We start from the raw sequence: 72,089 nt of genomic DNA, 5'->3' as shown, positions 1-72,089 counted from the left end.
CATGCAGTGGGTCCTTATTCATCTGCCCGCCTCACCCCTTTGGTATACTGTGGCCAGTTAAGCAACCACCAGGAACAAAGGTGCCATCAGTTTAACCCAATGGCTCAGGCCAGAAATAAGACAAAAAAATTTTTTTTGGCAGTATTGGCATTTGAATTCAGGGCTTTGCCCTTGCATTCTACCACTTGAGCTACACCTCCAGTCCATTTTGCTCTGGGTATTTTGGAGATAGGGTCTCAAACTATTTGCCTGGGCTGGCCTCAAACTACGATCCTCTGGATATCAGCCTCCCAAGTAGTTATGATTACAGGCATGAGCCACCAGTGTGCAGCTAGGAGTCAAATTTGATGCCTCACCCCAACAGGAAATCCTTAAGCAACTACAGTCCTATCCTATGTTGCCATGACTACTGAAAGAGACTTTTAACAGGTACTGATTTAATTTGGTCATGTCAGTCTGTTCCATAGCAGCCAAACTTAAGTTTTAAAATGTAAATCACATGTCCCCTTCTCTAAAAAGGACCATAAAAACTTTCTTATTTTTGAGGCAGGGTCTTACTACATAGCCAGAAATTTCAACCCTCCTGCCACAGTGTGCCACCACACCTGGCTCCAGTAAAGAAAATTAAGTTTTTTCACATTTCCCATATCCACAGGATATGATAAAACAGTTGCATCCTTGATTTTAAGTAACTAGCACAGATAAATGAATTTCCTCCTACTTGGAGCATGAAGAGAAACTTGGCACACTTGTGATAAGCAGCAATTAATAAAAGGTTGGTTGTACTACATTGGAATAAAAGTTTTTATTTTGTGGTACTGGAGTTTGAACTCAGGGCTTCCCACTTGCTAGGCAGGCACTCTACCATTTAGCCACTCCACCAGCCCTTTTTTGCTTTGGGTGTTTGGGAGATAGGGTCTCATGAACTATTTGCCTGGGCTAGCTTTGAACTTCAATCCTCCTGATCTCTGCCTCCTGAGGATTATAGGTGTGAGCCACCAATGCCCAGCTAAAATTCATTTCTTTCTTTTTTTATTATTATTGTTGTACTGGGGGTACACTGTGACATTTACAAAAGTTCTTACAATATATCATAGTTGAATTCACCCCCTCCATCATTGTCCTTCATCCCCCTTTTCCCCATTCCTGGAATAGTTTCAACAGGTCTCACTTTTCCATTTACATAGATGTGTACATAATATTTCATCCTGCTGTTCATCGTCCTGCATAAAAATCATTTCTCAAGTAGCAAGAAATCCCTGGGAGGAAGAATTCCAGATGGCAGACCAACCTTTGTAGCTCATCGTAGCTTCTTACCACGTGGAGCTGAGCCAAGTTTCCCTCTGACACTCCAAATAGGAGAAAATTCATTTACCTGTATCTACTTCAAAATTAAGGATGCAACTGTTTTAACAATTATTTCCTGAGTTCTGGCGCTGGTGATTCACACCTGTAATCCTAGCTACTTGCTAGGATTGGCAGAGATCAGGAGGATCACAGTTCAAAGCCAGCCCAGGCAAATAGTTCATGAGACCCTATCTTAAAAGAGCCCATCACAAAAAGGGGTTGGAGTGGTTCAAGGTGTAGGCCTTGAGTTCAAACCCCAGTACTGAAAAAAAAAAAAATTGTTTCCTGAGGATGTCAGAAAAGTGAAACTCGGTTTTCCTTCACTATTTAGTATTAAATTTACTTACATTTTAAACAAATACTAAAGGGCTTGGACATGTGGGTGAGCGTTTGCCTAGCTTGCATTAGACCCTGGGTTCAATTCTCAGCACTACAAGAAAAGAAAGAAAACTTTAAACAACTAGTGCATTTACAAGGACTGAAATCCTAAAATGATAGTCTCCCTCATATTTCATATTCATGCATTTCCTACTTCAATAATAAAAAACTTTATTTTCCTTTGTGCCTTTCTAGAGTTTGTTTTTAATGCAAATATAAGCAATAATAAATGTAGATTATTTTCCTTCCTTCCTTATATTTAGTTATTATTCAATTTAATTAGTTGTCTGCAAAAGTACTTTTGGGGTTATTTCTGTTCTTTTGCTATTAGAAAAGTGTGGTGAATACATTGAATGCCATTGTTTTGCAAGTATCCTGTCGACTAAATTTCCAGAGAGAGAATTGCTGGTCCAAAGGGAGAGAATGTAATTTAACTGGACATTACCAACTTGTCTTCTGTAGGAGATGGAAAGAGTTGCCCCCTGGCAGTAATATGTGAGATTACCTGTTTTCCTGTTGCTTCACCCAGGCATGATTTGCAACTTTTTTGTCTAACCCCTCCTTCTCCTTCCTTTTCATCTTCCTTTCTTCTTTCTCTCCTTCTCCTCCTCCTTCCTTCCTTCTTTCTTCTTCTCCCTTCTCCTCCTCCCCATCTTTGTAAAACTACTTTTATCAGCATATAACAGTTGTACAGAGGGGTTTCATTGTGACATTTACATATGTGCTACAATGTATCTTAACTACATTTACCCCCTCCATCATTCACCCTCTTTCTCCCTCCCCCCTTAGAACAATGTCAATAGGTTTTATTGTTCTATTTTCATACACGTATACAAAGTACATCCACCTTACCCTCCTCCACCCTCTCCATTTGCCCTCCCCCTTCTTACTGGTACCCACCCCTGGACAGGACTTGTTTTTCTTTCCCTCTTCTACTCTAGCCACACCCCAGTCCTTTCTTATTTTATTTCAAGCTGTTGACCTGCTTTTTACTAAGGGTAAGTGTAATGATTATAAGGAACAAAACAAACTTTCATTGTTGTGTAAATGAGAGAGGTGAGCACTAAGGAGGGTCAAACTAGGAGCTGCAGAGTTTTGGAGAAGAGGAGCAAGGGCATAGTCCTGGAGAGCATTTAAAAAAAAGCTGATAGGGCCAAGGAGGCAGGGACAGGAGGATGTTCAAGGGCATCCTGGAATACACAGAGACACCTTGCGTCAAAAAAACGACAACCCTGATAAAAGTGGATTCAAATCAAGTGAAAATCACCAAACCCAGGTGGCTAATAGTAATGACAATAGCTAACTATTGGATCCCTATTCCTTGTTCACTAAATTTTCAAAGTAGTATAGTTAAGGAAATTGCCCAATCACACCACCTTCCTGGGATTATATATCAGTATTTAAATGTGTATATAATTTTTTGAGGGCCACAAGAAATGTTTTACTCTTGGGGTGGGCTTATACAGTAGGACAGGGGAAGTTGGGAGAGAGGGAGGAAGGGAGGGAGGGAGACAGGGAGGAAGGGAGAGAGAGAGAGAGAGAGAGTTATTTTTATGGCACTAGAACTTGAAAGCAAGGATTTGTCCTGAGAGAGTTTGTTTTATCAAGTCCCCCTGTGGCCATTTTGTAATTTCTATGTCAGAAATGGATGCATCTGGTGATCCCAATTTGATTGTAGCCATCAAAAGCTCAATCTAACACTATGGGAGTTCTTTTTTCCTTAGCTTTAATAGAAAGCATGGTTATTGTTGTTGGGAATATGTAAGACTTGCCTTTAGTAAAATGCCAAATTAATGTTCAGTTGTACAAAGAAGAAGAAGGAGAAAATGTTCAACAGTTTTCTAGCCTGCATTTCTGTCAGAGGCATGGTACCTAACTTGTTTTATTTTTTTGATGGGACTGGGGTTTGAACTCAGGGCTTCGTACTTGCAAAGCAGGCCCTCTACCACTGGAGCCACTCTGCCAGCCCTTACATGTGACAATTTAAATGAAACTGAAATTATTTATATTAAGTAAAATTAAAAATTCAATTCCTCATGCCATTTGTCACCTTTGAAGTGCTCTATAGCCCATGTGGATAGTGACTACAATACTGGGCAATAAAAACATACACTTCTGTCATTGCAGAAAAGTCAATGCAACAGTGCTACCTTGGAGAATTGTTGAAAGCTAAGCACACTTGACTGACAAGTGCAGATTCCATGAAGCTAGCATGGATCTCTGGATAATGCATTGATTGAGTCAATGGTTCTTACTTTGCTTTGGGGTGTCTGATCTTGAAGTAACTAAAAAAAAAAATTTCATGATTGCCTTACTTCTGGAGTCCTAGACCCATTAATCCATGCAATGTGAAAAAGCAATAGCAACAGGTGATGCAGTCTTTGAAGATGTGGTTCAGGGGTTGGGAGTGTAGCTTAGTGGTAGAGCATCATGCAAAGCACTGGATTCAGGATTCAGTCCCCAGCACTGAAAAAGAAGAAAGCAAAAAATGGAAGGAAGGAGGGAATGGGGGAGGGAGGAAGGGAGGAAAGAAGGGAAGGCAAGGAGGGAAGGAAATGAAGAAAGAAAAAGAAAGAAAAGGAAAGAAAAGAAAAAAGTATAGGTCAGTGCCTTTGGTCCAGGAATGCTCTATCTTAAAAAATAGCTAGTATATTTCCTGGCTCTGTTGACTCTGGCCTGCAATCCTAGCTACTCAGGAGGCAGAGATCAGGAGGATCATGGTTCTAAGCCAGCCCAGGCAAATAGTTCAAGACACCCTATCTTGAAACTATCCCACACAAAGAGGGCAGAGTGGTTCAAATTGTAGAGTGCCTGCCTAGCAAGCATGAGGCCCTGAGTTCAAACCCTAGTACCACTTTAAAAAAAGTATAAATGCAAATTGTCAACACAGGTATATGAAAAGGAAAGAAAAGGCTGCCTGCCTCTACCTTCTATTCAGCACTGATGGGAAGGTATACATATGAAGTGGTCAGGGAGGAAGCATTTTCCAGTGAGACATTAATATACAAAAATAATAGCTGCAATATTTTATGCCTTAGTAACCCTTAAATACTTAAACTTTTTTTCTCTAATTCCTCTTCTGCATGAAAAACCTAGGCTTGTATAAGTAAACTGCTCAAGATTATGCAACACCTAAATCAGAACTCCAACCAAGGTCAGGCAGATTCTATTCTCCTTACTACTTCCCTAATTTGTTCCCACCTCTGTGGTCCTCCCTTCTGTGATGAATTATGAAGGGTACTGAGGCATCTCTAGCAGTCCTCTTCTGCACGGACGCCCAGCAGGAACCACTCAAATTCAGAGCTCCATGTCAGCTGCATGCCCTTCCACTATTTGTAGCTCAGGTTCTTGGGTACTGCAGACACGAGTGTAGAGGGCCAATTTATTTATTCCCCTACTCAAATTGGTGAGGTGGAGCAACCTAAATTCTGTCTGAGGTGGTTCCAAAGTACCAGGGATTGGGCCTGGCTCTCCAACCCGAACCCACCCCATCCTACTCTGCGTCAGGTGTATGGGAACCATCAGAGAGTTGAGAGTAGAAGACTGGGAGAGGGAGCCGGAGCAGAGTCTGTCTGTATTGGAGCAGACCTGGTCGTCCAGGTATCTGCCCTCTCTCTGCTCACCATGTTCCGGAGCGGAAGTTCAAATGTGTGCTTAGAAGGACTCTAGCACCTTAGGGGCGCCTCAGGCCTTGGAGCCACAGAGCCTTGGGCCTGAGTGCAAGTACTCCCCTCTCCAAACAAGTTGGTTCACGTCTCAAGCGCCTCAGTGGCCTCTTGGGCAGTCACGGTTTAAGCTGACAGTAAGGTGAATGCGCGTACCTGACATCAGTCAGAGCTCCACCGCTTGGTAGCAGGTCCCCCAGGAGGGCAGGTGTGGCTCCAGAGGCTACAGGAGAAGTGGAGGCTTTGAGGCTAGCGAAGTCTTCAGAGAAGACGAGTGTTCCATTATAGGCGCTACTCCGGTCCCTCCTCCGGACCCCATTTCCCCATTTCCCCCCTCTCCTTGGCACTCAGAGAGCGCGTCCTGGCGTCCTTGGCCAGCGTCTCGTGTGGTCGTGCCTTCTGAGGGGAAGGGGGCGGTGTTGAGGCGTTTTATAAGACTCTTAGGCAATGGAATAGCAGAGGCAGCGAGGTGAGTCCCTGGGTCGCAAACACGCGTGGAGAGGCTGGCGGAGCGGGGCGGGAAGGGGCGGGAAGGGGGGCGGGGCGGGCTGCGCCGAGGTCGTCAGGGCGGCTGGCACCGCAGCCCCGCGCTCCCGACCCTTGAGGACGCGGGCGCTAGGATGCTGCCCTATGTTCTCCACCGGCGCAGGGCGCTCTGGCGCCCCCCACAAGTGGTTTGGTTTTGGGGGGACAATCATGACCCACTCGTCGTGTACGTCGAGTCGTGGATGTTCTCAGCGTTGTTTGGTGACCTAGCCCGGAGCTTGTGGCCTTGAGATGCCAGCCACGCTTTGGCCCGTGCTTACTACGCTACTCCCCTCGCCAAAGCAGGGGGTGGGGGAGCGCTTAACTAAGTGTCCTCTAAAAAAGTTAGGAATCCTACACTATGCGTCGGCCCATATTCTTTACAACGCGAACCCTACTCCTACCACTTCATCTGTCCGGTCCCTTCCTGCCCGCGGTACCCCGGGGCTGTCCCTTCTTGTAGCTGAGCGTCCACCTCCTTCCCAGGCATGACTGGCGAGAGGCTGTGCGACTTCCAGAACACCTACATAGTGTACGTGGAAGTCGCCTCGGACACGGTAGGCGGAGTCCTGCTCTTCATTTATGGGCAGCCCTTTTCACAGACCCTTGCTATGTTCCTGATTGTGTCCGTGTCCGTCTGTCTGCGCATCCGCAGAAACCGAGGTGAGTGGCTTCACGTGCTATGGCCCAGAGGGTTGGAAAGATGGCGCCCTGTATTTGTCAGGCACACGCTAGTACCTTAGTCTGAAGGCCTGGGACAGACAATTCTAAAAGCAATCAGTAAATCAAAAAATCCCTGGGTGTGGATTCTGGCTTCTGAGTAAGAAGGGAGAATGATCCAGGTAAGTGTACACTCCAGGTTCAGAAATCCCGGCGATTTCCGGGAAGCTCCTCCAGGAGATTGCCTTTCATCAGATCACTTAGATATATAATGACGTTGTAAGTCAAAGGCAGCAGCCTCACCTAAAAGCTGTTTAAAGATGCATCTGGCCCCACCCCACTGCCACAGAGTTAAAAACTCTATGGGGCATAGCAACTGATGTTTTAACAAGCCCTTGGGGTGATTCTGATGCATGCTAAAGTTTCAAAATCACTGTCCTAGAGTCACCCCTGTAAGGCATACACCTGACCAGCTGCTTTCTTTTTAGCTAGAGCATGGCCAGGGGGCTGCAAAATCCTGTGTGGGCCTCCAGGTACTTCATTTAAAGCTGAGATCTGTGTGGAATCCCTCAGATGATGTGCTTGTGGTAGGACTTCAGGACAGAAATGGCATTGCCTGTGGAAGGACTACTGGCCTGGAGATGAGAAAGTCAAGGCTGCAGTTCTAATTGTGCCATGAAAGGTGGAGATGGGTGTGGGGCAAGTGTTCTTAATTGTCATGGTTGAAGTTACTGTAAAATCCAGCTTTTAAGTGAAGTTTCAATGATTTTATAATAAATAACTTTTTATCAGTTTTGTGTGTGTCAGTGTTCCTTCCACGATAGGAAGAGGTAGAGAAAAAGCGTTTTCAAAACGTAGTTTGACTCCTCAGTGTTTGGGGACGTGTATGAAAGTTTTTTGGAGTTCCCAGTGCCCCTTGCTGTAGATTCAAGTTCTCCTCTTTCACCTGGGTCACTACCACTTTGAGTAGAGCAGAGAGTTTCAGGAGGTAGCTGTCTGTTGTGGGGATGCTGCCCAGAAGTCAGCTTGTATACCAGAGGACTCCCTGCCAGCTTTAGTGGGAACAGCTTGGTTGCAACTTGAGGTTGGTGTGAGGTGAAGAATGTCAATGGAGATGTATATGGAATAAGAGCTAGTGGCTCTTTTGGTAAGCAGAGCTGATGCTCCTGGGTGGAAAAATCTGGACTTTTTTTTTTTTTTAATGGGATACAAAGACATAGCTGGGAATGGAGAGGCTGCAGGTCCGGAGGGAGTAAAACACACCACCCTAGCTGGGCACCGGTGACTCACATCTGTAATCCTAGCTACTCAGGAAGCAGAGATCAGGAGGGTCATGTTTGGAAGCCAGCCCAGGCAAAGCCCATCAGAAAAAAAAAGGGCTTGTTGAGTGGCTCAGGGTTTAGGCCCTGAGTTCAAACCTGAGTACCACAAACAAAACAAAACAAAAACACTACCCCGTGGGGGCCAATTCGAATAACTGAAGCCTTCTTGCAGTAAAAGCCAGAGTCTGGATGGACTCCAGAGTGGGGAGGAGGGAGCAGCTTTTGGTAGGAGGAGGAGCATAAGTGACAGAGGCAGAAAGAGTGAGGATTCAGGGAGTTTTATGAGGAGATTCATTCTGCATAAAGAGAAAGAATACGCTGTTTTGGTGGTATTGGGATTTGAAATCAGGGCCTCATGATTGGTAGGCAGGCACTCTATTACTTGAGCCATACCTCCAGGCCAGAATACTCTTATTTATACTGTGCTTAATCTTGAGCTGCTTAATCTATGACATAATTAACATTTCAAGAATAAAAAAACAGTAAGTACTTAGTACCTGCTTTCATAGTTAATAAGCCAAAATTTAGGATCTTACAAATCTGCTTTTTTTTGTTTTTTTTTCTTTCTTTTTTTTGAGATAGGGTCTCACTATGTAGCTTAGGCTGGCCTAGAACTTGCTGTCCTCCTGCCTCAGCCTCCCCTGTGCAGGGTATGTGTTACCATTGCCAACTTTTGTTTGTTTTGAGATGAATTTTCACTAATTTGCCCACTGGCTTTGAACTCTTGATCCTCCTTGTCTCAGCCTCCTGAGTAGGTGGGATTAAAGGCATGCACCACTATGCCTAGCAAATCAATTCTCTCTTGCTTTCTTGTTCTTTCTTGCTCTCTGTTCCCTTTTAGGCAGGCACCTTACTACTGAGCTACACCCAAGCCTACATTTATTTATTTATTATGTCTGTACTTACTTTAGTATGAGTGGAATGCAATTTGTTACATATGTTCTCAGAATTACAATAATAATAATACCAGGAAATATGTTTATGCTTTCTTTGGATTTTAGTAATTTTATAAGACCTCCCCCCCCCCCCCGCATAAAACAAACAAACAAACAAAAACACTCTAGACCAACCACATTGGTGGCTGATGGATTTTTGGAAGGACATTAGACTGTGGTCCAGTTCTGTGAAACCCGAGCCAATCATTCAGCTAAGTAAAGTCTAGTAACCTCTTTATGCCTGACTTTCATCAGATTTTACTTCAAATTAAACAGATAGTACAATTGAAGAGGAAGATAGCCTTGAAACAGGGTCATAAAACATGGTAAACTGTCAATTAAAAGCTGTAACCTCAGACAGAGCTGTAAAGCATGAGGAATTGCCCATAGAGCCATGCAAAAAGTTCAGGATCAAGGTGAAGGGCACCATGCAGAGATAAACACTCATTCCCACCTTCCTTTGCCTCCACTTGTAAATAAACTTTCCAAAGCAGGACTCCCCTGCTGTTCTTATCTAAACCTAGGTCTCTAACCTACTACTAGCCCCTAATTAATGGGAGAGCACATTCCTTGTAACCTGATGTCCTGCACTGCCTTTTATTTTTATTTATTTAATTTATTTATTTTTAATTATTCATTTATTCACATGTGCATACATTGTTTGGGTCATTTCTCCCCCTTGCCCCCGCCCCCCCCCAGGCAGAACCTGTTTTGCCCTTATCACTAATTTTGTTGAAGAGAAGATATAAGCATAATATTAGGAAGACAAAGTGGTTTTTGCTAGTTGAGTTGAGGATAGCTATACAGAAATATTCCTAGCATTGCTTTCGTGTATACTTGTTATGACCCATGTTGATTCATCTCTAACTGATCTTTACCCTGGTTACTGATCCTCTTCTCATGTTGACCTCTGTCGCTTTAAGGTTTCTGTATTAGTTCCTCTGGAGTGGGGACATCAAATGCTTTCATGTTTTGGGTTTTCTAAATATCCTTTGAAACCTTTGTTCAGTGCTCAGACACAGGTACATGTCTGAGCCCGCTGGCATAAAAATAAAATCTGAGTTCTCCACTCCTCCGAGTGTCACTTGGCTTCTCATCTGTCAAAATATTCCCCAACACAATAATACGTATGGTAGAAAACCAAAGGATACAAAAGATGAGTGGAGAAAGGCAAGCCTTCCTCCCCATCATCCATTCTCTACCACAAAAGATTTTATGTTGGTCGGTATATGCATATTTTGTATGTTCGTATAGTAAATGTTATATATTTTATTGTGTGGAAGGTGTCTAGCTGTACGTTGTATTTTTAATTTTGAGATTGTTTTAGATTTGCAAAAGAATTGCAAGAACAGTACAGCTTATACTTAACACTAATAACTTACCTAACCATAGAATATTTTCAAAACTAAGAAACTTTGGGTTTCCTGTTTTCCACTAATGTAGTTTTCTGTTCCAGCATCATCATGGGATCCACATCATTCCACGTCTCATTTAGTTGTCTCATTAGTCTCTGCTGGTCTTTCACAGTCCTCCGTCTTCCCTTGTCTCTCATGACCTATGCACTTTTTGTTTTTGGTGAGACTGGGGTTTGAAATTAGGTCTTCGTGCTTCCAAAACAGACACTGTACTGAGTGAGCCACACCTCCAGTCCATTTTGCTCTGGTTTTTTGGAGATGGGGTCTTGAAAACTATTTGCCCAGGCTGTCCTCTAACTGAGATTCCCTGATCTCAGCCTCCCAAGTAGGTAGAACTACAGGTTTGAGCCACTGGGTTCCCTCTGCAATTTTGAAGAATACTAGCTAGTTATTTTGTACTAGCTAGTTATAGTGTACCTCCTTTGGTTTGTCTGATGTTTTCTCATGGTTAGATTAAAGTTATGCATGGCTAGAGATAATGTGATCATGTGCCTTTCTTAGTGCATCCTCTCAGGGGATACATGATGTCAGTATGTGATACAGGTGCTGTGAACTTTGATTATTTGGCTAAGAAATTACTTGCCTGTATTCCTCACTATAAACTTATAATTTCTCTCTTTCTAGCTAATATGTATTGTGGGAAAGATACTCAAGTTATGCAAATAAATACCCCATTTCTAAAATGTACATTAGTACATGTCTGTAATCCCAGCTCTTGGGAAGCCAAAGCAGGAGGATCACTGAGTTCAAGGCCAGGTGGGGCTACAAAGTGAGACCCTGTCTCAAAAATAAACAACAAACAGCTGCCTCCCCGACCAATATCCTGTTTCTGCTTGAATCAGAATTACCCACTAATTTTAGCATGGTGTAAATATTGCCTGTGGTGATGATTACTGTGGTGTTCCAGTGTTGACTTTCTAGCTTTAAGTCTGTTGACGTTTAATTAATCAATTAACTTTTGATGGTGCTGGGGTTTGAACTCAGGGCTTCACACTTGCTAGGCAGGTGCTCTACCGCTTGAGTCCTATCTCCAGCCCTTCGTCTTTTGGTTATTTTTGAGATGGGGTCTGGTCTTGCTTTTCCCCAGGCTGCCGTGGACCACAATGTGCTTCCCACCATCCCTGGGATGACAGGTGCACACCACCAGGTCCAGTTTTTTCCTCTGAGAGAGGGTCTCACAAACTTTTGCTTAGGCTGACCTGGAACCATGATCCTGTCCATCTCAGCCTCCCACACTGCTTGGGATGACAGGCACTAGGCCACCCACACCCAGCTACTGGTTGAGATGGAGTCTGGTGAATTTTTTTGCCCCTGCTGGTCTCAAACTGTTACCCTCCTGATCTCTGCCTCCCAAGTATCCAGGATTAGTGGTGTGAGCCACTGGTGCCTGCCTTCCTTCTGTATTTATTTATTTATTTGTTTTTTGTGGTACTAGGGCTTGAACTCAGGGCCCACACCTTGAGCCTAACTAGGATTATAGGCGTGAGCCACTGGCACCTTCTATATTTATTAATTACAATTTTTCTTTATGGAAGTTTTTGCTCTTCACCAATTTATGTACTTATTCCATTATTTATATGGAGTTGTGGATTTACATATATTTTCCTTCAGAATATATTTCCAACACTAACATTATTTTTGCTGCTTATCTTATTCTAACTTTGATCATTTCTTTCAGGCTGGGAATTCTTCCAGGACAACTCTGTGTCCTTTCAATATGTATCCATCTTTAAAAAAAAATTAGCTCTTTACTTCTTGGCACTACAAGGTGCCAAAATATCCAGAGATTTCATGTCTATATATGAATATTTTATGTGTATACATGTATATTTTAATATATGTTAATATATTTCATACATTGATTTATATATTTCATATAAGACACACCAGGGCTGGTGAAGTAGCTCAAGTGGCAGAGCATCTGCCTAGCAAGGGAGAAGCCCTGAGTTTAAACCCCAGTATGCGCCCCCCAAAAAAACTAAAACTCCAAAACCCCCTAAGCAAAGAAAAACCACACACAACGTAATTTTATCTTAGAGATTATTCCATATAAGTGTGTACATGTAGAACTGAGCCATTAAATATGCTAGAGTGTTATATAATTTATTGATTTCAGTTGACATATAGGTAACTTATCTTTTACAATTATAAGCAATTTATGTGGGAAGACATTTATAGGATGAAATTTTAACAAAAAGTGGGTTTTTTTTTGATAGCTGAGCATTCCCAGAAATTATATAGCTTTAAAAATTCTTAATGTGAAATTAATGCACAACTGGGAAAGCACCCAGGATATAAAAGCACAGGTCAGTGAGTTATCACAACTCACCCACTGTGTTAATGACCCCTGAGGTTAGAAAGAGGCTGTTGTCAACAAGCCCCTCTCCCCACTCACTTGCTCGCCTCCCTTTTTCAAAGTTATTCTTCCCATCTAGCTGAAATTTGGTACTTCGACTGACACCTCCCAATTCTCTCACTGATAATTACCATTTTACTCTCTATTTCTGAGTGCAACCTTTTTATTTTTATTTATTTTGCATTCCGTATATGAGTGAGATCATGCAGTGCTTCTCTTTCTGAGCACTGCATGATGTATATGTCTTCCACGTTCATTCATGTTGTTGCAAACTCCAGGATTTCCTCCCTTTTTAAAGGCTGACTCGTATTTAATTGCATATATATATGGCACACTTTCTTTATTCATTTATTGGTAGGCAGTCCACATCTTGGTTGTTGTAAACAATGCTACAATGAGCATGCAGATGCAGACATCTCTTTGAAATGGGTTTCATATCTTTTAGATATATAATCCAATAATAGGATTGCTGGGTTCTGTTCTTAATTTTTTGAGGAAACTCCATGCTGGTTTCATAATGGCTATGCCAAATTATATTCCCATCAACAATGTGCCAAGGTTCCCTTTCCTTCAGACTCTCCCCATTACTTATCTTTTGTCTTTTTGATAATAACCATTCTAACAGGTGTACCATGATACTTCATGATTTAATTTCATTTCCATTTGATTGATGCTATTGATTATTTTTTTCATGCACGTGTTTGGCCATTTGTGTGTCATCTTTTCAGAAATGTCTATTCAAATCCTTTGCCCACTTAAAAATGAAGTTGTTTCCTACTGAGTTGAGTTCCTGATATTAATTCCTTAACATAAATATGGTTTACAAACATAGTCTCCCATTCTGTAACATTGATCCTTCATTCTATAGTTTCCTTGGCCATGCAAAAGCTTTTTAGTTTGGTGTATTTTCACTTGTCTATTTTTGCTTTTGTTGCCAATGCTTTTGGGTCATGTCTAAAATTGCCCAAAATTGATCAATGTCACGGAGCTTTTGTCTTATGATTTCTTCTAGTAGTTTCATAGTTTTTGGTCTTACCTTTAAGTCATTAATCCATTTCAAGTTATTATCTTAGCTCTACTTTAGTTGCACAAGCTGGCCTCAAACTTGAGATCCTTTTTTTTTTTTTTTTTTTTTAAATAAAACCTTGCTTTAATGTTGTAAGGTGCAATATAGGTATGCCAGGCTGCCAGTTATTATTGAGACAGCAATGCCCCAGTCAGTGATCCAGAGGGCTGGGAAACACGTGAACTCACATTTCAGAGCATGTGAACTGGCATTTACAGTTTCTCTTCCTGAAATCCACCTGGACAACATCTGACCACAGAGGCATTGCTACAGCACTTGCTTTGATGCTCAGGATACCACAGAGTGAGTTCAGTCTTATGATCTGTGGGTCCTCCAAAGGTTTGGTTGTTAACATCAAGCAAAATGTACTAAACAATATAAGCTATGGCTACCAAGTACTGGAACTTATTCATGAAACCAAATTATAAAACATTTCCATGTAGATCTATACAAAACATATAAAGTTAAAATTAAAAGCACCAACTATCTTTAAGTATTCCAGTTCTCCTACAGTGCATTGTTCCACATCTGTTACCACTACTGAATGTTTTTAAGGGGAGAGTTAACAAAAATCAAAATAGATAAAGATATTGAAATCATTGGATCCCTTTATTCCATGGCCTATATCAAAACATGAAAGTGGCCAGATATTTTCTACTACAGCTTAAATATCAAGATTTATCTGTAATTTATAATTAGTAATGAACTCTATACTGAGTCATTTTTGGGGCAGAGGCATAAAGACCAATACTAATGATGTGTTACAGGTTGCTAAAATAATTTTGAACACTCCAAATCTTCTTGAAATATAATGCAATGAGTTGATGTTATGACAACAAAATTCCAGGCATATCAGAAGAGCAGGTTAATTGATGCCTAATTTTAATGTCTTGGATAATGGAGGGAGGGTTACTTATTTGAAAATACAGCTAAGTACATTCTTCTCTGATTATTTATGTTCATATATGGAAGAACTTGTGATCCTTTTGCCTCAGTTTACCTGGGTTAAAGCCTCCTGATTCCACACCTTCTTTTATGAATTTTCAATGGAGGATCTTTTATCTTCTTGGTAAGATTTTTTTTTTTCAGTACTGGTGCTTCACACTTGCTAGGTGGTGCTCTACAATTTGGGCCACTCCACCAGCCCCTTTTTTTTTTAATTTTAATTTTTTTATTATTCTTATGTGCATACAGTGCTTGGGTTATTTCTCCCCCCTGCCCCCACCCCTTTCCTTACCACCCACTCCATCCCCTCCCTCTCCCCCCAACCCCCTCTACCGGCAGAAACTATTACCAGCCCCTTTTTTGTGATTTTTTTTTTTTGAGATAAGGTTTTATGAACTATTTGTCTGGGCTGGGTTCAAACCTTAATCCTCCTGATCTCTGGCTCCTAAGTAGCTTGGTTACAAGGTGTGAGTCACTGACACCTGATGGTAAGAATTTTTTAAATGTATATTAATTGAACAAAATAATGGCTTTCTTTATGACAACATGTTTTTAAAACGGTAGTCACTTTCTTGCTTTTCTTTGTAATTTTATTATGTAAGCATACATTCCTAAATTCTATATTTAAACTTTGCTTTAGTTATGAGTTTTGTAAGAAAAAAATACATTGTATGATTTTTGTGTATATTATTTACTCAATATGTATTGTGAGATTCACCCATTTTGCAATCTTGTAGCTGTATTTCCTTCATTTTCCTCATTGTATAATATTCCATTGTATAAGTATGTACCACAATTCACATATCTATTCCAGTGGTGATGGGACTTCATTTTTAGTGTTCAGTTGTTACAATTAATGATACAGTGAGCATTCTTGTACGTGTCTCTAGTGTCATCCACATGTATAACTCTTGGGAAGGAATATATTATCATCTGATGTTTGTGTGACCTGCCACTGCTCCAAAATCACATGTTGATGTATATCACCCTATACCAAGATTAACTCAAAATGGATCAAGGATCTTAATATCAGACCCCAAACTCTTAAGTTGATACAAGAAAGAGTAGGAAATACTCTGGAGTTAGTAGGTATAGGTAAGAACTTTCTCAATGAAACCCCAGCAGCACAGCAACTAAGAGATAGCATAGATAAATGGGACCTCATAAAACTAAAAAGCTTCTGTTCATCAAAAGAAATGGTCTCTAAACTGAAGAGAACACCCACAGAGTGGGAGAAAATATTTGCCAATTATACATCAGACAAAGGACTGATAACCAGAATATACAGGGAACTTAAAAAACTAAATTCTCCCAAAACTAATGAACCAATAAAGAAATGGGCATGTGAACTAAACAGAACTTTCTCAAAAGAAGAAATTCAAATGGCCAGAAAACACATGAAAAAATGCTCACCATCTCTAGCAATAAAGGAAATGCAAATTAAAACCACACTAAGATTCCACCTCACCCCTGTTAGAATAGCCATCATCAGCAACACCACCAACAACAGGTGTTGGCAAGGATGTGGGGAAAAAGGAACCCTCTTACACTGTTGGTGGGAATGTAGACTAGTACAACCACTCTGGAAAAAAATTTGGAGGCTACTTAAAAAGCTGGACATCGATCTACCATTTGATCCAGCAATTCCACTCTTGGGTATATACCCAAAAGACTGTTACTCCAGAGGCACCTGCACATCCATGTTTATTGCGGCACTATTCACAATAGCCAAGTTATGGAAACAGTCAAGATGCCCCACCACTGATGAATGGATTAAGAAAATGTGGTATCTATACACAATGGAATTTTATGCAGCCATGAAGAAGAATGAAATGTTATCATTTGCTGGTAAATGGATGGAACTGGAGAACATCATTCTGAGTGAGGTTAGCCTGGCTCAAAAGACCAAAAATCGTATGTTCTCCCTCATATGTGGACATTAGATCAAGGGCAAACACAACAAGGGGATTGGACTATGAGCACATGATAAAGCGAGAGCACACAAGGGAGGGGTGAGGATAGGTAAGACACCTAAAAAACTAGCTAGCATTTGTTGCCCTTAATGCCGAGAAACTAAAGCAGATACCTTAAAGCAACTGAGGCCAATAGGAAAAGGGGACCAGGAACTAGAGAAAAGGTTAGATCAAAAAGAATTAACCTAGAAGGTAACACCCACGCACAGGAAATCAATGTGAGTCAATGCCCTGTATAGCTATCCTTATCTCAACCAGCAAAAACCCTTGTTCCTTCCTATTATTGCTTATACTCTCTCTACAACAAAATTAGAGATAAGGACAAAATAGTTTCTGCTGGGTATTGAGGGGGGGAGCGGGAGGGGGTGGAGTGGGTGGTAAGGGAGGGGGTGGGGGCAGGAGGGAGAAATGAACCAAGCCTTGTATGCACATATGAATAATAAAAGAAAAATGAAAAAAAAAAAAAGAAATTAAAAAAAAAACAAAAAACAAAAAACAAAATCACATGTTGAAATCCTAACCCTTACTGTGATACTAGGGGCGTGGGACATTAGGAGATAATGAGGTTGCAAAGGTGGAGCCCTCAATCAATGGGATGAGAGAAATGACCATGTGAGAATACAATAAAAAGAGACACCTGAAGCCAGGGTGAGGACCCTCACAGACACCAGATCAGCTGGCACTTTGATCTTGGATGTCTCAGCCACCTGAACTATGAGAAATAGGTATTCACTCTTCTTAGAGCTAAGTAAGTGGGTGATAAAGTCTTACAATGGTTTGATTTTATATTTTTGTGAATGAAATTGAACACCTTTTCATATTTTTATCCTTTTGAGAAGTTGTCCACTTTTTTTTTTTTGCAGGGTTCTCTGTTTTTCTTACTGATTTTTTGGAGCTCTTTATATATGCTGGGCGTGAGTCTTCTGTTCATCACATGAACAAAAATAATGCAAATATCTTCTCTGTTCTGTGTCTCACCTTTTTCATTTTATTTTATCACTTGAAGATTTTAAAGAATTTTAATGCCTTTCAATTAGTCAATTTTCCCATTATGGTTGGTGCTTTTAGTATGCTGTTTAATAAAATTTTTTCCCAGTCAGACGGCTCCATTTTTCTTCTAGAAACTATTGTTTTACCTTTTGCATTTAAGTCATAATTTACTTGAAGATTATTTTAACTTAAATTTTATATTGAGATAATTGTAGGTTTATTTGTAGTTGTAAGAAATAATACTGATGTATTGCAAAAATTTCACACAATGTCAACCTTTTGAAGAACTGTAGTAAAATATCACAGTCAGAATATTGATATCAGTATAATCCAGTATTTTCATGTTTCATTTGCATTCATTTATGTGTAGTGTGTGTGTGTGTGTGCACACACATACTTATTTAGGCCTTTGTGCTTTTTCATCTCTGTAGGTTTGTGTACCCATCACCACAGTCAAGATACTGACTAGTTCTAGTACCACAAAGAGTCCTCACTTTTCTCTTCGATAAATACCCACCCAGCCAAATGGAATTTTGTATATAATACATTGTAGAATCTCCTTTCTTTTTCTTGTTTTCTTTTTTAAATTATATATAGCCAATTCCCTAGCATCATTTTTTGCACTACTCCACCTACCACCTTTGCTTAAACCAACTCTTCATGTATGCATGTTAGTCTTGATGATTTGTTTCATGTGTCTTGTTTGTCAATTCACATCAATACTTCTGTCTTTAATTATTGCAGTTCTAAGAAGTTTTTTTGGGGGGGTATTGGGATTTGAACTCATGGCTTCACACTTGCTAGGCAAGTACTCTTCCACTTGATTCACTCATTTGCCCTGTTTTGTGTTGGATTTGTTTTTGAGATATGGTCTCACAAACTTCTTTGCCTGGGCTGACCTTGAACCACAATCTTCCTGATCTTTGCCTCCTCAGTGGCTAGGATTACAGGTATGAGCTGTGGGTGCTGGACAAGAAATCTTGATGTATAGCAGAAAAAACTCTTCCCTCTTAGTTTTCTCTTGAAGGAGTGTCTTAGCTATTCTTGGCCCTTTATATTCCCATATAGTTTTCATTTTTAATTTTTTCATATAAATATGGTGCTGGAGATTGAAGACATGGATTTGAGCGTGCTCCACCACTGAGCTACACCTCCTAACTCCTCCCTATAAATGTTAGAGTAAGCTTGTCATTACCACAAAAGAGCCTGTTAGGTCTTTGATTGGTATTGCAGATCACCTGTCTCAAATGCCATCTCAGGTTGTCTAAGATTGTTTTTGTACCTCTGCCCTTCAAACTTGTCTTTTGTTTCTTTAAAGCGTGGCCTCTGTCTTTGCCTCTTCCTTCCCTGAGACACAGAAGTCATTAGTTTTCATTTCTCTTATCTTCCTTCCACATGCCATGAAGTAAAACCTTAAGATCTGTGACACATCATTCTATTAGAATTCACTGAAGTCATACAAGAGTCTCTAGCTGTCACAGAAAGTGGCTCAGGAGCAGTAGCTACAATTTGTTCCCCATCAGTGCTCTTACGTGCTTTAATTAATTTTTGTGGTACTGAAGATTGAACTCAGGGCCTTGCTCTTGTTAGGAAAGTGCTCTACCACTTGAGCCACATCCACACACACAGTCCTCTTATCAAATTTAGTCTCCAGGTTTTTATTTCTTTTCTTTTTTCCCTCCCTCCCTCCCTTCCTCCCTTCATCCCTCCCTCCCTCTCTCCCTCCTTCCTTCCTTCCTTCCGTCCCTTTTCTTTCCTTTTTTTTTTTTGTGATACTGGGGTTTGAACTCGGAGCCTTCACCTTGAGCCACTCCACCAGTCATATTTTTGTGAAGAGTTTTTTGAGATAGGTTCTCATGAACTATTTGCCAGGTTGGCTTTGAACTGCGATCCTCCTCATCTCTGCCTCCTCATTAGCTAGGATTACAGGCATAAGCCACCAGTGCCTGGCCTAGGTTTTGGTTTCTAATTTATTAAAAGGAGCAAGGACACAGGGTGGCTGCTTCTGAGCCTTTGGTTCTGTAACATCTCCCTGACATAAGGAGTGAACAAGCTGGCAGCCTCAGATGACCTCATGGGGAATCTTTGGAACTGGGATGGACCTTCAGAGCTGAATTGGGTTGAGGCATGAGGGATAAGCCTTGCCAGGTGTGGTGGTGCCCACTTGTAATCTTAGCTTATGGGAGGCTGAGGCAGGAGTTCAAGGCTGGCTTGAGTTACATATCAAAATCATGTCTAAAAAAAAAGGTCAAACTTTTATTTTCCCATATCAATCAGTCATTGATTCTCAAGACTGGTCACTGAAGGCTTTCTGGCCCTGTATTTCTAACAGCTGAGTGTGTAAGCCACTCATTCCTGAGGAGAAATCTGGGTGTTGTCATTCGGATCTATTTCTTATGTAAGCATGGGAACAGTAACTCCAGGATTCGAGTGGCTCTCATTTTTTAGAATTAACTTTGAAAAGAAAGGGTAGTGTAATGACCTGCAGGGATGGATGGCAACTGATCCTCATTTTCTTTCCTATTCATTTTAGATTCCCCTCACCCTCTCTTGGCACCTATGCTTGTCTCAGTGGTTTGCTTGGTGATGTGACCCAGACTGTCATCCATGAGAGGTCCAAATCCCTAGTACCATATTCCTTTCAGGTCATGCCTGCTATACATTTCCACCTGTCATCAAAATAGGACAAGAGAGTGCCAAGAGATGTCCAAACAGAATACTGGACTCTCTTATCCCTGCTCTTATCAGCACCAGTTCTTCCTGTTCCTGATAAGCAGGGACAATTATTGTCATCAAGATATTGATTATTATTGCCTGCTGATGGCTGAAGACAGGGACCCAAAGGGTTTAGACACAAGCTTGACCTTTAGTTCAATAGGACCCTCACTGTGTCCTCGGGTGGAAGTGTCCCGTATTTGGGAACCAGGATCAGAAGCCAGGGCTGCAGAGATAGGGAGCACAAATTCCTCACATAGGTCACTTGTACAGGATGGGCCCTATCCTTCTTTCACCACTTCATTCCTAAACCCTTGTATTCTACCTGTTGGTCATACAGAACCATAGAAATGCCATTGGTTTAAGTATAGACAGCTTCCAGGAGGATGGCATCTCATCCTGAGATGGTATCACCTCTGAGCTGCCACTTCAATTGTGTGTTCCACAGGCAGTTCTGGCATTTTATCAGATTGGTAGCTCCTCCATGTGGATCTTCTGGTTGTGTGACTACTTCTGCTCCACTTTTGCTCTAAAATAGGCTTTGTTGATCTCAGGTGATGTTATGTGGGATGAAACATTTTCTAAGGGATGCTGAATGTGGTCCTGGGGCAGAAAAACAAACCCATATCTGGAATATGAGTCTATTTCCATCAAAGTGAGCTGTTGCCCACTTCAGAGTAGAAGGGAGTGTAATGCTGAATTTCCCCTAAGTGGCTGCTTGGTCTTCTAACAGGATAGTGCATATTAAGGACTTAGTGTTACTCTGTTTCTGTCAAGATTGATATTCACCAGTGACAGTTGCTCATTATCCCTGGAGAGTGGGAGCCTATGCTTATGAGCTCAAATACTGTCTCTGTGATGGTTCATCTTAATTGTCAGCTTGATTGGATTGAGAGATGTCTAGGAGATTCCTAAAGCACACCTATAGGTGTGTCTGAGAAGGTGTTTTCAGAGATGATTAACATTTGGAGCAGCAACTAAGGGAGAAGGAACTGCCATGAATGTGATGGTGCCATCCAGAATGGGGGTCTAGATGGAATAAAATGGGAAAGAGGAGGAAGCCAGCCAGAGTGTGCAGACGCCACTCTTCCTGATGGAGTGTCTATTGTTGCTGTCATTGCCTGTGAACCTCAGAGGCCAGCTTCTTTAGCCTTTCAACTCAGACTTACACCAGTGACTCTTCAGGGAACTTCCAAGCTTTTAACCTGGGACTGGGACTGCATCACTGGTCCCCCTTATTCTGCGATTCCAGATTCTTGAACTGAACAACTATGGGGTTCTCTGCAGACATCTCAGCAGACAGCCATTGTTGGACTCTCCACCCTCCAGGCGTGTAAGCCAATCTAATAACGCCCCCTTTTTTGGTAACAACTGTGGGTTGTCACCAGTCTTGCCTTCTTGAGCAGCTTTTCTGTACCATGTGGATAGGCAAACAGTAGTTTTCCCCTTTTCCTTTCTCTTTCTAAATATGATTATTTACAGGGAAGTTTTGGAAATTTGGAATGTTTTGGAAACAAGCCTAAAAATGGAGATGAGAGGCCTTTGCAATCTATCATTTTTTTTTTTTTTTGGTGATTCTGGATGTTGAACTCAGGCTCTCCCACTTGCTAGGCAGGTGCTCTACCACTTGAAGCAGCTCCTAGCCCCTGAATTTATCTTTGAATGAACTGGTTGGTATTACCAAAAAAACAGCAAACATGTGAGGATGTGAGGGATAGGGGTGGTGGAAGAAAACCTATGCACTGTTGATGGGAATGTAATTGTGTCCAGTTACTCTGGATATCAGTATCGATGTTCCTCAAAAAATTAAAAATAGGACTATGATTATTATCCAGCTGTATCACATCTGCATATATGCCCCAAAGAATCAAAGTCAGCTTACAATAGAGACACCTCATAGCCAAGCTATGGTATCAGCATATGTGCCCATCATCAATGAATGAGTTAAAAAAAATGATACATACCTGTAATCTCACCTATTTGGGTGGTGGAGAAAGGAGGATTGTGTTCCCAGCCTGCCAAGATAAAATTGCAAGAACCAATCTGAAAAACTAATGCAAAGAAGACTGGGTGTGTGTGGGAGTTGCTCAAGTGGTATGGTGTTTGCTGAGGCCTTGATTTCAAACCCCCAGAACCACCCAAAGGAAAGAAATGTATATACGTATGTACACACACACACACACTCACACAACCAGAAAAGAGAATGAAATTGTGTTGTTTCCAGTAAAATGGGTGGACTGGTTTATTTCAGTTAAGGTGATTCTAGAGTGAAAGTAAAAGGAGGACTATTAGAAATGTGGAAGTGGGAAGGGAAGGAAGATAAGAAAGGGCAATGGAGGTGATGAATGTGTTAATAGTCATTGTATACATATATGCAGATATAATGAAACCCATTATTTTGTATAATTAATATGTATCTTAAAAAAAGGGTAACTAAACCAAGTGCCAGTGGTTTACATCTGTAATCCTAGTTATGTGGGAAGCTGAGATCAGAAGTATGGTGGCTCCAGGGGAGCCCAGGGAAAGTTCTCAAGACCTCATCTCCAAAATGACCAGAGCAAAATGGACTGGAGGTGTGGCTCAAACAGTAGAGCACCTACTTTGCAAGTGGCAATGCCCTGAGTTCAAATCCAAGTCCCCAAATGAATGAATGAATGAGTGAATTAATTGATTAATTCATTAATAGGTAACTAGGAGGGAATGGAATTAAAGTAAGATTGTGCGCCATCAGGTGGCTAATGTTTGGAATGACCAAATTTGGAAATGAGATTCTCTTAAAAATAATAGAAAATAGGTCATAAAATACATGAAGAAGGCCTAGATGCCAAACCAGAAAATTAAGTGTACAGACTTTGGGAGGTTTGGTGGAATTCTTCCCAAGACATTGGAAGAAGATGAATACAAAGTACCATAGCCGTGGGGCACTGGAGACCCATGCCTGAAATCCCAGCTATTTGGGAAGCTGAGACTGGAAGGGCCATGGTTTGAGGTCTGCCTGGGCAAATAGTTCATGAGAACACATCTCCCAAATGACCACAGCAAAATGGACTGGAGGTGTGGCTCAAGCATTAGAGTGCCGCTTTGCAAGTGCGAAGCCCTGAGTTCAAATCCCAGTCACACAATTATCACTGTCTTTCTATGACAAAAACAAGTCCTGTGTAAATTAGAGTGTGATACAGTCCCACTACCTGCGGATATCTGTGGATTCTGCATGCTTAGATTCAACCAGCCTTGGATCAATAATGTTAGGCCTAGAATTCCACTTCTGCACTGAACATATACTGACTTTTTTCCTTATCATTCCCTACACAGTACAGTATAACAACTACTTACATTGCATTTACATTGTATTACGTGTTGTAATTAATCTAGAGAGGATCTGAAGTATATGACAGGATGTGCATAGGATAAATGCAAATCCTGCACCCCCCATTTTTTGGGCAGTTCTGGGAATAAGACCCAGGTCTTGCACATAGTAGGCAAGTGCTCTACCATTGAACTACATTTCCAGGCATACTACACCATCTTTTTAATAAACCTTTAAACTTCTAGGGATTTTGGTATTCAAAGGGGTCTTGGAACCAGTGCACTGCAAAAACTTAGATCTGGATGTATTTATAATTCAAAGTAGCAAAAGAATCCTTCATAGGTAGTTTGAAAAGAGGAAGGCCAGAAATGGTGGAGAAGTCTGATATCTCAAGAGAAAGTGCAGCTATGAGAGCAGACATGAAATTGACATGTAGGCCTGACACATAAGGTTGCTGTTAACCCCAAAACATTTCTCAGACACCAGAAATGGATGCTTGAGTATATGATTAATATAGCTCGGCACTGGTGGCTCACCCTGTATTCCTTGCTACCTGGAAGGCTGAGATGAAGAGATTGCAGTTAAAGCTAGCTTGGGCTAAAAAGTTCAGGAGACCCGCACCTCAATTAGAAAAGAGATGGGAAAAGCCTTTGATAAGATCCAACATCATTTCATGATAAAAGCTCTAAGAAAACTAGGAATAGAAGGAAAGTTCCTCAACATTATAAAAGCTATATATGGCAAACCTACAGCCAGCATTATACTTAATGGAGAAAAACTGAAACCATTCCCTCCAAAATCCGGAACCAGACAAGGATATCCACTATCTCCACTCCTATTCAACATAGTACTGGAATTCCTAGCCAGAGCAATTAGGCAAGAAGAAGGAATAAAAGGAATACAAATAGGTAAAGAAACTGTCAAAATATCCCTATTTGCATACGACATGATCCTATACCTTAAAGACCCAAAAAACTCTACTCAGAAGCTTCTACACATCATCAATAGCTATAGCAAGGTAGAAGGATATAAAATCAACATAGAAAAATCATTAGCATTTCTATACACTAACAATGAGCAAACTGAAAAAGAATGTATGAAAACAATTCCATTTACAATAGCCTCAAAAAAAATCAAATACCTGGGTGTAAACCTAACAAAAGATGTGAAAGACCTCTACAAGGAAAACTATACACTTCTGAAGAAAGAGATTGAGGAAGACTATAGAAAGTGGAGAGATCTCCCATGCTCATGGATTGGTAGAATCAACATAGTAAAAATGTCGATACTCCCCAAAGTAATCTACATGTTTAATGCAATTCCCATCAAAATTCCAATGACATTCATTAAAGAGATTTAAAAATCTACCATGAAATTTATATGGAAACACAAGAGGCCACGAATAGCCAAGGCAATACTCAGTCAAAAGAACAATGCAGGAGGTATCACAATACCTGACTTCAAACTATATTACAAAGCAATAACAATAAAAACAGCATGGTACTGGCACAAAAACAGACATGAAGACCAGTGGAACAGAATAGAGGACCCAAATATGAAGCCACACAACTATAACCAACTTGTCTTTGAGAAAGGAGCTAAAAATATATGATGGAGAAATAGCAGCCTCTTCAACAAAAACTGCTGGGAAAACTGATTAGCAGTCTGCAAAAAACTGAAACTAGATCCATGTATATCACCCTATACCAAGAATAACTCAAAATGAATCAAGGATCTTAATATCAGACCACAAACTCTAAAGTTGATACAGGAAAGAGTAGGAAATACTCTGGAGTTAGTAGGTATAGGTAAGAACTTTCTCAATGAAACCCCAGCAGCACAGCAACTAAGAGATAGCATAGATAAATGGGACCTCATAAAGCTAAAAAGCTTCTGTTCATCAAAAGAAATGGTCTCTAAACTGAAGAGAACACCCACAGAGTGGGAGAAAATATTTGCCAACTATACATCAGACAAAGGACTGATTACCACAATATATAGGGAACTTAAAAAACTAAATTCTCCCAAAACTAATGAACCAATAAAGAAATGGGCAAGTGAACTAAACAGAACTTTCTCAAAAGAAGAAATTCAAATGGCCAGAAAGCACATGAAAAAATGCTCACCATCTCTAGCAATAAAGGAAATGCAAATTAAAACCACGCTAAGATTCCACCTCACCCCTGTTAGAATAGCCATCATCAGCAATGCCACCAACGACAGGTGTTGGCGAGGATGTGGGGAAAAAGGAACCCTCTTACACTGTTGGTGGGAATGTGAACTAGTACAACCACTCTGGAAAAAAATTTGGAGGCTACTTAAAAAGCTAAACATTGATCTACCATTTGATCCAGCAATACCACTCTTGGGGATATACCCAAAAGACTGTGACACAGGTTACTCCAGAGGCACCTGCACACCCATGTTTATTGCAGCACTATTCACAATAGTCACGTTATGGAAACAGTCAAGATGCCCCACCACTGATGAATGGATTAAGAAAATGTGGTATCTATACACAATGGAATTTTATGCAGCCATGAAGAAGAACGAAATGTTATCATTCGCTGGTAAATGGATGGAATTGGAGAACATCATTCTGAGTGAGGTTAGCCTGGCCCAAATGACCAAAAATCATATGTTCTCCCTCATATGTGAACATTAGATCAAGGGCAAACACAACAAGGGGATTGGACTCTGAGCACATGATAAAAGCGAGAGCACACAAGCGAGGGGTGAGGATAGGTAAGACACCAAAAAAATTAGCTAGCATTTGTTGCCCTTAACGCAGAGAAACTAAAGCAGATACCTTAAAAGCAACTGAGGCCAATAGGAAAAGGGGAACAGGTACTAGAGAAAAGGTTAGATCAAAAAGAATTAACCTAGAAGGTAACACCCACGCATAGGAAATCAATGTGAGTCAACTCCCTGTATGGCTATCCTTATCTCAACTAGCAAAAACCCTTGTTCCTTCCTATTATTGCTTATACTCTCTCTACAACAAAATTAGAAATAAGGGCAAAATAGTTTCTGCTGGGTATTGGGGGGGGGAGAGGGCAGAGTTGGTGGTAAGGGAGGGGGTGGTAAGGGAGGGGGTGGGGGCAGGAGGGAGAAATGAACCAAGCCTTGTATGCACATATGAATAATAATAGGAAAAAAAAAAAAGAAAAGAGATGGGCTTGATTAGGTACACTTGTATTCCAGCTATGGCAGGAAGTCTAAAACAGGAAGATTGTGGCCCAGGCCCAACTGAGCAAGAAGCAAACCCTATGTCCAAAATAACCAAAGCAAAAAGGGCTGGAGATGCCCTTGCTAGCACCTGCCTGGCGAGCATAAGCCTGTTCATCCTGAGTACCACTGAAAAAAAGATTAGTATAACTTGGATCCCTACAAATAAATGATTGAATAACTGAGGCAGAGTAGACAAATCTCCCATGCAGAACTCCAAACAATTTGTGCAGACATCCTGCTCTTATGGAGGTAGAGCACAACCCCTGGTCCTTTCATTAAGTGTGAGATGTACATAGTGACTTCCTTCAAAAGGACACGGCATGAAAAGGGGAGGGATGTGTAACCCTGCAGTGGAGAAACCTGAGCAAGAGTAACTCAGCCAGATGATCAAGGTCAACATCAAAAGTGAATAAGTAATGAAAGGAATATGAGGTTTCAGCGGGCCCCAACCCCCTTGTTGGAGAAACCAGTACCAAACACCCCGTGTAGATAAGATATAGAATGTGAGGAATGCAAGATGTGAGGTACGAGCAAGATGTGAGGTACGAGCAAGATGTGAGGTACGAGCAAGATGTGCGGTACGTGCAAGATGTGAAGTACGTGCAGGATGTGCTCTGCCTGCTTGTCTAATGTTGATAACAAAAATATGCACGCCACTGCAGTCTATATAAGATTTCCCCCTAAGAGGCTCAGGGTCTTGCTTTCCTAACCGGTCCTGCGTGTCCGTGTGGGAGCTCGACCCTGGCTAGCCAGTCCAATAAACTCTGCTTTGTTGATTGCATTCACGCCTGGCTCTCTGTCTCTCGGGGGAATAGGATTCCGGGTCCTAACATTTGGAGGTCCCACCGAGATTCCATTTTCTCGAGAGACAGAACTTGCCTGCGAGAAAGCAGGGGCAATCCCAAGTCCTAGGCGTTGGGAGGGGATCTCAGACCCTCATTTGTAGGAACTTGAGTGTTCCATTTGGGCCACGGCGGGGATTCGGCCAATCCCCAGGGAGATTCATTCTGGGAATCTTGCAAGGAGGACCACAGGGTCCTATTGGGAGAGGCTTTCCTCTCATTTGGGCTCGAGCATTTTAGGAACCCTGGCGCCAGGTGAAGAACTAATTGAGCTAGTCGACCGACCACCCGTCAAGTGGACGCCTTTCGGCCTGATATCCCAGTTGGACGGTGAGGAGGTTGAATGGGGTGCGCACCAGTGTGAGAGAAGGACCGGTCCGAGCGAGTGCTGGAGAGTGTTGTGTGTGTGTGGAATTATTGTTGCCTTTACCCTTTTTGTTCTATCTCTCTTGGTGTTTGAGTCTCCTTCCACAATGGGACAGGGACAAACAACCCCAAAGTCTCTGATCCTTTCTCACTTTTCAGAAGTTAAAGAAAGGGCCTTAAATGCAGGTCTGGTCATCAAGAAAGGTAAGTTCGACACCTTTTGTTCTGCAGAGTGGCCCACCTTTGGAGTCGGGTGGCCCATTCAAGGTTCCCTCTCCCTAGACCTGATCACTAAGGTTAAAGCAGTCATTTTTCAGCCAGACAATCGAGGCCATCCAGACCAAGTTCCTTACATTTTGGTTTGGGAGGATCTGGTGAGGAACCCTCCCCCTTGGTTAACAGTTTTTCTGACCCACCCCTCCAGTTTGGCCCCCGGGGCTAAAACCCCAGTCACGCCCGCCTTGGTCATAAAGGAGGAGGAAAAACTTCCCCTTCCCACCTTGACCGGTCCTCAAATTAGGGCATCTCCTTCACCATCTCTGATCTTACCAGAGAGTTCCCCCCTTTACCCATCCCTCGCAGGGGCAGAGGAAGATCGGCCGCCTCCATACGTGACTCCCCCTGGCCAAGCCAGTGCCCCGGAGGAGGAAATTTCCTCATCCTCCTCAGCAGGACTGGCAGCAGGAGGAGGAATGGGTCGAAGACTTCGCCCCCGAGGGATCCGGGAAAGGGAGGGGGAAGATGGGCCTTCCTCATCAACACATGGGGAGGAAACTGTCCCTACACTTCCAGTCCGGATGGTAGGCCAAGGGGGACCAGGAGGGGGGCAACAGTTTCAGTACTGGCCCTTCTCCTCCAGTGATCTATATAACTGGAGAACGCAGAACCCGCCCTTTTCTGAAGACCCCAAGTGTCTCATAGATCTCTTGGAGTCCATCATGCATACACACCGCCCCACTTGGGATGACTGTCATCAGCTGCTCAATACTCTTTTTACGACGGAGGAACGAGAGCGCATCCTCAACGAAGCGAGGAAGAACGTCTTGGGGGATAATGGGAGACCCACAACTCTCCAACCGGCCATAGACGAGGCTTTTCCCCTACACCGCCCTGATTGGGATTTCGGGACCGCAGAAGGTAGGGAGCGTCTTCGGATCTACCGCCAGACTCTTATGGCCGGTCTCCGAGCGGCCGCTAGAAGGCCCACCAATTTTGCAAAAGTAAAAGCAGTCATTCAAGGGGAAAACGAAAGCCCAGCCGGTTTCTTAGAGCGCCTCTATGAGGCATACCGTCAGTACACCCCAATTGACCCTGAGGCGGACCTCCACCGGTCTGCTGTGGTACTCTCATTCATTAATCAGGCAGCCCCAGACATTAGGAGAAAACTCAATAAACAGGAAAACTTAGGGGAGATGACTATAAGGGAAATGCTACAGGTAGCAGAAAAGGTCTTTACCGCTAGGGAAACTCCAGAAGAAAGGGAGGAAAGACAGAGAAAGGAAGACAGGGAAGCCCAGGAGAAATTGAGAAAGGAGGACCGGGAGTTCCAGGCTAAGGAAAACCGAAAGCAACAGAGAGAAATGGCTCGTATTTTCCTAGCGGGTGTCCGGGACCAACCCAGGGGAGGGGGCCACACCAGGACCCCGGATAAGGAACACTGTTTTTACTGTAAGGAAATGGGGCATTGGAAGAGAGAATGTCCTAAGTTAAAGGGAAGAAGAGGGTTTGGAAGAAGACCGGGGGAAAACAGGGAAAGGGAACGAGCAGTAGAGCAGGCCAGAGTCTTCCTAGCCGGAGAAGAGGACTGAAGGAGACGGGGCTCGGACCCCCTCCCCGAGTCCTGGGTAACAATGCATGTGGAGGGGAAGCCGATGGGGTTCATGGTGGATACTGGCGCCCAATATTCGGTTTTAAATAAGGCACATGGACCTTTGAACAAGGCACGAACAAGTGTTGTTCAGGGGGCCACCGGTACGCAGTTATGTACATGGACTACCAAAAGAAAGGTGAACTTAGGAAAACACCAGGTCACACACTCCTTCTTGGTCGTCCCTGAGAGCCCCACTCCCCTGCTCGGACGGGACCTACTCACCAAAATAGGGGCCCATATCCATTTTGAACCAGATGGAATAATTGTGACTGATCGAGAAGGGAGCCCGATTCATGTCTTGTCCCTATCATTGGCTGACGAGCATCGTCTGTTTGAGAGTCAACAGGAACCAGGAGGGGACATGACTCATTGGGTAAAAAGATTTCCCACGGCCTGGGCGGAGACTGCGGGAACCGGCCTCGCCAAACACCTCCCGCCCGTAGTTATACAATTGAAGGCTTCTGCTCTCCCCATTCGGGTGAAACAGTATCCTATGCCTGAGGAGGCCCGAAGAGGCATAGCCCCTCATATCCACAGGCTAATAAAGGAAGGAGTACTGCGACCTTGTCAGTCTGCCTGGAATACTCCTCTGCTCCCCGTCCGAAAGCCGGGAAGCGGGGACTATAGGCCTGTGCAAGACCTACGAAAGGTAAACGAGCGGACGGAGGACATTCATCCCACCGTTCCGAATCCCTATACCTTGCTCAGCCACCTACCCCCCTCGCAAGTATGGTATACAACCCTTGATTTGAAAGATGCTTTCTTCAGCATTCCATTGTCAGAAATTAGTCAGCCGCTATTTGCTTTCGAATGGCAAGAAGATGGGGGCCAATCCGGACAGCTCACTTGGACCAGACTGCCGCAAGGATTTAAAAACTCTCCCACCCTGTTTAATGAGGCCCTGAGCCAGGACCTGGAACCTTTTCGTCGGAGCCACCCACGAGTCACTCTATTACAGTATGTTGATGACTTACTGTTAGCGGCAGAAACCCGAGAGGAGTGCATCAAGGCTACTGAACACCTGCTAACGGAATTAGGTGAGCTGGGGTATCGGGCAAGTGCCAAGAAAACTCACATCTGTAAAAGGTCAGTGACATATTTGGGTTATCGGATTGCAGATGGGGCAAGGTGGCTGACTGATGCCATGAAACAGACTATTCTGGCTATCCCATCCCCGACATCCACTAGGGGGGTGAGAGAATTCCTGGGCTCCGCGGGGTTCTGTAGACTCTGGATTCCAGGATTTGCGGAAATAGCCAGACCCCTATATGAGGCCACCAAAGAAGCTCCAGATTGGAGTTGGGGAGAGAGAGAACAACAGGCTAAAAGACGCTCTTTTGCAGGCCCCTGCCTTAGCCTTGCCAGATCCTACAAGACCATTCACTCTGTTTGTAGATGAGAAAAAGGGCGTAGCCAAGGGAGTCTTGACCCAACAGCTAGGTCCCTGGAAGAGACCAGTGGCATACTTTTCCAAGAAATTAGACGCAGTAGCGGCAGGATGGCCCCCCTGCCTCCGCATCATAGCGGCCATTGCCGTGCTGGTGAGAGAAGCCGATAAACTAACCTTTGGACAGGCCCTCTGGGTAACGGCCCCTCACCCGGTGGAGGGAATCCTTAAACAACCCCCTGGGAAATGGATGACGAATGCCAGGCTCACCCATTACCAGGGGCTCTTGTTGGATTCCCCTCGGATCACATTCACAGATCCCGTAATCCTGAACCCTGCCACCTTGTTGCCTAACCCGGAACTGCAGACACCTGTCCATGACTGCAAAGAATTCCTCTCCGAAGTTACACAGGTACGGGCTGACCTAAAGGATACCCCCCTGTCCGGCTGCAAATTAAACTGGTACACGGATGGAAGCAGTTTTTTCCAAGATGGAGCCCGAAGGGCAGGGGCAGCTGTAGTCGACCAAGAAGGAAATACGGTATGGAGCAGCGCCCTCCCACCCGGAACATCAGCCCAAAAAGCGGAATTAATTGCCTTGGCAGAGGCCCTGGAGAGGGCAAAAGGAAAGCGAGTCAATATCTACACCGATAGCCGCTATGCTTTCGGTACCATCCATGTCCACGGGGCCATCTATCGCGAAAGAGGATTCCGCACAGCAGAAGGAAAACATCTAAAGAACCTAGCCGAAGTCCAGCGTCTATTAATGGCAGTGGAAAAACCGAAGGCAGTGGCAGTGATGTATGTCCCAGGCCACCAGTCTGCCAAGACGCCGGAAGCTGTCGGTAACAACAGAGCAGATCAAGAAGCAAAGAGAGTAGCAATGGTGAGTCCTCCCATGGAGACAGGGCAACCTTCCACGGTTGCGGCGATAGACGTGCCGGTCCCAGAGCTCCCTCCGCTACCCCCCCGACCAGAATACTCCACAGAGGATTTCACTTGGATGAGAGCCCACTCCCCCTTTAGAGAAGGGGAAGACGGATGGAAAAGCGACTTGGAAGGCAAGTTAATTCTGCCTGAAAAACTCGGACGATTCCTGTTGACTAACTTACATAAGTCCACCCATTTGGGGCGGAGAAAATTACTAGACTTGTTGACATCTGCGCAGCTCCGATTTCCGAACCAGACCATAGCAGTCCGCCAAATTGTGGAAAATTGTGCCAGCTGCACAATCATGAAACCAGGACGAAGGGAGGGGCACCATACAGGTACTCGGGAACGGGGGAGGGCTCCGGGAAGAAGTTGGGAAGTGGATTTTACTGAGGTAAAACCGGGAAAGTTTGGGTACAAATATTTGCTGGTATTCATAGATACCTTTTCAGGCTGGGTGGAGGCTTTTCCTACAAAGAAGGAGACAAGTCAGGTAGTGGCAAAGGCTTTGCTAGAGGAAATCATACCCAGATATGGGGTGCCCGAGGCAATTGGGTCAGATAACGGTCCGGCTTTTGTTAGTAAAGTCCTGCAGGGACTAGCCCAGACTATGGGGGCCAATTGGAAGCTACATTGTGAATATAACCCCCAGAGCTCAGGGCAAGTAGAAAGGATGAATAGGACACTAAAGGAGACTTTAGCCAAATTGGCCCTGGAGACTGGCGGTGATTGGGTGACGCTCCTTCCCTTGGCCATCTTCCGAGTCCGGAACTCCCCCTATGTCCATGGGCTAACTCCCTTTGAGATCCTGTATGGGGCTCCACCCCCCATCATTCAGAGGACCTTAAGCCCAGAACTAGGTGATCTGGCCCCAAATTACCTGACCATGTTGCAGGCTTTAGCTAAAGTGCAACAACGGATTTGGCCCTTAATTCAAGCATACCACGCTGTTAAGAGGGACCCGGCTCCGGAACATGGCATAGTCCCGGGTGACATGGTATGGGTTAAAAGGCATCAGTCCAAAACCCTAGAGCCTAGATGGAAAGGACCTTATGTTGTACTGTTTACTACCCCTACCGCCCTCAAGGTTGATGGCATTGGACCTTGGATCCACCACTCCCACGTGCGTCGAGCCAATCATCAAAAACAAGAAGGGGTCAAGGAGTGGACTGTACGGCGGCACCCAGACAACCCATTAAAGCTAAAGCTTTTGTGGCCCCGGGAACATGCAGAGCCTTCAGGAGCAGCCACGGATGGGGTGGCTGATCGCTCTGATCTTGCTCAATGCCCAGAGCGGGAGCCTCGCAGAAACCAACCCTCACCAGCCCTATAAGCAAACCTGGATACTCACCGATGGGGAGACTCATACCACCCTCAACGAGACTACTCGCACTGCCCCCATAGGAACTTGGTGGCCGGAGCTTCAGTTCTGCTTCAGAGACATCAATCCTGCCTACAAGTCTACTGCCCCGGAGTCAGCCCGACGTTATGGGTTTTATGCCTGCCCCGGCCACAAAAAGAACCAGGAATGTGGGGGGATACAATACTCCTTCTGTAGGTCATGGGCATGTGTCACATCCAATGATAGTGAATGGAAATGGGGGATATCAAAATCAGACCTAGTCAAATTTGCCTTTGTAAATGGGATATTAAGGGGGCACAGAATTCCAATACCCACCCATAAATGCCAGCCCACGAATCTAGATAGAATCAAGGTCACTTTCACTGAAACTGGCAAGAAGGACACCCCTGGGTGGATACAAGGTAAGGTATGGGGAATTGTATTTTATAAATATGGTGGACATGCTGGCTTGACCATAGTGGTCAGATTAAAGATTGAGCCCATAGGGCCACCGTCCACAGCAGTAGGCCCTAATAAGGTACTTAGGCCGCCCAATGTAAAGCCATCTCCCCAACCTTCCACAACTCACCACCTTCCCTCAACCGTAGCTCGGGCTAATGTTACAACTCCAAGACCATCAGAAACCAGCCCTCCCCTGGTGAAGCCCAGTCTCATGACCGCATCTAAAGACCCCCTCTGGGAGCTAGTGGGTGCTGCCTTCCTGACGTTAAACCACACCAACCCTAACATGACTAACTCCTGTTGGTTATGTTATGATGTGAGGCCCCCATTCTATGAGGCAATAGGGCTAAACACCACTCACGATACCTCATCTGAGGAAAACCCTACTCACTGTTCCTGGGGAGACCGTAAGAGAGGTCTGACCATACAGCAGGTAAGCGGCCAAGGAACCTGCTTAGGAAAAGTGCCAAAGAACAGACGGGACTTATGTACTGTTATTAACGCCAGTCCTACCTGGGGAAATGCTATTAAATGGGTAATTCCAAAGGACAATGGGTGGTGGCTATGCTCGCGGTCCGGACTCACCCCATGCCTATCAACTAAGGTGTTTAACAGCTCTAAAGAATTCTGTGTTATAGTGGTTGTTCTGCCCCGCATCCTCTATCATTCGGAGGAAAGTCTATATTCATACTGGAATATAGGAACAGGTGAGAGAAAGAAGAGAGAGCCTATTTCTACACTAACCATTGCTACCCTACTTAGCCTAGGGGTGGCTGGGGCAGGGACCGGCATAGCCTCCCTGGCTACTCAACATAAAGGGATGTCTTCGCTGCGCGCAGCCATAGACGAAGATATAGAGAGAATAGAAACCTCCATTAGCCACCTAGAAAAATCCCTCACTTCTCTGTCTGAGGTAGTACTTCAAAACCGACGAGGTCTGGACTTGTTGTTCCTCCAAAAAGGGGGACTATGCGTTGCTCTAGGGGAAGAATGTTGTTTTTACGCTGACCATACCGGAGTTGTTCGTGACTCCATGTCTAAACTCCGAAAGAGCCTGGAACAAAGAAAACGAGAAAAAGAGGCAGGGGAAAGCTGGTTCGAGTCTTGGTTTAACCAGTCCCCATGGTTGGCTACCCTTTTATCTGCACTGGCAGGGCCAATAATAATCATCCTATTGCTTGTTACCATAGGACCCTGGATTCTAAACCGACTTATGACTTTTGTCAAAAGTCGAATTAATACTATCCAACTTCTGGTCCTCCGCCAACAATATCAGGCTCTTCATCCTCTTGAGGATGATTCCTCAATTTAGGCCATAAGAAAGGGGGGAATGAAAGGAATATGAGGTTTCAGCGGGCCCCAACCCCCTTGTTGGAGAAACCAGTACCAAACACCCCGTGTAGATAAGATATAGAATGTGAGGAATGCAAGATGTGAGGTACGAGCAAGATGTGAGGTACGAGCAAGATGTGAGGTACGAGCAAGATGTGCGGTACGTGCAAGATGTGAAGTACGTGCAGGATGTGCTCTGCCTGCTTGTCTAATGTTGATAACAAAAATATGCACGCCACTGCAGTCTATATAAGATTTCCCCCTAAGAGGCTCAGGGTCTTGCTTTCCTAACCGGTCCTGCGTGTCCGTGTGGGAGCTCGACCCTGGCTAGCCAGTCCAATAAACTCTGCTTTGTTGATTGCATTCACGCCTGGCTCTCTGTCTCTCGGGGGAATAGGATTCCGGGTCCTAACAGTAAGTCATGGCGAGAACATGTACCTAAGACATGATGAGATGAAAATGGCCCTTTACCTCTGAGGCCATCTTCCTTTTCAAAACCCATAAGACTTGTCTAATCATGACAAACACATCAGATTCAGCTACAAGGGTATCTTACAATATATCTGACTCGTATGTGTAAAAAATGTCCAAAACAAGAGATGTCTGAGAATGTTTCACAGCCAAGAGGAGCCTAAGGAGACAAGATGACTCAGTGCAAAGGGGTCACCAAAGGGATCCTAGCAGAGAAAAATGACATTAGGTAAAAATTAAGGAAATCAGAGGGCTGGCAGAGTGGCTCAAGTGGTACAGCACCTGCCTAGCAAGTGTGAGGCCCTGATTTCAAACCCCAGTACCACCAAAAAAATCAGAATAAACAAGTAATGTACCAATATTGGTCCATCAACTGTAACAAACATTGATAATGGGATTGGCTGTGGGATAAATGGGTGTTCTACTGCCTTCATGGTATTTCTGTAAATGTGAAACTATTCCAAAAAATTAAATTTATAAAAAAAAGTTAGCGTTAGTCAGCTTCACATCATGACAGTGACAGGCATGAGGCAATTAACCATAAATGGAAAGGGTTGGTTTAGTCGGTGGTTCTGGAAGGTCCAGCCCATGGTCAGGCAGCCTCACTTGCTGGGGGTCTCTAATGAAGGCTCCAGCTGGCAACAACAGGGAGCATGTGTCAGAGCCAACTGCTCACATCTCAAGTGCATTAGTCACTTTTTTTGTTGCTGTGACAGAATACATGACATAAACAACTTCAAAGGAGAATTTTATTTGGCTCCTAGTTTCAGAGATTTCAGGTCATAGCCCTTAGCTCTGTTGATTCTGGACCATGGAAAGCAAAATTTCATGGCGACAGGAGCATGTGGAGGAGGAAGCAGATGCGAAGAAGAGAGGGGGAACATAGAAGAGGCAAGATATAGTCCCCAAGGACACACTCCAAGTGACTTACTTGCTCCAACTAGGCCCCACCTCCTACTTTTCCTCATCCCTCAACAATGCCACCAGATTATGAATTCATCAAAGGATGAACCCAGTGATGAGGTCACAGCCCCATAATCTAACCTTGTCTGAGAAGGTCTTCACAGAACACCCAGAGGCGTGCTTTACTAACCTCCTGGGCACTTCTCAACCCAATCAAGTTGCCAAGATGAACCATCGCAGTCAGGGAGCAGAGAGTAAGAGAGAGCAATAGAGAGATTGGGTACCACAATATTCTTGAAGGCATGCCCCCAGTGACCTAATGATCTTCTAGTAGGCCCCAGCCTTAAAAGTCCATAGTACTTCCTAAACCACCATCCTGGGCATCAAGGTTTTAACACATGGACCTTTGGAGGACGTTATCCATATTCAAACCATAGCAGTTAGTAAGAAATCTGGTAAACCTTACCAGAAGCACAGAAGAAAGGTGGATGAATGAAGGGTGAGAAATGATTGGTACAAAAGCATTAAAATACAATGAGCAGCCAGGAAAGGAGATCCACACCTATAATCCCAATACTCCAGAAGCTAAGACAGAACAGTAACCTGGGCTACTGTCTTAAAAACAAAACAAAACAAAATAATACAAAAAACAGAAAAATGACACCTATTGAATCTATTCTGAAAAGGGGTATAGGAAGGATGGAAGAGAATGATGGAGGTGTGAATCTCACTAAGATTCATTCTAAGCACTTCTGTAAATGTCACAAAGCACCCCCAATACAACAATATGCTAATAAAAATAAAATGTAAAACAAGCCAAAGCAAAACAATAGCTACAAAAACCTCCTTACAAAACAAACAATGGCAGTAACAACAAAGCAGCCCCACACAGAAATTTTACTAGCAATGGCAGCCAGCATCAGGTCTGTGACATGTTTAAAGAGCTGAGACAGAAGAGTCAGTTGACAATTACATATCAAGCAAAACTCTCCTATAATGATCATGGTGAAATAAAAGGGTTTTTTGGGGAAAATGGCAGATGAAGCTGATGTATCTAATTTCATATGTCTCAACTTTCTATAAAAACAAGAATAATTGGACTTCATGAGTAAGAGACATAAAAGGGTATGATTGGCCTGTATTAATTTTGATTGGAAGTAGGGTAAACATTTCAGTATTAAATCCTTTACTAAATATTGGTCTGGCTATTAAACAATCCACATTTTCTCCATGTAAGTAGAGAATGGTGTATTTATAAAACTGTGAGTAAAACAAAGGAATGTAGAAAAAGCTGGACTTATACCAAGAACAGAAAAGATGAGTAACAATGGTGATCACACATGACAAAATTAAATTGAAAAAGGGTCTAGTGATGCCTTAGTAAGGATGCTTCAGTTAAGTGAAGGAAACAGCCACCATCCACATTTGATTCATTGGATTCTTAGAGAACAATTGACCACTTGACCATTTTAATTTACATAAAATACAAATAAGACTTAAGGTTTTAATTGTCAACAGACCAGGTCAATATACACAATGACAAAAACCATATAATGAAAGGAATACAAATCAGGCAATTCTTATAAGTTGACAAACCATAAATGAGCTTCAAATACTCACATTTGAGTACAGAATAGATTTGCAAATGAGGAGACACAGGTTCTGTTAGAAACCACTCAATTGTTCCATTGAGGGTAAACAGATTGAATTTTTAAAAGAAAAATGGGGAACTTTAGGGTGTTATCCTGCCCTAATAGTTGACCTAGCTGAGTGCCTGCCCCACCCTCCTCTTCATTGTTTTTGAGGACAGAATGCATATAGGCCAGAAGTTCCTCTTGAGGTGGGCTAGCTGATTGGTTCCAACATGGGTGCCAGGAGGACCACCAAATTACATACAAATACATTATAATATCTTCCGTCTCTAAGGCAGCACACTGAATAAACTCTGTTTTGCTTGGTCACTACTGGGACCTGTCAAAATCTAGGGAGCACATTCTGGAGCCTTCCTACCTCAGTACAGTCGTTCCTCAATCTTTGTCCTAATTCATACTCACTCAGTGAACTAGAAGTGAAGCAAAGTTTGGATTCTGGGTATCAGAAAGGCAAACATAGACTAGGTTATCTAGTTTTGCACCAATGAGTTAAAGTCAGAATTAAAAATTCAAAGGTTAAATTTACAATTGATTGAGTGGATTTTCCTGGGAGGAGCTCCAGGCTCCTCCCTATGGTGTGGCAAAGGGTGGGTTGCTAGAGTGAGTATATGTGAGAGAGATGGGCCCTTATTCACTTTGTCCAGCCTATTACTTGGACTTGTTCATTCTGGATAGTAAGAGCAGGGCAGCAACAGAGCGTGGTGGGCTGTGCCTATACACTTCAGTGCTCCACTGGTGTTTTGCCTGGAAGAGGACCTGGAGGAGTACATATTTGGTGAGTGGCTTTTGCCCACTTCTCCTACCCCGTTCATAGTTTCCAATCTTTCCTTCTCACCTCTCTCCTCTCTGCACGAGCACCCCAGTGCTGGAGGTTTACCTGTCCTTCCCTGACCTCTTATGTCTACAGGGCAAGGGGACGCATAACTTCGCTGCATTGAGCTGCACAGTCACACCCTCATTCAGCTGGAGTGGTGGTTCACAGCCACAGGCCAGACTCGAGTCACTATTGTCGGACCCCTTCAGGCAAGGCAGTGGCTGGTGGACATAATCTGGCATGTGAGGAGCCGGGACCATTTCAGTAGAGCCGAGGTAGGTGTCCTTCACATCAGAAATTGGGTTTTTTTGATGATCAACTGGGCCTCATGCTTGCCAGGTGGACCCTCTTACCACTTAAGCTACTCCTCCAGCCATTTTGTGTTGGTTATTGAGATAGGGTCTTGCTTTGTACCTAGGATGTCATGGATCTCTTAACTGCGATGACAGGCGTGGACCGCCATAACCAGATTTTTATTGAGTGAAATGGGGTCTCAAAGTTTTTGCAAGGACTGGAATTGAACTTCAATCCTCCTAATCTCCACTTCCCAAATATCTAGAGTTACAAGCTTAAGCTACTGGATCCACCCATTTTAAATTCATGAATTTATATATAAATAAAGAAGTATAAACAAGATGTATAGAACATCTTGTTTTCAAGGGTTTTATTTCTCCCTCAGGATGGGTCGTTGAACAAGCACTGCGTGTTTCCCATGTCACAATGAGAGGCAGCTGCACAAACAGAACAGGAGTGTCCTGAGAAGAAGGGCAGACCCTGGAGACCGAACTTCTCCTCCAAGCATTGGCAGCTGTAATTAAACTTTCCTCCCAGGGCATGCAGACAGCGTGATAGAAAAAGGGTGTCCTGCTCCCATGAGTCTCTAGGGACACTCATGTATAACTCCAGGAGAAAGACTGTCCCTGAGGAAGCTGTCCACTGCCATGAACAGGACAGAAACCTGACATAGGGTGTGTTCATGCCAGGGATTGGTGGAGTACAACAGCTGGATCAGATGGAGGACACCAATCACAAAGAACACACAGAGCAGTGGCTCTGCTAGCTTTGTCACACAGATTTGAGCCAGCTGGGCATTTGTCTCCAGAGAGCTTAGGGCCCAGGATATGCAGATTCATGGTGTCACACCCTCAGTGCGACATTAACAAAGCTGGGAAGAAAAGAGGTGACGCCACTCCAGGGTCCAACTGGCAGGACAGAGCACAGGATTCTGGCCTCCAGCTCCCCGCCCAAGCCTCTGCCTTCATTCCCCCAACTTACACAGACCCTCAGAGGGAGGATCAGCCAGCCTGGGCCCCAAGCTGAGACCCGGGGCCCCTCAGTCTCCCCCTAGACAAGCAAAACTAAATGATGACCATGATGTCTCCAGATGATTCTAAGGAGATCTCCGGGCCTAAGGACCCACCATCTGCACAATGACACCTTCTCTATGCCTTGTTCCCCTTATATTGGGGATTGTGTCTGTGCTGAGTCCCCTGTGGGGGGTGTGTGTGTGTGCAATATCCACACTTGTAAAAGGCACTCAAGTTTGTTTTGTTGAAAAGCACTGACTTCTTACTTGGGCTTGTGAATTAACTAAAAACAGGAGATGCTTGGCATCTCTGTCTCCATTTTGTACCTGCTGTCCTTTGCTCTGAGCCAGTCTTTCCTGCAGCCACCTTGGAATCATGGAAGGACAGGAATGATCAATTTCATGGGAACCAGATGGCTCCCCTCTAGTGATGACAGCAATGACATCTTTTGTGGAACCCCTCTGGGAACTCTTAAATTGAGATAAAGGTCAACCAGAGCACACATGTGACTGGGACTGTTTAACTATGCATATCTTTGTCCCCTGACCCCAATTCTTTGTCTACTTAAACATATAGCTCATGTCTGCACCGCGAAGATGGCTGAAGATGAGCTGTGTGCTTACTCTACCTCTTCCCAAGCATCTCCTGACCTGCGTAATGAACCTCTTTGTCTACCAAAAAAGAAAAAAAAGGCCAAACCAGATGTTAAACCAATTAAAATTTATTTAATTAAGTATAAAGTTACCTTTACATTGCCTTACAATGACAGCAAATACATTTCTTGCCATTAACACACAGAGTTTGGAGTTTAAAATAGTCCCACCGAAGATTCCATACTTAACACCCCAATTGTTGTTTATGTAATAGTGTTTTAAATAATCAAATTAAAGTAGTTATACTGTCTAGAATAAAATAAAATTAAAATGGACTATCTAAATAAAACAAATTCATATTTAAAGCATCTGTTAATATAATATCCTGAGAATTACAATTCTATTAAGCTTGAATTTGATGTAAATTATAATGACTAAATAACAGTAGTAATTTATAATGAAGATGAGACAGCAGTCAAAAGTACTCTGAAATGAGATCTTACTTTCACATTGGTCTATAATTGTAGTAAATACATTATGTGGCATGGAGACACAAACTTTGGAGTTTAAAGTAGCCCTCCTGCAAGATTATATCCATAAAACTCCAATTATTTATATAATAGTGCATTAAATAATAAAGTTAAAACAGTTACACTATCTAGAATAAAATGAAAATATAGTAGAACAGATATAAAATAATAAGATTCATACTTAAATCATATATTTATAAAATACTCTTCTGAAACTTATACTTTGATTAATCTCGAGTTTGATGTAAAATGTAATGACTAAATCACAGTATTCCAAATGAAAATGAAACAGAAGTCAAAGGTATTGTGAAAAGATATCTTACTTTCACATTGGTCTATAATTACAGTAAATAAATTTCTTGGCATGAAGACAAAAACTCTGGAGTTTAAAGTATCCCCACTGCAAGATTATATCCATAAAACTCTGATTATTATGTATGTAACAGTACATTACATACATTATGTATGTAATACATACTGTCCTGAGTCTTATACTGCAATTAAGCTTGAATTTGATGTAAAGTATAATGACTAAATAACAGTGGTAATTTACAATGAAGATGAGAGAGCAGTCGAAAGTACTTTGATAAGAGATCTTACTTTAACTTTGGTCTACAATTGCAATACATTTTTTGGCATAAGGACAACAGCATTTGGAGTTGAAAATAGCCCCATGGTAGGCTTACAGACATAAAACCCCAATTCTTATTTATGTCTATGGGATTAGATAAATTAAAATAGCTGTATTAAATACAAAAAAAGAACATAAAATATACTATCTAAATAAAAGAGATTGGAAATAAAATAATAAGATTCACATTTAACTCACCTGTTTATAATATACTATTCTGAGAATTCAATTTCTATTAATACTGAATTGAAAGTAAATAATAATAACTAATGAGCATACAAATTAACAGTAGCAATTTAAACTGAAAATAAGAGAAGTGAGAAGTACTTTGAAGAGAGATCAAAATGTTGCTGGGTTTCTTGTGGTTCTAGATGTTCAGTAGCAGGTTGGTTTGAAGGTAGGATTGACCTTGAAGAAAACTCAGTTCTACTTTGAGAATGTGTATGCAGCAGAGGACATCCAGTTCTTGAGGGAAGTTAATTGGGGACAGCCCTGGGTGAAGAGACATTTCTCACTGGAATGGAGGATGTGGTGGGTCAGGGAAACCCCTTGATATAAAATGATCTGAGGAAGCTGCAGACATCTTGTCTGGAGGAGGTGGTGGAAAAGGTGGGTCTCTTCTCAGAAAATGGCTCCTGGGATCCATTGGGAACACTGCCCATGGTGGTCCAAAATGGTGAGGAGCTCCAAACATACTTCCTGGGAGAGGTGGTGGAAAAGGCAGCCCTCTTCTCAGGAAGTGGCTCCTGGGATCCCCTGGGAACACTGGACTTCGGACAGGAGGAACACAACCAGGACCCAGTGCTTTGCTTTCCCCAGGCAGAGATGAGTCAGGCACATTTCAATGATCACAACCATCGGTGGTATCATTTCTACTAGATTCTTTTTGTGAAGACACTTCTTAAAGGCATATCAAAACTGCTGAGTTCTGCTGGTCCAGAGATTTTACCAGAAGGAGAACAAAGTCTGTCTTGCCTCTGTGGAGGAAGAGCTGGATCAGTGTTTGGTTGGCCTGATAGAGGGATCATCATCTTTCGTCCTGTTGGGATGGACGGGAAGGTGACCCAGTCTCAGGAGGTGCTCTACAAGAGCCACGTACACTGTCACAGCATGGCTCTACTCTTCCATTGGTAATGGGATGGTCTAGAGGATTCTCTGGGCTTCTTGAGCTTTTTCCTCCTACCTGAGGAAGCCAAGGTGGGGGTCTGAGTGGTCCTTCCAACAAAAGTGGAGTGAGAAGAGCTTTCCTTTCAGGTGAAGGGTTACCCAATGGTGGGCCACCAGGTGGAAAAGGCTCTCTGGCATATGCTGCATGTGAAATATCAAATGCATAAGAATCCTCTAGCATTTCAAATTCTAATTTCATTTTGGTGAATTTTTATCTCTCACTGGCATTTACCATTGTAAGATAGTTGAGTTGTTTTTCAGAATTCTGGGCTACCAGCCAATTTAAATAAGCTTTTTTCTCATAATAAAGAGTCTGCTTTTGATAATAACGATTGATTATCTCTAAGTTTTCTTCGAGTTCTCTGGCTATCTTTTTACAGGTCTCCAGCTCTTCTGCTGCGTGGCTGGTCTTTTCTCGTGCTTGGGAAAGTTTCTTCTCTGTCTCTAGCCAGTAATGATCCGCTGCCATGAATTTCATGCAGTATATCATTCTCTTTTCTTCATGCAGTTCAGTGGTGGTCTTAAGATTCTGCTGAAGCTTCTGAGTCTCAATTTCAAACCGTGTCTTCTCTGCCTGTAGAGTGGCTTGTCTAGTCTGGAGATTTTTAATATGCTCTGTGAAGTCTTCCTTTATCTACTTCACCCAACTGAGTGTAAACTGCTGTCTTCTGTTTTGTCAGTTCACTCACTCGCTCCTTCCACACTTGTGCTTCTTGTGAAAGCTGCTTGCAGCTTTCCTGAAGCTGGGCCTTTTCCTTCCGAGCATCTCTTACTGAGTCCTTCAGATGCGCTCCAGTGTTTTGAAGTATTCTTAAGGTTGTTTTGGCATTCAGTACGTTGGATTCCAGAGATTTCGATTTATCTTCTAGGGCTGGTATCAGTTTTGACATTTCCTTCATCAGTTCAACTTGTTTAGAACATTTAGATTTCTCTGCTTTCAGCTGTTTTTCTAGGAGGACTTCATCAAGTTTAGACTTGGATCTTTTCAGCTGTTCACAGGCTGCCTCCAAAGTCTGTGCTTCCATGGAGCATGGCTCAAAGCTGGCCTCTCTCAAAGATGACACGAAGGCATCAAGCTGTTTTTCCACAAGGCTAACTTTTTCAAGTAGCTGACATTTTTCTTCAATGAGTCCAGAAAGTTCTGTGGCCAGGTTTGTTTCTCTTCTCACATAAAGTCGGCTTCTAAGTGACTGAAAACTTCTCCACAAAAGCAAAATAATGGAAAAAAGTTCAGTAATGGCTCCATATAGCAGCAGTTCCCACGGAAAATCACTGGCCATTGGTCTCATTTCTTCACGATCTGTTGTGACAACCCTGAAAAAGCCCTTTGAGACCAGTCTCAAGTACGGCTGGGTGACAGCCTTGGTCCCATCCATGGCTCCGAGGCTGCTCTGGCTGTTGCCAAGACCAGGCTGAGCCTCAAAAGGCAACAAACACTCAAAGTTCTGCCTGGAACCCCAAGGCTCACCTCACAGCTGGAGCAGACCAATGTGGAGCTGGCTGTGGGTGGGTACGGAGGGTGTTTCACATCCAGTTCACTCCCCCCACAGCAGAGGAGTTTTGCCTCTTCCTTAAACTTTACATGGTATTGGCCAGATCTTGGCCAGGAGGTCCCACTGTCTTTTATTCAATGGACAAAGGTTTCCCAGATGTCCTAAAGCTCATCTAGGCACCCTCATTATAGAACCTAAGAAAAATTCTGCTTGTGATGAGACTTGCAACTTTGGCATAATTTACGAAGTTTGTAATCATGACACAACTCAGGACTAACATCGCACTTTTCTTGGAATAATCTTTCAGAGTTCTCAATGGACATGACACATTGTTCTGTTTGACTGGTATTTTTCTAATGGGAGCAGTGTCTCCTAAGACGGCAGTTTAATCAGGAGGTGGAGGATACCTCCATGTTTCTTGTGGGAGAATGGAATATTCCATAAAATAACATTTTTCCTGATTCCCTTTCTTCTCCTTTTGGCCAAATCTTTACCTCTTCTTTCTTTAAGCTTGATCCTCACAGATTAAGAGCAGTTAGAGTGGTATCAACACTTCCCAAAGGGCATTTATTAAAGAAAACCTTTAATTTTTTTCTTCCAGGTTAAGGTAATCATTGACCAAAGTGACAGATTTGATATTCTAATGACTTCAAATAAAATTAATGCCACAGACCACCAGCATGCCATTCTTGTTCCCAGTGAGAATGGGGCCACTGTTCTCTTCCCTGTCAAGCCCACACATCTGGGGGAAATTCCTTTCACAGTCATTGCTGTCTCACCCACTGCTTCTGATGCTATCACCCAGAAGATTTTAGTAAAGGTAAATATTTGGAGTCTTACATAAAATGGAAATGGATAATTGACAACAAATAGATGATGCTTCTTATCTCCACTATCTCTGTTGACAAACCTAATAGATCCTTTCCTCCATCCTCCTGGTAATGCAGAGTTGTTTTCTAATGTGCATGTGATGACATACAGGTGTATGTATATATATATATTAGAAATAATTGCCACTTTTAAAATTTAATTGGAAGTATGAGTATAGAGAGTATCAAGTCTTTTTTAGTCATTTACATCTATATACTGTGTTTCATATTTAAGGAGATAGGTATGTTTAACTTGATCTAAACATTACACAGTCTATAGAAACATGACATGATACCACATTAATATGTATTTTTTTTGTTGTTTTCATATACCAGTTAAGAATAAAAAATTGCAGTTGTGGGGATCAAACCTGTAAAAATGAATTCTTTTTTAAAAGAGAAAATACTAGGAAATTGACTTGCAAAGTGTTGGGTGCCATGGGAGGAGAGCTTTAGATCATTTTGAAGTGCTTCCTATTTTGGTTATACCTATGGCTATAAATAATTATAGTCACTTGTGTGTGGTGATGCACTAAGAGTGAGTATTTCATGCATTTTGTTTCATTTTCCGTTTTGGTTTTTTGAGACAGGGTCTTGCTGTGTAATCCACGCTGGCTTTACACTCACAATTTTCATGTTTCACCCTTCCATGTGGTAGGATTATAGGATGTACTGCCATGCCCAGTTTTTAGCCTTGTTTTACCCACTCTTCTTAGAAGTGAGCACTGTTCTTAAAGAGGTAACATTGGATTGGGTGCAAGTGACTCAAACCTGTATCCTAGCTAATGAGAAGGCAGAGATCAGGAGGATTGCAATTCAAAGCCAGCCCAGGCAAATAGTTCAAGAGAACCTACTTGAAAACAATCCTTCACAAGAAAGGGCTGCTGGAGTGCCTCAAGGTGTGTGTCCTGACTTCCAACACAAGGACTGAAAAAAAAAAAAAAAACCAAAAAACAAAGCCACCCAAAAACAAGAACAACAACAAAAAGCATTGACAATGTGATACATTTAAACATTTCATTATTGAAAACTCTTATTTGTTAAATTTGTATTGCTTTATCAATGGGGGTGAACCTTGTTCTGCTGATTAGCATTTACAGTTCTTCCTTTGAAAATTGACTGTTTTTGATTTAGGTGACTGAGATCTTACAGAATTAATACTAAACTTCATCCAATTTAGCCATTCACCTCTCTCAAGTGGTTAGGTCATGTTTAATGCTGATCTGTATGTGTTGATCTTATTAACCAGTGACATTTACATCCTCTCTGGATAAAACTCAAGTCCATACTTACTTCATGGGTACTCTGGTTTTGTGGGCAGAGTAAAAATAAGTTTAAATAAGTAATATAATTTCTACTGATTGAATCATGAGCAAGCATTTGTATATTCATTACTCAGATTTGTGTCGTTTTCAAGTTTGATAAGCATGAGGACCAATTCTAACATAAGTTACTTAAACAAAATGTGTGAAAGCAGAACAGGTTGTTATGAATCTACTCACACTGTGTTTTTTCTTCTTTGTAGGTGGCCTGTGAATTGTAGGCATCTTCATGAATTTGTTTGCTGTCTTTCAGGTATGTTTGGTTTGCTAGACAATTTGAAAAGCTATTGGTGTCTTTTCCTGGTTCAAACACTTTCATAATGAACGATCATTATGAAATGTGAACTTTCTGTATATGTGTTGCTCAGGTGCACTCTTACATTTGTGTTGTCTGAAATGGAGAGACAATTCTCCCCTCAGTTTGAAAAGCAAATGAAAAATTCATCATTAAAGAGGTTAAGGAATTGCCATTAACAGAATCATCTCTTTTCTTTGTATGATTTTCGTTGACTTTGAAATGACTGTTTAAGTGAATGCTTCCACATGTTTGTGAAAAAAAGAGAGACACAACTTTTTGACAGATCAAAAACAAACAAAAAAACCAAAAAAAAAAAAAGAAAAAGAAAAAAGAGAGAACATAAAAAAAATCCCTCAAAAATGAGCACAAGTGAGTCTAGAGTGTGGGAAGTTTCCATGAGTAGAAAGCATTTAAACTTTGATTTTGATTTTATTTTAACATTTTTATAGTCTTGAAACTTTGATTTCTGAAGAAAATGAAAATTGGTTTTCTGGGAGTGTGGTCTTTGGGTATTGATGGTTGCAAACCTTGTAAAGGATTCTATTGATGGTGTTTGTAAGTAAAGCCTGGCAAGAAGTTTGTAAATTGTCTTCTCTTTCTCCTCCTCCTCTTCTTCCCCTTTTCTTTTCTTGGTGCCCAGGATTGAACCCAGGACCCTGGGCATGGCAGGGGAGCACTCTCCCATTGAGCCACATCCCCAGCAGTGTGAATACTTTCTGGTTGAACATGAAGAGTTGGATGTGTGGAATTTAATGTACTTGGAAGAACATCTAGGCCATTACATGGAATTTTCACCTGGGCTCCACTAGATCATTGAAATGGTTGCTCTCTATTGGTTTTCTGTCATTCTTTTCCTTTCTTTTCTTATTGAGGTGCTGTGGCAGGAACTGAGCACCTTGTACCTGCTGGGCGAGCACTGTATCACTTGAACCATGGCCAGTCCTGTTCTCTGAAATTCTTTGAGGTGGTTATATTTTGGACATTTTGGAAGATTGTGTGGCTCCAGTGTGTATTGCAAACTATGCTGTTATTTTGAAATTAATTAAAAGCAGCCAGTGTTTTGTAACTGCATGCAACATGAAAGTGTTTCCTAGTCATACCCCTTTTAATCAGATTTTGTGTAAAGTTTGGTGTTCTCTGAGTAATAGAGCTTCTGCATATATCTAACATCACCTTTATTGCTTATCAGAATTCTCTATTTGCTGTCTTCATAGACTATGAATAGAGCTCATCATATTCATCTTTGTACCATTGGACATTATATTTCAGCCTAAATTTCTTTACATTTTATTTTGACGTAATTTTAGAGTTACAGAAATGTTGAAAAAATGGAGATCAATGATCCAAAGTGTGTGTGGTCACATGACTTTTTAAATTATAAAATCTAATAAAGTAGATGTTTGTAACATCTAGGGGTGTCGTAACCAATAGTAATCAGCAGGAAAGTGCTAAGAAGAGGAGAGTCAAAAAATTGCAGATTACTTTAATAATGTGATATAGCTTTAAAATTCATGCCTAAAAAATATGTGGCTATTGTGTCTAGCACTGCAATAAACATGGGTGTGCAGGTGCCTCTGGAGTAACGTGAGTCCCATTCTTTGGGTATATCCCAGGAGTGGGATTGCTGGATCATATGGCAGACCTATGTTTAGTTTTTAAAGAAGCCTCCATATTGTTTTCCAGAGTGGTTGTACAAGCTTGCATTCCCACCAGCAGTGTGTGAGGGTCCCTTTGTCCCCACATCGTCACCAACATTTGTTATTGGTGGTACATTTGATCATAGCTATTCTAACAGGAGTGAGGAGGAATCTTAGTGTGGTGTTGATTTGCATTTAAGTAAGCCTTTTTAAGGGAAGGGTTTTAACTTCCTTGAGGGCTCATGGCTTTCGTGGGCAGAAAAGTAGCTGGACTACGTTTGTTGCATGGAGTGGAAACAGCCCCCATCATCTCCTGGACTATGTGACAGTGCTGCTAAGTGAACCCCACTCCTCAGAACATTCCCATAACCACAGGGAGATGGTGTGTGTGTGGTGGAAGGAATTCAGTTGAGTTCACAAACTCTGTGCCACCTGAGAATTGAGCAGATAATTGGTAAAATGTACACGGAATTTTATAGTCAGCCATTTAGCAATAGTTGAAATGAGACGAGTCAAATTTAAAAAATATCCCAGCAGTGATAGGAATACAGACAGAACACTTGTTTTTTTTTTTTTTTTTTGCAAATTGAGAGAACAAAATTGGAGTGAAGTTTGAAAATACATATTTATTCTCTACCCAACACTTATGTGGTCATTCAAAAGATATAACCATCATAGAAAAAATTTCCTGGAGTAAGGGTCAGTACCCAGTATTCTGACCTTATGAAGTATTCCTTGAGAATTTGGGATCTACTTTTTTTATGTGCAGTGGTTATGAAATTGTATGTATAAATGACATAGAGAATTAAAATTCATCCAAAAACTCTTTCAGGCTTTGTTGACTTATTTTGATATGTGTGATTATTGGTTTTATACTTTATGTTATCTTGACTTCATATTCAAGATTTACCAAGAATTTGAAGTTGCTGTACCTAATCCTATCAGTCCCTAGGTGGCTACTGCCTTTGTGATCTCTGAAGACTTAGGTCTTAGACTATCAACTGCTCCAGTGGAGGTAGGTAGCATGTTGAAGGGTTTTTCACTAATATTAGAGTGTCATTAAGCTTAGAAAGTTTTAGCTACTCAATAGATTTTTTACAAAACTGATTGCTTATGAGGCTTCTCATTTCTTAGAGATTCTTTCATTTTACCTTTCACGTATATTAAATTTTAGAGTGCAAGCATATTAAATTGGTAAATATGCTAGGTCCATAATTACATTGGGGTAGAAAAGTTTATTATTGACCTGATGTAAGACCCAATGGCTTGAAGGGGGGGAAAGTATTTCCATTGTCCTTCAAGGACAAGGGAACTTCTTAAGATGTCCCTCTAGCAGACCTTGCTTCCTATGTTGTTGATCAACTGGCAACACATGTTATTTCCTGATTTTTATTCTATTGCGGTACTTGGATTTAAACTCGGGACCCTGTGCTAACTAGGTAGGCACTCTACCACTTGAATAACATGCCTGGCCTTTGTTTTCCAGCTACTTGACATGTGTTACATGTGAAGGCCCCGAATTAAAAGAGATGTTTTGTGTTGCACATTTGCCATCTAAGAATAAAGTTTATATAAAGTATAACATACTTGCCAAAAATTAATATGATGCTATAAGTAAAATGCTAGGTGAAATAAAAAGGAACAAATGTACAATGACATAACCTGTATTTTAAATTGAAGTGGCAAACATTGTTGCTCTAGGTGTCATGAATTTAAAAGTTTATGTCATGCATAGACTCATCCTCTGTATAATAGCTATAAGTGCGATTTGATATACATGCAGTATTTCAGTATCTCAGACATCTTGAGTGATGCTACCTGCAGGAATGTGTATTTCTGCACTGGTGGACAACTTTAGATGAAGTTGCAAACAAAATAGTGCAATCTTTTCTTGATTCACAAAATAGTTGTGTTTGTGAGAAATTCAACATGTACTGAGAAATGCTTTGGTTTTGTATATAAGGTGGAATTTCTTGGCACCAGTGGCTCATGCTTGTAATGCGAGGTACTCAAGAAATGGAGATCAGGAGGATTGTGGTTGAAAGCCATCCCAGGTGAATGGTTTACCAGGCCCTATCTCGAAATATCCTTCCCAAAAATAGGGCTGGTGGAATGGCTACACTTGAAGGCTCAGAACAGTTTAAACAGGTACTTTACATTAATCTAAAGAAACTTTCAAGAATGATGAGGAATTTGAGATGATTCTTCACTGTTTGGGACAATCCTGAATATAGAAGATCTTCACCCACTAAGTGTCAATAGCAACTTGCAGTCATTGTGGCAATGCAACATGTCTTAACTGCAAATGCTCACATAAACCTGTAGAGAGCATTTTTGCCACCAGTGTCACCTTTGGCCTAAGCACATGTATGTGTGGACATGTAGAAAGAGTGAGCTGAACATCCCTGGGCCGGCCATATTGAGATCTCCCACACTAGTGTAAAATGAAACTAGTTGATTGAGCAGGGATTTTTAAAGCAGATTATGGGGGCAATACACTGTGACAGAGGAGTAACTTTCTTTGTGTCAGACAGGTTGGGATCCAGTTCTGGCTCCCTTATTGAAAGGTAATATGAGCTTGTACTGTTACAGAGCTCTTTGAACTTCAGTTCTCTTTTCTATAAAAGAGTGTAACACCCTTATCAAGGTGCAATGCCTAAATGGGTACATTCATGAAGAACCTGGTTCCTGGTAGGTTCTTAAAGCAGTGTGTTGGTTATTATGTCAAATAGCAAATCAATTTGCAGGTTTCATTTGGGGTTAGGTTGTTCTTTGCTTTCTGTGAATAGGGAAGTGGACATAACTAGGTGGAATTACAAACTTCACAGGCTTCATGAGGACTGATTTTAATTGTATATAATATAAAGCATTTGTACCTGAGTAAAAATGTGCTTATGGTGTTCTTTACAGCTACAAGCCTTTCAACCATGTTTTATTTTCTTGAATCTGCCCTACTCTGTTATCAGAGGTGAAGAATTTGCCTTTGCAGTAACCATAATTTAATTATGTGAAAGTTGCTACTGTGGTAACATGGTCAAGGTTTCTTGATTCCTTGCACTTCAGGGAAAACAGGAAGGGATGGGGTGCTGTGCTTGGCATTTGATACATCGTTTCTAAGCATTTGATACATTGCTGGGAGACTGAAAGCAGAGGCACTTTTGTCAATGACTTCTTCTGCTTGTTAAGGTCTAGTGATCTCCTTAGCAAGTCTCCCCATTCTCATCTCAGTTTTCCAGCACCAGTCCTCTCCCTTCCTAAATTCTTAGAGGCCCCACTTTCTCTGTGCTGCCTCGTTGCATTTCCTCCTGATGTGCCACATCTAGAATGTGCTACCCCTTCTCCCAGCCATTCTGTGCCTCCTGCAGTTGTCATGAATTTATTCCTTGAAGACTTGCAGTTCCGATGCCTTCCTGAGGAGCCTCATCCATCCTATAGTTCACAGTCCCCGTGGTTGTACTGTGTAGGATACAATTTAGTATTCATTTTTGCAAGTCGTGTGCCTTGCATCTCCTTAGCTAGTCAGTTCCCTGGGAGGCAGGGATTAGGCCATTGTTTCTGTTGTCTTCTTAGTGTTGTTAACCAAATGATTGTTTCCCTGCAGTTAACCAATTAACCAAATGGTTATTTTGATAATTAAGGATGTGCAATTAACTTTATTGCCTGCAATGTCATACTTTAAGTACTTGTAGAGGTACTTTTTCCAACTACTTATTTAGTTTTTGCTGCTGGAGATGTAAGTCTAAACCTTGCTCATTAAGAACATCTTCTACCCCCAAGCTGCAGCCCCTGGGTTTTTAGCTTTTTGCTTTTCAGTGCAGGGCCTTCTGTATGCTAGGAATGTGTTATGCCACTTGAGCCATTACCCAGTCCTTTGCTTTTATTTTTCTCTTTTGCAGGGTTTCACATTTGCAAAGCAGGTGCTCTATTACTTGACTCTCACTTGCAGTCCACTTTACTTTTTTTTTTCCTGTGGTACTGGGACTTGAATTCAGGGCCTTCACCCTGAGCCATTCCACCAGCCCTTTGTTGTGATGGGTTTTTCGAGATAGGCTCTCATGAACTGTTGCCCAGGACTGACTTCAAACCTTGATCCTCCTGATCTCTGCCTCCTGAATAGGTAGGATTGCAGACATGAGCCACCAGTGCCTGGCTATTTTGGTTATTTTAGAGGTGGGTTTCAGAACTGTTTGCTCAGGCTGGCCTGAGGCCTGCACTATGTTACAGCATTGAGTCCTTACAAATTAGTTGAGATAGACAGTATAACCATTTCACAGACGAAGAAACTGGGGATTTGAGAAATCAAAAAACTTGCTCAAAGTGGCAGCTTACAAGTGCCCGCCACCGAGAGTGTCTAGTCCTGTCTCCTGCAGTAAGGAAAGAAGAGTTAACATGGCAGAACACTTCCTTCCTGTTAGGAAAATTCAGCACATTGCATACAAAGGAGGCCCACAAGAGGTATCTTATGTCCAGAAACTTAATAAGCAGGCTGGCTGGCAGAGAAAAAAATGGCACAGCAGGTTCTCTTGGCAGGTCTGGCCTTAAGTAGCATTTGGAAGAAAGCAAGGGCTAGGGACAGGCAAAGGGAGGTGGCAGGAGATAAGGGACAGTGGGCTTTGTTCTGCAAGGGATGAGACCAGCTGCGGCTTAGGTGCAGAATGGTGGAAAGAGGCAGTTCTTATCATTCCCCCACTTTTTGTTTCTTAAAGAGAGAGAGAGAAGAAAAGGGTTGGGTTTTGGGGCACAGTTTGATCCTCTGGCTGCTTCTGGCTGGCAGAGGGCATTGTATGGGGCAGGATCTTCAGGCTCCTGTGTCCCGGTGGGGGCCCTCATAGCAGACCTCTGGATGATTTTGGAGAGGTTGATATTCCTGGAGGTACAACTGGTTAAATTTTGATTAGCAAGAGCAAGAACATAGGCATTAGGAAGGTCCAGTCTCCATGGTGAAACCCAGTCCAAGGAAGAATATGGTGGGCATCCCCAAGATACTGCTTTCCTGCCGGTATAATCCCCCAGCCAGGCACCCTTATATAGGGGATGTCTGCCTTGTGGCCAAACTAGGCTTGGGTCTGGGCACCAAAATGTTTGGAAAACATCTCACACCGCACACAAAGGAGGCTCATGAGAGGTATCTCATGTCCAAAGTTTAATAAACAGGCTGGCTGGCTGAGAAAAAAATGCTGCAGCAGCTTCTCTTGATGGGTCTGGCCTTAAGTAGCATTTGGGAGAAAGCAAGGCCTGGGACAGGCAAAGGGAGGTGGCAGGAGATAAGGGACAGTGGGCTTTGTTCTGTAAGGGATGAAACTGGTGCAGCACAGGCTGCAGAATAGTGGCAAGGAGCAGGTCTTATCACTTCCTAATTCCATGATTTAGAGTGATGGCTATTGCTAGGATTGGTGTTACAATGATAAAGTGCTCAGGCAAAAAGACCATGCAGACAGAAGATGCTCACACCAGGCAATCTGATCCACACTACTATTTTTACATGGTGCCTAAAGCTCCAAAGGAAAAACACTTAAACTGAAATTGAAAGGATTTCATATACATTTTATTAATTAATATTTGAGGTACTTGGACTTGAATGCAGGGCCTTGGTCTTGCACTCCTCTACCACTTGAGCCGCACCAGTAGTTTTGCCTTAGTTAGTTTTAAAATAGGGTCTCACTTTTATGCCTAAGCTGGTGCAGACTGTGATTCTCTGATTTAAGCTTCCTGCACAGCTGGCATCACAGGCATGGAACACCATGCCCAACTTTTTAATTGGTTGAGATGGGGTCTCACTATTTTTTAGCCTGGGCTGGCCATGATCCTTGATCCTCCTGATGTCTGTCTTCCCAATATCTAGGATTACAGGTGTGAGCCACTGAGCCAGTATTATTTTTGAGATAGTCTCACTACCTTTGCCCAGGCTGGCCTCAAGCTTGAGATCCTCCTGCCTCTGCCTCCAGAGTAGCTGGGGTTATAGAAACACACCACCACAACCAACTCTAAATTTAATGTAAATTAAAAATTTTTTAATTTAAATCTAAATTTTAAAATATAGCAACAGTGTTAGAATATGTCAAGGAAAGTAGCATATGTCAAGGAAAGTGGACATATAGGCAATATGGGTATCTATCATGGTTCTTTTTGTTTGTGTTTTTTAGACAGGTTTCCTCCTGGCTGGCCTGGAACTCCTGGCTTAGCTTCCTGAGTACTGGGATTACAGACGTGTACCACTTTTCAGTTTACAGAGGTCATTTACATTATCAGTCCTAGAAGAAAGAGCCAGATCTCTAAGTTTTGTTTGTGGAAGAACAGGAAGTAACCAGAATGTCTCCTACTTAGATCTGTTTAATTTTATTTACTTGAGGTTCCTACTGGTCAGCACTGGTAATGTCATCACCAGAACAATGCCTGCAACCCGGATAGCCGATCAGTTTGCCTAGGGTAACACCCAAAACCATAGGACTTGAGCGAAGAGTGGAGACAGCACTGTCATCACCTGAAGAGCTTTGTTCGGAGGTGTACTGAGACCAGGAAGTGCTGACAGAGGTACAGAGAAAGTAAGGAGGAAGATAGTCTAGCCTGGGGGCAGACTCTGTTTTATGTCAACAGAATGTTGTGGTTGGTGTTTATTCATAACAATGGAGTGACAGTTATTTAGTTCTTTGTGTTTTTGTTCTTTTGGTGCTGGGGATTGAACCCAGAGCCTCATGAACACCAGTGTTCTACCATCCGGCTGTACACACAGGCAAGGGGGAAGGGTAGAGTAAGTGTAGTTTCTTTACCCAATAATATTTTTATAAGCTCCAAGAAATGCTTTTTTTTTTTGATAGGACCAGGGTTTGAACTCAGGGCTTCATGCTTGCAAAGCTAGTGCTCCACTGCTCGAGCCATATCTCCAGTCCATTTTGCTCTTGTTATTTTGGAAAAGGGGTTTCATGAAATATTTGCTTAGGGTGTCCTTGAATCAAGATCCCCCCAATCTTAGCCTTCCTAAGTGGCTAGAGTTACAGGTGTGAGTCATCAGTGTCCAGCTCCCATCAGCCTTTTATCATTAGCATGAAGTAAAAACACTGAGAAGTTATCCCAAGAAATTAAACTACCCTATGTAGAAGTCTAAATAACCAGTATCTGCTTGTTATGAGTCAACTGAGGCACGACCACCCAAGGAAGACTTTAAAGGTTTTATTTTTTTTTCCTTTTTCTTTTATTATTCATATGTGCATACAAGGCTTGGTTCATTTCTCCCCCCTGCCCCCACCCCCTCCCTTACCCCCCACTCCGCCCCCTCCCTCTCCCCCCTACCCCCTCAATACCCAGCAGAAACTATTTTGCTCTTATTTCTAATTTTGTCGTAGAGAGAGTATAAGCAATAATAGGAAAGAACAAGGGTTTTTGCTGGTTGAGATAAGGATAGCTATACAGGGCATTGACTCACATTGATTTCCTGTGCGTGGGTGTTACCTTCTAGGTTAATTCTTTTTGCTCTAACCACACATGATAAAAGCAAGAGCACACAAGGAAGGGGTGAGGATAGGTAAGACACCTAAAAAACTAGCTAGCATGTGTTGCCCTTAATGCAGAGAAACTAAAGCAGATACCTTAAAAGCAACTGAGGCCAATAGGAAAAGGGAAACAGGTACTAGAGTAAAGGTTTTAGAACTCAGGGCCTCATGCTTGCCAGGCAGGTGCTCTGCTACTTGAGTCATATCACCAACCCTTTTTTGTGATGGGTTTTTTTGAGATAGGGTCTCATGAACTATTTCCCCAGGCTGGCTTTGAAGTATGATCCTCCTGATCTCTGCCTCCTGCGTAGCTAGGATTACAGGTGTGAACCACCACCACCATCTGCCTTAAAAAGAAGAGAAACTGGAGCAACTAATTACTTTGTATCTTCATCATGAAGTGTACTTTTTGAAAATTGTAAGGGAAGATTAGAACTATTTGTCTGGTTTGTTTCCTCTTTTTCTTGATGACTGACTTCCTGCCCACCTCATCTGTGAATTCCTGTTAGGAAGGCAGCTGATGGCACTTGTGGGAATGAGAGACCCACTGTCTGCTCTTGGCATGTGAGTGTAAGCCACACCAAGTCTGTCATGGCCTCTTTCTCCCGGAGGTGGAGACCCCTCTTTGTAATTCCCCTGCTATTTTCTAACATCCTCCAGATAAGGAGACAGTCAACTCCTCATCTCATGGGCTGGTCACACTGTTCTGATTCCCTGTGTTATCCAACAAAAATACAAGAGTTCATCAAAAATCAGTTCACTCCAGTTTTAAAAACGGTCTTAGAAATTATTTCCTTACTTCAATGAAGGTACTCTTAGATTTTTAAAAAATTTTTTTGTGGTGCTGGATGTCAAACCCTGGTCCTTGTGTATGCTGAGCAAGTGCTCTACCATTGAGCTACAGCCCCAGACTCTCCCCCTTCACCAAATTGCCCAGGCTGGCCTCGAACTTGTGATCCTCCAGCCTTAGCATTCCCAGTGCTGGAATTACAGGTGTGTACCCCCAGTCCTGTAATTCTTAATTCTTAAAAAAGATAAAAGAAAATCAGTGAAACACATGTTTATTTTGTATTATTGGAAGAGTTTTTTTTTTTTTTTTGTGGCACTGGGGCTTGAACCTTTGTCTTTGAAGCATGAGGAAAACAAAAAAGAAAAGAACAGGAAATGACCAGCCCAGTACATCCAGCAAAAGGAAAAACAAACAAACAAAATCCCTCTTACCCAGTACTCCAGGCTCAGTTGCAGGGCCATGGGGCTGAGATAATTTCCTTAATTACTCTGAGATTGTTAATTTTTCAGTGTGTGCTTGAAACAGCTAAAATTCTCTGCAAGGCACAGAGGGAGAAGGCAGACCAGCTCTGGGGAAGAAAGGATTGCTGAGCAGAGCAGCCCTGGCTGAGCCCCAGCTGCTGGAGCCCACTGAGAATGACAAACAGGACACCCCAGACACCCACACACTTGTCTCGCTATGCCCCTCATCCAGCTTGCTATTAGGGAAGGAATTGTAGCTCCAGGTGCATTTTCAGCCATGAAAATTATTTCAACTATCTCCATTCTTAAGTTTTCCTTTGCATTGTGAAGATCTCATTCAAACATTTTAAATAATCCTAAAAGCAAAAGCCTTGATTCTTCAGAAAAAAATGGGAAAATAGTTGCAAGCATTTTTACCAACAATTCCAGCATGATGGTTTGTTACACTGTTCTTGTCAGCACTGCTGGAGGCCCAGCTTTACAAAGCGAGTCAGGACGGACCTCAGCCACACTTGTTCTCAGCTTTTGAGCTCAGGGCCTTTGCTGTGAGGCAGGCGCTCAGCCACTTGAGTCATGTCCTGGCCCCTGTCCTCAACTTTTGACTTGGGATTGCTCTGACCTTAGAGACTAAGTGCTAGGCTTGTGGGTGACACTTCAGTGAGATGCAGAAAATAGGAAGTACCAATGAAGGTTTTTGAGTGATAGGAAAATGTGAACTTGAACAGTATATATATGTACACACAAAGAAAAAAGTAAATGGATTTGCAAACTTACCATTTGCTACATCTGTAAAAGAAAAAAACTTAGGCAGTAGTGATTTATTTGATTCATTCATTCATTTATTTTTGGCAGTATTGGGGTTTGAACTCAGGACTTCTCAAATAAGTCACACCTTCAGCCTGGTGACAAGAATTTATATTCTGACCTTTCTCTCTCTCTCTCTCTTTTTTTTTGTTCTGGGGCTTGAACTCAGGGCTTATACCTTCAGACACTCCACCAACCCTTTTTTGTGTTTTTTCTTTTTTGAGATTGGGTCTCACAAACTATTTGCCTGGCATGGCTTGGAACCTCGATCTTCCTGCTCTCTGCCGCCTGAGTAGCTAGGATTTAAAAGAATTCAAGCCGGGGTCTGGTGGGCCTATAATCCTAATTACTTGGGAGGCTGAGATCAGGAGGACCCGAGTTTGAGACCAGCATGGGCAAATAGTTTGCAAGACCCCCATCTCCAAAATAACCAGAACAAAATGGACCGGAGGTGTGGCTCAAGAGGTAGAGTGCCTGCTCTGCAACTGTGAAGCCCTGAGTTCAAACCTAAGTCTCACAAAAACAGATAAAACAACAACAAAATAATAACATAAAACAAAACCCCAGTGAACACTCCGGTGAATGAATGGTCTTGTTGCAATGAATTACCACTGAACTCAGTGAACCAGATTAATTCACCCAGTATGTACCAAGCAGTGTCATTGGTGATCCAAAAATACAGAAGACAGGCCCTTTAGAGCTCTGGTGAAGTGGCTCATGTGGTAGGTGTTCAAACCCCAGTGCAGCCAAAAAGAAAAGGTCCTTGACCTGCAGGAGGATTAGTGGGGAGATTGAGGGTCCTGGAGGAGAGGAGCTTCAACGGGAAGTGGTACGTGTGTCAGCATGGTGCCCACAGGTGCCTGGCATCCTGTCACCCTCACGAACCTCAGGGAAATGTTTTTTTAATTACCTGGAACAAGGGCTAAAAATCTGCGTGAGATAGGTGGTGCTGGAGGTGTTTAGTGCTCAGCCCGGTGACCCTTCCTTGACCCAGGGCCACTGAGGGGTGAAGGAGTGGCCGCTCACCTCCACTGACTACAGAGACCGATTTAGCCTCTACTTTTTGATGTCTATACCTTCTTTTCCAGACCTGTGCTGTCACAGCCTACAAGGCAACCATGTTGACAAATTCACTTGCTTTGTCGCCCTGCTTTCTTGACCTATTTAGAGAACCCTCACTGATACCCCAAGACTCAGGTCCAATGTCATGTCCTCTGGGGTAGGTTTTGGGCTCCATCAGTCAGCTTTCCCACACATACCTCTGTGTCAATACTTATTTCCTTGCTGAAATTATCTTTGTCCGTGCCTGTCTTCTCTAAGTGTCCTAAACGCCCTATGGTCTGACACCATAATCTGCTCGTCTTTGTAGTTCCAGTGACAAGTCTGGTGGTGCCTGACATTCAATCAGTGGGGGACAAATGACTGAGACTGAGCAAATGAATCCATGAATGCATTATGACACTGCAAAGCTATACTGAAAATAATTTGCCTGTGTGCCGCCAGAGAACTTCGGGAACATGGTTAAGTATGATGCACAGACACCCAAAGAGGAAGCACTTAGCCAAGCACACATTGAACTTAGACTGGGAGGCAGCTGGCCACACCTGCGAGCAAAACTGAACTTCCACGGCGGGCTCTTGGCTCATCCGTATCCCTACAGCTACGTGGCTGCAGAGAAATTTTACAACCATAAAGCACATTCTGTGTTGAAAGCCTGCTTACTCATCACGCCTTGCCCAAACCCTGCTGCTCAGTCCCGACTGCTCTCTTCCCACAAGTTTTCCAAGGAATACTGCCACCAGTGTGTCTATTGGGGTGAGCTGAGGGAAAACCAGCAACTCCCGGAAGCCAGGAAAAGTGGGTTGTGTAATCAGGAGATGCCCGCAAGATTAGCTGCACCTGGAACTTGCTGGACCCCACAGGATTTGACCTTCCGCTTTCCAAAGATGGTCCAACGGGACAGCAGCCTGATCTTCCACTTTATAAATGTGACTCTCCTGAAATGATCATATAGTCTATGTAGTGACATCCTTGATTTGTAAAGACATTATTATAGCTAAAAACATACTTGTTCAACTATTATATTTAACATGTACACAAAGTAATGGAAGATTTATAACCCAGAGCAAAATGCCAGGGAAACAGTCATTCTGATCTTGTTCTTGCAGGCTAGCAGGATTTGGTGCAGGGAGGCACAGGGGAGTGTAGCACGAGCTGCCTAGTTTTGGTGTCTGTTCTCTGAGACTGATAGTTTGCTAAACCAGCCACCATTTTCAGGCAATGGTTCTCCAAGTGAAGTACAGGCACCAAGTTTCAAAGAGCCAGAAACTTGTTCAAATGCACATAATTATTTGAGGGGGGGGCAGTATTGGGATTTGAACTCAGGCCTAGGCTGCTAGGCAGGCCCTCTTCCACCTGAGCCACTCCACCAGCCCTCAAATGCACATGATCAACCCCATCCAAACCTACAGATGCGGTAGCCCTGGGGCCTATTGGATCTGTATTTTGGCCTGGCCTCCAGATAAGGTGCATGTGTCCTGAGGTGAGACAGACAGTGTTACGCTCCAGGGTAAAGACCTGAGCCGGGACTTCCTCCTCTGGTGTGCGTGTCACTGGAACCAGGCAGCTCCGGGCCTGCTGTATCCATGGCCACTCCAAGAGCCACTCTCCTCCTCAGTTCAGTCCTAGGCTGTTTAAGTCCTAAATCCTTTGAAAATATGGAACAATTGCTGTTTGCTCCATGTATATAGAGCTTCAAAACATTTTTCAGGTTAGGGATGTAACCAGTGGTAGAGTGTTTGCCTAGCACGTTCAAGGCCCTGAGTTTGATTCCTAGCTCTGTAAAAAACAAACAAAAGCTTTAAAAAAATTTTTTTATTTTGTTGGCTGGCAGAGTGGCAGGAGTGGAAGAGCACCTGCCTAGCAAGCGTGAGGCCCTGAATTCAAACCCCAGTCCACCAAAAGAAGTCTCCTTTACTGTTCAAAAAGTACATTTTTTCCCCCTGTGGAAAAAAAGGTTATAAAACAGGTTTTTTGTTCCTTTTTCATCAGAAATTATCATTATTTTAAAAGTTAAACAAAAACTTTCTGAGATTTTTGATTTCCGCAGGCTCAGAGGACAGGGAGCTGCATTAGGTCAGATTGTTTCTGATGCCCTGTAGAGCCAGTCCCCAAGGAGAACAGGCACACTTACACTTCTATATAACTCCATTTTCTACCAATGCCATTTTATCATTTTAATAAATTATTCAATGGCCCCAGAATGAAGGATCACAGTCTTACCCCTACTTCCAAAAGACAAGTTACAATTTGTGTGTGTGTGTGTGTGTGTGTGTGTGTGTGTGTGTGTGGTACTGGTGTTTGAACTCAGGACCTCATGCTTGCTAGGCAGGTGCTCTACCACTTAGGCCACTCTGCCAGCCCAGCCATTTTTTTTATAATAGGGTTCTGTATTTAATCTAAGCTGGTTTTGAACTTTCAATTCTGAAATTGGGGATTATAATGGTGCATCACTAAACCTCTCTCTAATGTTCTTTGGGGTTTTTTTTGGTTTTTTTGTTTTTGTTTTTGGCAGTACTGCGATTTGAACTCTGATCTTCACACTTGCTAGGCCAGTGCTCTGTCACTTGAGTCATTTTTAAGAGAGGGTCTCTAAAACTATTTGCCCATGCTGGCTTTGACGACAATCCTCCTGATCTCTGCCTTCTGAGTAGCTAGGATTTACAAGCATAAGTCACTGTTGCCCAACTTCTAAAGATCTTAATTACACTTGTTCAAAGTTCACTGTATTTGTATGCATCTATGAAATTATCACAATGAAATCCCTCATACTATCAATGTATGCAAATAAAAAGTAAAATAAAATTTTGTTAAAGAAGATCTTAATTAGCGTTTCTTTTTTTTTAAATGGTGCTTGGGATGGAAGCCAGAGCCTCATAAATGCTAGGCAAGAGCTGTACCGCTGAGCGTCTTCCCCAGGCCTGGCCCTGTATTTAACTCTAGAACCAGCAGCACTTCATTCAGTATGGTAGAAGCTGCTTCTGAAGTGCTCACAGAAGAGTCTGCTTTTATAGACAAAGGCTGAAGAAAGAGCAAAAGAACAAAAAGTAGATTGGTCCTTCAAAGTCATTTTCATTGTAACTGAGGGATAGAACATTAGGAAATAAATGATTAGGTCACATTAGGACACTTCCTTGTGTGTGGATTAAAGCAGAGGGAACATCATTTTCGTGCCACTTGACATTGCCCAGTTGGGGCAAATTGGCTATTATCTCTTTAATCTGCTTTCGGGGAAGGTCAGATAAGCCGCTCAGTTTCAGCTTGGTGACCTGGAAGTGGCAAGTGGCTTCATTTTGAGTATCCAGTCTGGTTTCTGTAACATTTATTTACAGAGCACTAGTGTCAAGCACCCTGGGCAGTCAAACTGTGCAAGAACCAACAAGACAAGAGTGGTCTTGCCCTCATTCTCGTTTCACTCAACCTTTAATCTTTTGGAGTTTTTTGGTGGTACGGGTGTTCGAATTCAGGGCTTCATGCTAGCTAGGCTCTACCACGTAAGCCAGTCCACTAGTCACCCCCCCCACGCTTTTATTCATTTTTTTTGCCTGGGCTGGCTTCTGGCTGCTATCCTTCTGATTTCTGCCTCCTGAGTAGCTAGAATTACAGTTGTAAGCCACCAGCATCAGGCTAACCTTTAATCTTATTTCCTGCAAACACCTGGGAATTCTTTAAGGACAACTCTGTGTCCTTTCAATATGTATCCAACTTTTTAAAAAAATTACTTCTTTACTTCTTGGCACGACAAGGTGCCAAAATATCCAGAGATTTCATGTCTATATATGAATATTTTTTGTGTATACATGTATATTTTAATATATGTTAATATATTTCATACATTGATTTACATATTTTATATAAGACACAACAGGGCTGGTGAAGTAGCTCAAGTAGCAGAGCACCTGCCTAGCAAGGGAGAAGCCCTGAGTTTAAACCCCAGTATGCGCCCCCCCAAAAAAACTAAAACTCCAAAACCCTCCAAAGAAAAACCACACACAACATAATTTTATCTTAGAGATTATTCCATATAAGTGTGTACATGTAGAATTGAGCCATTAACTATGCTAGAGAGTGTTATATAATTTATTGATTTCAGTTGACATATAGGTAACTTATCTTTTACAATTATAAGCAATGTATGTGGGAAGACATTTATAGGATGAAATTTTAACAAAAAGTGGGTTTTTTTTGATAGCTGGGCATTCCCAGAAATGATATAGCTTTAAAAGTTCTTAATGTGAAATAATACACAACTAGGAAAGCGCCCAGGATATAAAAGCACAGGTCAGTGAGTTATCACAACTCACCCACTGTGTTAATGACCCCTGAGGTTAGAAAGAGGCTGTTGTCAACAAGCCCCTCTCCCCACTCACTTGCTCGCCTCCCTTTTTCAAAGTTATTCTTCCCATCTAGCTGAAATTTGGTACTTTGACTGACACCTCCCAATTCTCTCACCCCAGTCTCTCTCTGGTAATTACCATTTTACTCTCTATTTCTGAGTGCAACCTTTTTATTTTTATTTATTTTGCATTCTGTATATGAGTGAGATCATGCAGTGCTTCTCTTTCTGAGCACTGCATGATGTATATGTCTTCCACGTTCATTCATGTTGTTGCAAACTCCAGGATTTCCTCCCTTTTTAAAGGCTGACTCGTATTTAATTGCATATATATATATATATGGCACACTTTCTTTATTCATTTATTGGTAGGCAGTCCACATCTTGGTTGTTGTAAATAATGCTACAATGAGCATGCAGATGCAGACATCTCTTTGAAATATGGGTTTCATATCTTTTAGATATATAATCCAATAATAGGATTGCTGGGTTCTGTTCTTAATTTTTTGAGGAACCTCCATGCTGGTTTCATAATGGCTATGCCAAATTATATTCCCATCAACAATGTGCCAAGGTTCCCTTTTCTTCAGATGCTCCCGAATACTTATCTTTTGTCTTTTTGATAATAACCATTCTAACAGGTGTACCATGACACTTCATGGTTTAATTTCATTTCCATTTGATTCATGCACTTTTTGGCCATTTGTGTGTCATCTTTTCAGAAATGTCTAGTCAAATCCTTTGCCCACTTAAAAATGAAGTTGTTTTCTACTGAGTTGAGTTCCTGATAGGTTTTTGATATTAACTTCTTTTCATAAATATGGTTTACAAACATAGTTCTCCTATTCTGTACATTGATCCTTCATTCTGTTGTTTTTTCACTTGTCTATTTTTGCTTTTGTTGCCAATGCTTTTGGGTCATGTCTAAAATTGCCCAAAATTGATCAATGTCACAGAGCTTTTGTCTTATGATTTCTTCTAGTAGTTTCATAGTTTTTGGTCTTACCTTTAAGTCATTAATCCATTTCAAGTTATTATCTTAGCTCTACTTTAGTTGCACAAGCTGGCCTCAAACTTGAGATCCTTTTTTTTTTTTTTTTGAAATAAAACCTTGCTTTAATGTTGTAAGGTGCAATATAGGTATGCCAGGCTGCCAGTTATTATTGAGACAACAATGCCCCAGTTAGTGATCCAGAGGGCTGGGAAGCATGTGAACTCACATTTCAGAGCATGTGAACTGGCATTTACAGTTTCTCTTCCTGAAATCCACCTGGACAACATCTGACCACAGAGGCATTGCCACAGCACTTGCTTTGATGCCTAGGATACCACAGAGTGAGCTCAGTCTTATGATCTGTGGGTCCTCCAAAGGTTTGGTTGTTAACATCAAGCAAAATGTACTAAACAATATAAGCTATGGCTACCAAGTACTGGAACTTATTCATGAAACCAAATTATAAAACATTTCCATGTAGATCTATACAAAACATATAAAGTTAAAATTAAAAGCACCAACTATTTTTAAGTATTCCAGTTCTCCTACAGTGCATTGTTCCACATCTGTTACCACTACTGAATGTTTTTAAGGGGAGAGTTAACAAAAATCAAAATAGATAAAGATATTGAAATCATTGGATCCCTTTATTCCATGGCCTATATCAAAACATGAAAGTGGCCAGATATTTTCTACTACAGCTTAAATATCAAGATTTATCTGTAATTTATAATTAGTAATGAACTCTATACTGAGTCATTTTTGGGGCAGAGGCATAAAGACCAATACTAATGATGTGTTACAGGTTGCCAAAATAATTTTGAACACTCCAAATCTTCTTGAAATATAATGCAATGAGTTGATGTTATGACAACAAAATTCCAGGCATATCAGAAGAGCAGGTTAATTGATGCCTAATTTTAATGTCTTGGATAATGGAGGGAGGGTTACTTATTTGAAAATACAGTTAAGTACATTCTTCTCTGATTATTTATGTTCATATATGGAAGAACTTGTGATCCTTTTGCCTCAGTTTACCTGGGTTAAAGCCTCCTGATTCCACACCTTCTTTTATGAATTTTCAATGGAGGATCTTTTATCTTCTTGGTAAGATTTTTTTTTTTTTCAGTACTGGTGCTTCACACTTGCTAGCTGGTGCTCTACAATTTGGGCCACTCCACCAGCCCCCCTTTTTTTTATTTTAATTTTTTTATTATTCTTTTTTTTTTAGGTTTTGTTATCATTTATTTGTGAAGTTAAAAACGAGCGATAAAAAGTAAAAACTGCCATACAATTTGTTTTGTTCTTCGTTATCTCCTCTTAAACAGATGAAAAGACAACAGACTAGACCAATCCTGGGCGGGTGCAGGGCAGAGCTAGGGAGGAGAGGAGGAGAGATAGGTGGGGCGGAAGGGATCTGCAGTACCAACACCTGGTCCAAGGAATGTTCCAACTCTAACTAAAAAAACCAAAAAAGAAATAGCAAGAGTGACTTTTTTTTTCCTTTTTAAAAGTTTATTTTAAAAACAAGAGGGCCATGGGCAGGAGGGAGAAAACGAATCGCATAATCCTCAGCAGAGGCGTTCTGGGAAGGCTGGGGGATAGAGATTTATATATATATATATATATCATTTTATAGGTTTTGTTCTGCTCTTTGTGTTTTTAATCTTTAAATTTTTTTTTTGGCAGAGATTTAATTCTCGCTATTTTCTAAGGCTGGCTCAACATGAAGAATCCCAATTTTAAAAGGAAAAGGATGCAAGACACAGTGAGCGAGAGAGCGAGAGCCCCAGGCCACTCACTGCGAGGGCTCCCTGGCACCCCAGGTGGCCATCGCTCTCTCACCAAACAAACCAAGTAAAAAACAAAACAAAACAAAAAGCCCCCAAACAGAACAAAATGGAGAAAAAAAAATAAAGATTTTTCACAGATGAAGAAGTTCACATTCATTCGATTCATTGAGCCTGCGGAGAGGGAAGAGATAGGAATTGGTCACTACGGGGAGGGGCAGAGGGGCGAAGAGAGGCCGCACCATGGGGAGGGCCAGGAAGCCCCTCCCAAATCTGTGCTGGCCCAGGGAGAGGACTGTCACTGTCTAGTCTCATAGGGACTCAGTTGAAGTCAGACAGCTCCATGGAGGAAGAGAGAAGGGACAGGCAGCAGAGAGAAGCAGAGGCCACAGAGGGAGAGGAGAGGCACAGGAAGCGGGAGGGAGGAGGCGGATGGGCTCCGGCGCATCACAACATCAACAATCAGATATCATGGTGTCCCCACAACACCCCTGTGAGGTAGGTTGGAAGGTGGCAACAATCGTCATGCCCACTTCACAGACAAGACCGGGACACAGAGGCGAGCGCACGAGTGGAGGCTGGCCAGGTGGACCAGGCTCCTTTTTTATTATTCTTATGTGCATACAGTGCTTGGGTTATTTCTCCCCCCTGCCCCCACCCCTTCCCTTACCACCCACTCCACCCCCTCTCTCTCCCCCCACCCCCTCTACCGGCAGAAGCTATTATCAGCCCCTTTTTTGTGATTTTTTTTTGTTTGTTTTATGAATTATTTGTCTGGGCTGGGTTCAAACCACAATCCTCCTGATCTCTGCCTTCTAAGTAGGTTGGATTACAGGTGTGAGTCACTGACACCTGGCGGTAAGAATTTTTTAAATGTATATTAATTGAACAAAATAACTGTTTCCTTTATGGCATGTTTTTAAAATGGTAATCACTTCCTTGCTTTTCTTTGTAAATTTATTATGTAAGCATACATTCCTAAATTCTATATTTAAGGTTTGCTTTAGTTATGAGTTTTGTAAGAAAAAAATACATTGTATGATTTTTGTGTATATTATTTACTCAATATGTATTGTAAGAATCACCCATTTTGCATCTTGTAGCTGTATTTCCTTCATTTTCCTCATTGTATAATATTCCATTGTATAAGTATGTACCACAATTCACATATCTATTCCAGTGGTGATGGGACTTTGTTTTCAGTGTTCAGTTGTACAATTAATGATACAGTGGGCATTCTTGTACGTGTCTCTAGTGTTCATCCACATATATAACTCTTGGGAAGGAATATATTATCATCTGATGTATGTGTGACCTGCCACTGCTCCAAAATCACATGTTGAAATCCTAACCCTTACTGTGATACTAGGAGGTGTGGGACATTAGTAGATAATGAGGTTGCAAAAGTGGAGCCCTCAATCAATGGGATGAGAGAAATGATTCTTGACCATGTGAGAATACAATAAAAAGAGACACCTGAAGCCAGGGTGGGGACCCTCACAGACACCAGATCAGCTGGCACTTTGATCTTGGATGTCTCAGCCACCTGAACTGTGAGAAATAGGTATTCACTCTTCTTAGAGCTAAGTGGGTGATAAAGTCTTACAGTGGTTGATTTTTATATTTTTCTGAATGAAATTGAACACCTTTTCATATATTTATCCTTTTGAGGATTTTTTTTGCAGGGTTCTCTATTTTTCTTACTTTATATATATATATATGCTGGGCATGAGCCTTCTGTTCATCAAATGAACAAAAATAATGCAACTATATTCTCTGTTCTGTGGCTCACCTTTTTCATTTTATTTTATCACTTGAAGATTTTAAAGAAGTTTAATGCCTTTCAGTTAGTCAATTTTCCCTTTATGGTTGGTGCTTTCAGTATGCTGTTTAATAAATTTTTTTCCCAGTCAGATGGCTCCATTTTTCTTCTAGAAACTATTGTTTCACCTTTTGCATTTAAGTCATAATTTACTTGAAGATTATTTTAACTTAAATTTTATATTGAGATAATTGTAGGTTTATGTGTAGTTCTAAGAAATAATACAGATGTATTGCAAAAATTTTGCACAATGTCAACCTTTTGAAGAACTGTAGTAAAATATCGCAGTCAGAATATTGATATCAATATAATCCAGTATTTTCATGTTTCATTTGCATTCATTTATGTGGTGTGTGTGTGTGTGTGTGTGTGTTTGTGTGCACACATACTTATTTAGGCCTGTGTGCTTTTTCATCTGTATAGGTTTTTGTTCCCATCACCATTGTCAAGATACTGTCTAGTTTAGTACCACAAAGATTCCAACTTTCCTCAATAAATACCCACCCAAACCAAATGGATTTTTGTATATAATATGTTGTAGAATCTCCTTTCTTTTTCTTGTTTTCTTTTTAAAATTATATATAGTCAATTCCCTAGCATCATTTCTTGCACTACTCCACCTACCACCTTTGCTTAAACCAGCTCTTCATGTATGCATGTTAGTCTTGATGATTTATTTCATGTGTCTTTTTTGTCAATTCACATCAATACTCCTGTCTAATTATTGCAGTTCTAAGAAGTTTTTTTGGGGGGAAGGGGGTATTAGGATTTGAACTCAGGGCTTCACTCTTGCTAGGCAAGCACTCTTCAACTTTTTCACTCACTTGCCCTGTTTTGTGTTGGATTTTTTTCTTGAGAAATGGTCCCACAAACTTATTTGCCTGGGCTGGCCTTGAACCACAATCTTCCTGATCTTTACCTCCTGAGTAGCTAGGATGACAGGTGTGAGCCATGGGTGCTGGACAAGAAATCTTGATGTACAGCAGAAAAAACTCTTCCCTCTTAGTTTTCTCTTGAGGAAGTGTCTTAGCTCTTCTTGGCCCTTTATATTCCTATAAAATTTTCATTTTTAATTTTTTCATATAAATATGGTGCTGGAGATTGAAGACATGGACTTGAGCATGCTCTACCACTGAGCTACACCTCCTAACTCCTCCCTATAAATGTTAGAGTAAGCTTGTCATTACCAAAAAGAACCTGTTAGGTCTTTGATTGGTATTGCAGATCACCTGTCTCAAATGCCATCTCAGGTTGTCTAAGATTGGTTTTGTACCTCTGCCCTTCAGAACTTGTCTTTTGTTTCTTTAAAGCATGGCTTCTGTCTTTGCCTCTTCCTTTCCTGAGACACAGAAGTCATTAGTTTTCATTTCTCTTATCTTCCTTCAACATGCCATGAAGTGAAACCTTAGGATCTGTGACACATCATTCTATTAGAATTCACTGAAGTCATACAAGAGTCTCTAGCTGTCACAGAAAGTGGCTCAGGAGCAGTGGCTACAATTTGTTCCCCATCAGTGCCCTTACGTGCTTTAATTAATTTTTGTGGTACTGAAGATTGAACTCAGGGCCTTGTTCTTGCTAGGAAAGTGCTGTACCACTTGAGCCACACCCACACCCACAATCCTCTTACCAAATTTAGTCTCCTGGCTTTTGTTTCTCTTCTCTTCTCTTCTCTTTCTTTCTTTCTTTTTTTTTTTTTTGTGATACTGGGGTTTGAACTCGGGGCCTTCACCTTGAGCCACTCCACCAGTCATATTTTGTGAAGAGTTTTTTGAGATATGGTCTCATGAACTATTTCCAGGTTGGCTTTGAACTGTGATCTTCCTCATCTCTGCCTCCTCATTAGCTAGGATTACAGGCATAAGCCACCAGTGCCTGGCCTAGGTTTTGGTTTCTAATTTATTACAAGGAGCCAGGACACAGGGTGGCTGCTTCTGAGCCTTTGGTTCTGTAACATCTCCCTGACATAAGGAGTGAACAAGCTTGGCAGGCCATGTCAAGTGTTGTCCCCTTTTGGACTGGAATTGTTGACACCCATGCGGTGACTAGTTGACTGTGACAGATCTGGTGCTGTGAGTGTCAGGAGGTGGGAGGGAAGCTGTGAGAGGTGGCAGGGAATTCTTGGAAGTCTTGCCTCAGGAGACTGAGATGATGGGCCACTGCCATGTTTGCAGGTTGAGTCCCTTGGGAAGCAGACTCTGAGTTTGATGTCTATGAGTAGGAGCCTCTTAGGGAATCGCCATCTGGGGAGGGGAGACAAAGGAAGCCAGATTGGGCAGAGGGGAAGTTGAGCTATAATGCTGACCCAGTGCAGCCTCAGGTGACCTCATGGGAATCTTTGGACCTGGGATGGACCTTCAGAGCTGAATTGGGCTGAGGCATGAGGGATAAGCCTTGCCAGGTGTGGTGGTGCCCACTTGTAATCTTAGCTTGTGGGAGGCTGAGGCAGGAGTTCAAGGCTGGCTTGAGTTACATATCAAAATCATGTCTAAAAAAAAGCTAATTTTTTATATTTCCATGTCAATCAGTCATTGATTATCAAGACTCGTCACTGAAGGCTTTCTGGTCCTGTACTTCTAAAGGCTGAGTGTGTAAGCCCCTCATTCCTGAGGAGAAATCTGGGTGTTGTCATTCGGATCTATTTCTTATGTGAGCTTGGGGACAGTAACTCCAGGATTCTAGTGGCCCTCATTTCTTAGAAATAACTTAGAAAAGAAAGGTTAGTGTAATGACCCGCAGGGATGGATGGCAACTGAGCCTCATTTTCTCTTTCCTATTCATTTTAGATTCCCCTCACCCTCTCTTGGCACCTACGCTTGTCTCAGTGGTTTGCTTGGTAATGTGACCCAGACTGTCATCCATGAGAGGTCCAAATCCCTTGTACCATATTCCTTTCAGGTCATGCCTGCTATACATTTCCACTTGTCATCAAAATAGGACAAGAGAGTGCCAAGAGGTGTCCAAACAGAATACTGGACTCTCTTGTCATCGTTTTTATCAGCACCAGTTCTTGCTCCTGATAATCAGGGACAATTATTGTCATCAAGATATTGATTATTCTTGCCTGCTGATGGCTGAAGACAGGGACCCAAAGGGTTCAGACACAAGCTTGGCCTTTAGTTCAATAGGACCCTCACTGTGTCCTCGGGTGGAAGTGTCCCGTATTTGGGAACCAGGATCAGAAGCCAGGGCTGCAGAGGTAGGGAGCAGAAATTCCTCACATAGGTCACTTGTACAGGATGGGCCCTATCCTTCTTTCACCAATTCATTCCTAAACCCTTGTATTCTACCTGTTGGTCATACAGAACCATAGAAATTCCATTGGTTTAAGTATAGACAGCTTCCAGGAGGATGGCATCTCATCCTGGGAAGGTATCACCTCTGAGTTGGCACTTCAGTTGTGTGTTCCACAGGTAATTCTGGCATTTTATCAGATTGACAGCTTCTCCATGTGGATCTTCTGGTTGTGTGACTACTTCTGCTCCACTTTTGCTCTAA

General features: G+C 42.2%; 1 protein-coding gene and 1 pseudogene across 1 annotated transcript; one reads left to right on the top strand and one right to left on the bottom strand.

Annotated features, from left to right (window-relative positions):
* The first annotated feature begins 28,617 nt into the window (after positions 1-28,617).
* Positions 28,618-40,521, top strand: LOC141421587 (uncharacterized). Its single transcript, XM_074068108.1, has 4 exons — positions 28,618-28,838; positions 28,960-29,804; positions 39,351-39,476; positions 40,351-40,521. The coding sequence occupies exons 2-4, from the start codon at positions 28,977-28,979 to the stop codon at positions 40,519-40,521; spliced, it is 1,125 nt and encodes a 374-aa protein (XP_073924209.1). The 5' UTR covers positions 28,618-28,838; positions 28,960-28,976.
* Positions 40,522-42,632: 2,111 nt separating this feature from the next.
* On the bottom strand, positions 42,633-44,718 carry LOC141420785 (melanoma inhibitory activity protein 2-like; annotated as a pseudogene).
* Positions 44,719-72,089: the final 27,371 nt, after the last annotated feature.

Source organism: Castor canadensis, chromosome 1 (assembly GCF_047511655.1).
Source record: "Castor canadensis chromosome 1, mCasCan1.hap1v2, whole genome shotgun sequence".
Lineage (NCBI taxonomy): Eukaryota > Metazoa > Chordata > Mammalia > Rodentia > Castoridae > Castor > Castor canadensis.
The sequence above is the reverse complement of the archived record's forward strand: the minus strand, read 5'-3'. Positions and strand labels throughout refer to the sequence as shown.

Excerpts from the sequence above, each read along its gene's own strand:
- LOC141421587 (XM_074068108.1), top strand. The coding sequence starts at position 28,977 with ATGCATACACACCGCCCCACTTGGGATGACTGTCATCAGCTGCTCAAT. Across the intron at positions 29,805-39,350 it reads ACAGGGAAAGGGAACGAGCA|CTGGAGTGGTGGTTCACAGC; the intron begins GTAGAGCAGGCC and ends ACCCTCATTCAG. Across the intron at positions 39,477-40,350 it reads ACCATTTCAGTAGAGCCGAG|TGCGACATTAACAAAGCTGG; the intron begins GTAGGTGTCCTT and ends TCACACCCTCAG.